Here is a 72,089-nt window from a genome sequence, read left to right as displayed (position 1 = left end):
TAGATCATCAGCGTACCACGTATGAATAAGAAGAGGCGGCACCAACGGAGATCTGTCCAGGTAAATGAACATTATTATAGTATATGTCGCCGAAGCAAGGCACAGTAAATACACCTGTTGATCGAATTTCGTATCCTCTTCGACTATTTATTCATACACGTGAGCCCTGTGGACCCCATCGGGTCTGTTGAATGCCTTTCGTGATAAATTCTCCGCTTCGGACCTTTGAGCTATTGCACGCTGGACTTGCACCGCTGTTTGTTGTCTGGGTAAGCCACAACAGTATATGTCCAGCCGTGGCATTTATTTTGAATACTACATCGTATATCCCTCCTCTTCATTCCTCTACTTTCGTTGGTTGCTGAGACGATCTGGTTGACGTAGCAAAATCACATTGCACATCGTGATTGGTTTTGGAAATTGATTATCGTTGGGCATTATCGCCTGTCCCGTCAGGTTAGTGAACAAGATAGTATATGCCAGCCAAGCTAGGCGTATACGCGGAATACTACACCATCATCTCTTTATTTGTTACCGGTGAATTGAAACGTCAACCATGCCGCCCGCTGGATCAACCACGAAAAAACCTTCATTGAAGCAACTAACTGCAAGGCTTGTTGAATCGCAGTCTTCCCTTCAAGACATTTGGCTATTCATTGAGGATTTTAGAGAGGATACGAAGCTTTCTCAGGTGGAAGTTCGCTTGGAGAAATTGGAGGAGCTATGGGACAGATTTTCCGAGACGTTAGTTGAGATTAAATCCCATGATGACTATAAAGAGGATGAGTCTTACGACAAGGAAAGGCGGGAGTTCAACAATCGCTATTATGAGGCAAAATCTTTTCTTGTGGATCAGGTTAAAGGTTTGAAGGAACCACAATCCCTAGACCAAAGCGTGCGTCTCCCCGATGCGTCGATGCATGGTGCGCTTGATAATGTAAGGTTACCTCAAATCAAGCTGCAAACCTTTAACGGTGATATCGACGAGTGGCTAGGCTTTCGGGATTTATTCACCTCCCTCATTCATTGGAAACCTGATCTTCCGGAGGTGGAAAAGTTCCACTACTTGAAGGGATGTCTTCAAGGGGAGCCACGCAGTCTGATTGACCCGCTAAAAATAACTAAAGCAAACTATCAGGTGGCATGGGATATGCTGCTCAAGCGTTATAACAACAGCAAGCAGTTAAAGAAGAGGCAAATTCAATCACTGCTGTCGTTGCCTACGCTCTCCAAGGAGTCCATTGGAGAATTGCACACGCTTTTAGAAGGCTTTGAGCGGATAGTGCAAACCCTCGATCAGTTGGTCCAGCCAGCTGAATATAAGGATTTACTGCTGGTTAATATTCTCACGTCACGCTTGGATCCAGTGACACGCAGGGGATGGGAAGAATTTTCTTCTTCAAAGGAAATCGATTCTCTGGATGAACTCAGGGAGTTCCTCAATCGGCGCGTGCACGTCTTGGAGTCGCTACCACCCAAATCGACGGACACCAGGGGTGTCCATCCGCCTCCGTCACAGTCGAAGCAGAAATCGTCGTTCATAAGAAGTAGTTTCACCACAGCACAAGCATCCGGGGGTCGCTGTGTATGCTGTTCCGGAAATCATCCGCTGTTCCAATGTAGCACATTCCAACGGTTATCGGTCTCGGACAGGGACGGCCTGCTGAGAACTCATTCTCTTTGCCGAAATTGCTTCAGATCGGGGCATCAAGCACGGGATTGCCAATCCAAGTACTCGTGCAGGAATTGCAAGGGTCGCCACCATTCCTTGGTCTGTTTCAAATCAGAAAAGGGTGGTGGAAATAAGGTTTCTGCGGTTGCAAAGGGCAACATTCCATCCACCGATATGGATTCCCAAGTAAATTCCAATCCCAGTTCCTCCCAGGTGGCTAACGCGGCAGCCACTGATACAACGGTTTCAAATGCGGCACACCAATACACTTCCAAGGTCTTACTAGCCACAGCAATCGTTGTAATGGTAGACGACGATGGAAATCGACATCCTGCTCGAGCACTCTTGGACTCCGGTTCCGAGAGCAATTTTATAACGGAAAGATTGTGTCAACGCATGAAGGTGACTCGAAATAAGGTGGAAATTTCGGTCCTGGGTATCGGACAGGCTTCAACAAGAGTTAAGCAACGGATAAGAGCGGTGATATGCTCACGAATATCCCCATTTTCCAGAGAGTTGGATTTTCTGATTCTACCGAAGGTGACTGTGAACCTTCCTACAACATCGGTCAACATTGATGGTTGGTCCATACCAAATGGAATAGAACTAGCAGATCCTACGTTTTTTGAGTCAAAGGGCGTGGATATCGTACTGGGAATTGAGTCATTCTTCGATTTCTTCGAAACTGGCAGGCGGATTTCATTGGGTGAGCGGTTACCAATGCTCAACGACTCAGTTTTCGGATGGGTCGTTTGTGGAGGCGCATCGATTCCCACTAATTCACTCCAAATCAGCTGCAACACGTCATCGTCCGGACGGTTGGATATGTTATTAGAGCGTTTTTGGGAATGTGAAGAATTAGGATCAGAAAGGGCACTCTCGCCGGAGGAAAGACGCTGTGAGGAGCTATACCAGCAAACAGTTCGGCGAGAACAGGATGGCCGGTACACCGTCGCACTCCCAAGGCAAAACGATACTATTCCACAGTTGGGTGCATCACGTGAGATCGCATTTCGACGGCTTCAAGGAACGGAGCGTAGACTAGCAAGGGACGCTGGTTTGCGAGAGCAATATATCGCATTCATGGAAGAATACCTCGCGATGGGTCACATGCGGAAAATTGACAAGGCTACTCAGGAATCGGTCCAACGATGCTATTTACCGCATCATCCGGTGGTCAAGGAGGCAAGCACGACCACCAAGGTACGGGTAGTTTTCGATGCATCTTGCAAAACAGCGTCAGGAGTATCGTTAAACGATGTTTTACTGGTGGGGCCAGTAATTCAAGAGGATCTAAGGTCGATTGTACTGCGGTGTCGTACACGCCAAATTATGCTGGTCTCTGATGTGGAAAAAATGTTCCGCCAGATCTACGTTTGTAAGGAAGATCGACCGCTCCAATGCATCCTGTGGAGATCATCACCGATAGACGACGTTGAGGTGTATGAGCTGAACACCGTGACGTACGGTACCAAGCCAGCTCCCTTTCTGGCTACAAGAACGGTTAAGCAACTGGTGGAAGACGAAGAACAACGATACCCGTTGGCAGCCCAAGCAGCTAGCGAAGACGTCTACATGGACGACGTCATTACAGGTGCGGATAATGTCGAAACTGCGTTGAATCTTCGAGATCAACTTGACCAAATGATGTCCGGAGGTGGATTTCGGCTGAGAAAGTGGGCATCCAACTGTCCCAAGGTATTGGAAGGCATTCCGCCGGAAGACTTAGCCATTAAACAGTCATCAGAAGTCAACCTTGGGCCTGATCCGTCAGTAAAAACGCTAGGACTGACCTGGGTGCCGAAAACAGACGTTCTTAAATTCCAATTCCAAATACCCGATCAGGAGGAGGAGGAAAAACCCACTAAACGTAAGGTTCTTTCCATAATTGCCACATTGTTCGACCCACTAGGGTTACTAGGAGCCGCTATCACCAGCGCTAAGATATTTATGCAACAGTTATGGTCGGTACAGGATGAGAAGGGTCAAAAAATCGACTGGGATCAACCACTTCCTTCCACGGTGGGTGAGGTTTGGCTGAAACTTCGCAATTACCAACGTTCAACCAAATAACTATTGATCGTTGCGTCGTTATTCCCGGAGCGGTGTCTATGCAAATACACTGCTTCTCGGATGCATCAGAAAAGGCCTTTGGTGCATGTGTCTTCATGAGGAGTGTAAACGCTGAAGGTTCAATCATGGTTAGGCTTCTTACTTCGAAGTCTCGAGTAGCGCCTTTGAAATGCCAGTCAATTCCGCGGCTGGAGCTTTGCGGAGCCCTTCTAGCGGCTCAATTATGCGAAAAGGTTCAAGCGTCCTTAAAGCGCACTATGGAAACGTTTTTTTGGACCGATTCAACCTGCGTGCTTCGATGGATTAACGCAACTCCAACGACGTGGACGACCTATGTTGCAAATCGGGTTTCGAAAGTGCAGGCAATTACCGAAAATGGGCAATGGAGACATGTACCTGGAGTCGAGAACCCTGCAGATCTCATATCAAGAGGAATTTCGCCGGAAGAGATTGTAGGCAATCATTTGTGGTGGCAAGGACCGAACTGGTTAGAAGAAAATCCGGAAGCGTGGCCGAAACTGCATCAAACTGTGAACGAAAATGCAGAGGAGGGAGAAAACGAGAGACGTCGGACAGTTATAGCAAACGTCACTACACCGAACGTCGAATTCAACGAGGAATACATCGGCAAATTCGCTTCATATAACGATATGATTCGCAGAACAGCATATTGGCTTCGGTTGATGGATTTACTGCGCAAACCTAGAACTGATAGGAAAAACGGATCCTTCCTGTCTACAGCGGAACTACGAGAGGCCGAAAACGTGCTCGTTAGGCGAGTACAGAAGGAAGCCTTTGCCAAGGAATGGAAGGCAATTATGAACCAATCTACTCTTCCATCAAGCTCTCCATTACGGTGGTACAATCCAACAATTTCTAAGGACGGAATCATGAGAGTAGGTGGCCGTTTAAGCAAATCTCAAGAAACAGAGGACAGTAAGCATCCTATTCCTTTACCGGCCCGCCACGCCTTCACTCGTAAGCTCCTACGGCATTATCATGAGAGGCTTTTACACGCTGGTCCACAGCTTCTGTTAGGAGTAGTTAAACTACGATTCTTGCCCTTAGGAGGAAGAAGTGTCGCCAAACAACTAGTTCACAATTGCCTGAAATGTTACCGTTCGAGACCAACACCAATCCAGCAATACATGGGCGACCTACCAGCAGCGCGGGTCACCGTTTCCAGACCATTCTCCAGAACAGGCGTCGACTATTTTGGACCGGTCTACATCCGGCCAGGTCCTCGGCGCCCCGCAGTGAAAGCGTACGTTGCCCTGTTCATCTGCTTGTGTACCAAGGCGGTGCATCTTGAATTGGTCACAGATCTTTCGACTGACCGGTTTCTCCAAGCTCTACATCGGTTCGTGGCAAGACGGGGAAAATGTAGCGATATCTACTCCGACAATGGCACCAATTTTGTCGGTGCTAGAAACAAATTACAGGAGTTCCTGAAATTATTGAAGGATCAAACTCACAGAGAGATTGTTGCCAAGGATTGTGCCATGCAAGGAATTCAGTGGCATTTTTCTCCACCAAGCGCCCCACACTTCGGGGGCCTCTGGGAGGCTGCGGTTCGATCGGCGAAGAAGCACCTCCTTAAAGTCATCGGCGAAGATCCAGTTTCCCCGGAAGATTTCTCCACACTACTCGTCCAAGTTGAAGGGTGCTTGAATTCTCGCCCTCTCACGCCCATGTCGGAGGACCCTGAAGACCTGGAGCCGTTGACTCCCTCACATTTCCTTGTCGGCACGTCCCTCCAAGCTTTGCCGGATCCCAACCTTGAAGCTATCCCACTCAACCGGCTTAATAAGTACCAACTGATCCAACGAAAGCTCCAAGATTTCTGGCGACGGTGGCGTCGGGAGTATTTATGCCTACTTCAAGCCAGGACTAAACGCTGGAAACCGCCGGTCCAGGTAGAAATCGGCAAGTTGGTCGTTATCCAGGACGACAAGGTTCCTCCGATGCGTTGGAGGATGGGACGCATACAAGAACTACATCCAGGTGACGACAATGTGGTTCGAGTCGTTACCATAAAGACGTCTTCAGGTGTGCTAACACGTCCGGTTGAAAAACTGTGCATTCTACCAATACCGGATTGTAACGACGAACCTGGTTCCGAAGCCACATCATCCAGCAACCAAATGTGATTTCCGTTCCATTTCCCCACCCTGTCGAAGAGGATATTCCTGTTTCTTTTCTCTTTTCAGAAATACGACATTTCTGGGTGGGTGAGGATGTCTACGACCAACAAAACCTACTCATCCCTCGCTACACTACTGGTGCAATGGCTAGCGCAAGTCGGCAGATATTATATAATTACCACAACAATAAGTTTATTGATCTCGCTACCGTGGTCGGAAACAATAGGCTTCCAGCGCCAGAGATATTGCCATCGTCTGGATGTAGGACCACAGCACTATCACTATTACTCGATAGATCGATAGCCGATCGGATAACGGCGATAAGAGAGTGAGATCCTCACTCTTTTTGCAGGCAGATCTACCTATCTATTTTGAGTGAAGAAACCAGTCGATTTTGGGTCGCCGGCAGGATCACTTGGGCACCGAGCCCACGCGGAATTTTAATTCGTTTAGTTCATAAGATTAAATATAGATATAAGTGTAGCCAATATAGTTGTTTTTGTCCTTAATAAAATGTGTAGTTTTGTGTTAACTAGTTTTTGCATAAGTGAAAGCGTTTTAATGCGAGACTAGAAAAAGTGCATGCATCATTGTTTCGGCCGGATATTTGGATAAAGAGCTCAGGAAGTTGGTTCTAGATCTGATCACGATCTCCTAATTCGGATCCCCATACTCCTACGGTCGATGTCGGACCTGACTGCCCGCTGCATCGTATACGCTATCGGAGCCAAGGAAGGTTGAACAGCCAGGTGCGTACAGATGTACTCATTGATCCCGTTTCCGAAATACCCATATTAGCATTAGTTGGAATATTTGGTGCGTAAATAGAAGGAGCAAATTCATCAGTTTTTTTAATCCCTGCAAGAGCATGAGCATTGATAACTAGGAACCAACAGACGGAGCTTGGGAGTAGCTTACCATCTTTAAAGTACAATTTTGATAATCCTAAACATTATAAAGTCAATAACGACGACGGCCATGTGATTACGGTCATCGGGGAAGAGATGAAAAGTTAGTGTGACATCCAACACGCCCAACACGAACTAAATAAACGTAAAAAAACACCATCGAGACACAAAAACCGACTTGATGGCTCGCGCCATCTGAAAGCACTGCCCGGCAAAAACGCGCACAATACGAGAAGAATAAAAAACACGAGACGCGAAAACAGACTTCATTTCCCGGGCCTTCTCGAATCAGTCTCATCAGTTTTTCATCCCTGCATGAGTTTATAAATAAATTCCTTCAAAAATGTCTCTCGGAATGTCTAATGTCTAATGTATAATCAGATGGTATAAAGATCAATTCATGGTCAAATGATTTTCAAGTTTTCATTTTTGACTTCGCTAACAAAGTTTATCCTTCATCCAGCCAACATACTTTTCGCATGCAAAAAACACACTAAAATGCGTGTAATTTTTTATTTCTTGATGGAGTCAGTTAAAATTTGGGACCTTCCTTAGCCGAGTGGTTAGAGTCCGCGGCTACAAAGCAACGCCATGCTGAAGGTGTCTGGGTTCGATTCCCGGTTGGTCCAGGATCTTTTCGTAATGGAAACTTCCTTGACTTCACTGGGCATAGAGTATAATCGTACCTGCCACACGATATACGAATGCGAAAATGGCAACTTAGTCAAAGAAAGCTCTCAGTTAATAACTGTGGAAGAGCTCATTGAACACTAAGCTGAGTAGCCGGCTCTGTCCTAGTGGGGGCGTCAATGCCAAGAAGAAGAAGTCAGTTAAAATTTTAAGAACTTCCAGGAAAACTCTTTTAGTTTATGGTCCAGGAAAGTTGGGAATATAATCCAAGTGGTTCCAGAGTTAGGGTAACGGTCGTATTTTGGACCCCCTAAGGAAGTGATTTTTGTTTTTTGTTCCAATTAATTAATTGCACAGCGTAACCAAGTTAACATGCCAAAATGTAGCGAAAAGCTTCTTCTACGAGATGAAAATGCCCATACAGTCCTGTAGGATCCGAAAAACGTCGAAAATAACTTAATTGTGAAGCACTGTCTGTCATTATTTTGGACACATCAATACATTTTGGACCCCTGGCATTTTTTATCGTTTGGCAACAAAGTCCACGACACTGGTTGTATAATATGCTTGCCCATAGTCTAATCAATCGATTGACAATGGAAAACCGAAGAAATTCTACGCTTTCAGTTCATAAATTTGAAAAAAGTTTTTGTTTACATTCGAGAAATTTCTGACGGCCTCGATTTCTGTGTGTAACGTGTTGTAACGGTTGCATGGATGAACAGATTAAATTTAATTAATTTCAGATAGAATAAACACATTTGCTATGTACAAACGCTTGACGCAAGTGCGGAATAGTCCTATCTTTCCAAATGGCATGCGATTTGAGTTGGTCTTTCGATTTAAACTGGGAAATTTGCAGGAAAATGTCCCAGGGGGTCCAAAATATATAGGGGTCCAAAATATATTGGTTACCCTAGGGCTTAAAGAAATAGTGTTAATGTGTGTTTTCTATACCATAACTGTGATTTCTAGGTACTAAGGCGAACAAATCTTGATCAAACAATGTTAAAACTGAATTTAATCTTATTAGCGTCTTCAGTCATTAAGCGTCTTAAACATTAACAGAATAAAATTAGCTTTCAAATAGTGGTAATAGCAAGTGGTTTTGATTTTCCACATGCTAGTTAATAACTAGTAGTTATGATTTTTCAAACCTTAAAATAAGCCTAAATAAAACATTTTTAACTTGAAGCATACCGCAATCTCTATCAAATAGCCTGAAAATTTGACCAGATGTTGTTCTTAACATGATAATTCAGAATACTCCTTGACCGGAAGAATTTCAGACATTTTTTTTTTTAAATATGAACAGGCCTACTTTGCATGATATGTCTTATTTTTTTCTTTGGAACACATGCGAAACTTAGTGGCATCGTATGGATGGATGTAGTTTTCATTTGGGTCTAAACAAATTTAGCGGCTATTTTGAATTTGGACGTCATCTTAAATTTTGTCAGAAAAACCGTTTTTTACCATTAGCGCACCGTTCGTTATGAGTTCTGAAATCTCCATCAGAAAGCAGAGAAAAAACTATGTGAGATAGGCTACAAAAACTAGGTAAGCAATAGAGTTACCCTATGAAATGATAATTTTCTACGATTTAGTTATTGTACAACAAAGAAACAAGTTTTCAATCGTAAGTGTTTTCTTCGAGTCAATTGAAGAATAAGAGTATTAACTTAAGTGAAAAAAAATGGCGTCCATCTTGGATTTGACGACATCCTGATTTTACTTTATCTGGTTTGGGTCACCATCTAATTTTATATTTATCGATTTTTGGTAATTTTTGGTGATGATAACACACATTAGATTACGATTTTACATGACGTTTTGGCCTACTGACCTACTGGTGGTGATCGATCGATTTGCATAAAAATCTGATGATGGTCGAATTTCAGTAGGCCGAAACGTCATGTAAAATCGAAATCTAGTGTGTGTTATCATCACCGAAAGTTACCAATAATCGAAAAATATATATCCTGATTTTAGGTAGTAGAATGAGTTTTTCACCTTGTTGGCACTAAACATTATGCATATCAAAGCTACCACTAAAACCAGGTTACATATACTCTTTCTCTTATTCTTCTTTTGCTTGGCGTTACGTTCCTACTGGAACCGGGCCTGCAACTAAGTTTAATGATTTATAAAAACAGATTATTAAATTGTAATTTTCTTTTAAATGCGTTTTTGATAACACTACTACTCTTATTCTTACCTCGACTTGAACAAAACACCAACGATTAGAAATTGCTTTCTTTGTTGGACGAAAAATGATTTATTGCACTCGTCAGTCGTCATACAGCCATTCCATGAAAAACCGAACTAGTGGGTCACCGAACTTTGTGAAAATTTGCTATTTTGTTCCTTATCCGAAATAAGGATATACGTGTTTTTTGTTTTTTTTTATTAGGGTGACCATTTCCAAAATAGAATGACCAGAAAAATCACGATTTTGCAAAAAATTATTTAAAAAAAATATATAACTTTTGAACCGTTCGATCGATTTTCAATTTTTTTTTGACTAAATAAAAGCTAAATATTTTAAATTTTCAATTGAAAAAAAAACAATAATTTCCGTTTTTTCGTGTTTTGAAAGCCTCGGCACCAAAGGGGCTATTGCAGTTCTCATTTTTTCTTGGAAGTTCAGAAAATTTTACGTTTACTGTCAAATTTTCAGCGATTTATGTTTTTTAGTTTTTAGGATATATATTTGAAAATAAAAAGTCAGTCACACTTTAAGTCTCAGCGCATTAGGTTTTTATTTTTAAAAAATCATAACTTTCGAACAGCTCAACCGATTTCCAATCTTATTTTATGGAATGAAAGCTTTCAGACAAAATTGAAAAATCTGAAAATCGTGGGTCGTTGTTGTTTGAATAAAGGTGGATGAAGGTTTAAGACTGCGCGTTGAGATATTAGAAAGTCTTGTGATGATATCTGTAGTTTCAATGTAAAATATTGCAAAAAGGGCATTTATTTATTGAGGAAGTCTTTAGTTTTTGAGAGCCATACAGTATCGTTTCCACTGCCGCCCAACATACATGTAAGAAAATAGCGAAATTAAACATATGAGGAGTAGGCGTCGTCCCAATGTAGAAGTAAATTCCAAGACTCAGAAGTTTCATTTTAAGGTTGAAAAATCTGGCGGCCATCTTGGAATTCGACGCCATCTTGGGTTTAAGCAGTTGAATGATATTTTTTGCATCTTAATGCTCATCATGTTGAATTGTGAGGCCTTCTTTGGAAAAAAATAACCATATTTTTTCATTCTTATCTTATATCAGATGTTCAATTGATTGTTCATTTCAATCAATGGTTTTGGGCCAAATAAATGAAAGATTGAATGCTATTGCTGAACTCGAAGATACACTCCCGTGCATAAGTTTGGGTTCACCCCCCAAAAAACATACAAAAGTGTTTTGTCCATGTCTCTGTAACTACTTGTCTATTTGAGAACCTTCATGGCTCATTCGAAAGGCAATGAGTTAATCTTACTTCGTAGGTGTTTGGTCAATTTTTTTTTTCTAAATTTTGTTTACTAAATTTTTACTTGAAGTTACGGCATTTTCCAAAATTCACACCAAAAAAACAATGCTAATTTTCTCAGCATTGGGTCGACCAAAATTGTTGATCAATGGAGCATTAGAACCCCCATTCTATACCCTTTGACAAGCTTTTGAAAAATTTTGGCGGAAAAATCTAGAAACTTGTTAAAATCAACGAAATAGTCACCCAAGTCATCGTGCAAAAGTTTGGGTTCACCTGCGATGGCGAACATTCAATTCATTTTTGTGAACATTTCCATTGTTTTTTGACCAGTTTCTTTTTTGAAGGATTATTTATGAGTAAATTAGTAGGTGGTACATAGTTGGTAACTCTGTTCACAAAATTTCCACATAAGTACTCAAATTTTAAATAAAATTCGTAAATTCTTCATGAAATGGTGTGGATGCTTTTGGAACCAGGCGAAATCAATCGTATGGAAGATTCGAGAATTGGCGTTCTTACCCTCATTGTTTACTTCCGGTTCATTCAAAATAAGGTTGATAAAACAATAAAATTCAATTTACGTTTATTTTTATTTAATTCAAAATAAAAAAAAAATCATATAAAACAATCAAATATTACGGATATGTTAAAAAATCCTGCTTTGGATAACCATAACAAACATCTTGTAAATGTTAAGAATCCTGCTTAAGCATGTTTCTCATCAAAAAATCCTCCCTTGGCTTTAATTACAGCCCTGCACACGCGCGGCATTCTGTTGATCAATTTGCTGATGGTTTCATCGCTGATGGAGTTCCATGAATCTTGCAGAATCCTCCACAGTGTAGTCTGTGATGTCGGGTACTGCAGACGAACCTTGCGGTCCAATTCTTCCCACAAAAGCTCAATGGGGTTCAAATCGGGTGATTGCGGGGGGAGTCGTCTTTTGACGGTATTCTGCGAAACGGACAAACCTGCTTCAGAATTAATTTGTGCACGAATCTGTAGAGCTGTCATTTTCCTGTTGGATTTGGCCAGAGCTACAATCCGATGGTCATCTGTGTTCCTGGTGCTTCTTGGTCGTCCCGTCCGATTGCGGTCAGCCAAAGAGTTTGTTTCGCCGAACCGTTTCACCGTAGTCGAAACTCCATTACACGACACATTCAAACGTTGGGCTACCTGCCGGTATGACATTCCGGTTAGCACCAAAGTGAGGATTGCACTCCTTTTGTCCGCTCTAATTTGGGTTGTTTTTGCCATTTTGAGGATTTCGAATCACGCACTTCTGTCTTCTTCCATGTCAGCGAAACAATGAAATCGTCGTGAGCTGCGCTTAGGTAAACAAATACTGAAGCCAGTGTTGCCATAAATATTTGTCGACCCAAAAAATTTTGGTCGACCCAATGCTGAGAAAATTAGCATTGTTTTTTTGGTGTGAATTTTGGAAAATGCCGTAACTTCAAGTAAAAATTTAGTAAACAAAATTGAGAAAAAAAAATTGACCAAACACCTACGAAGTAAGATTAACTCATTGCCTTTCGAATGAGCCATGAAGGTTCTCAAATAGACATGTAGTTACAGAGATATGGACAAAACACTTTTGTATGTTTTTTGGGGGGTGAACCCAAACTTATGCACGGGAGTGTATGCTGAAAAATCATTCTAGTACCAAATGTGCATCGTAAAAAAATTCTAATGTAACCACCTGTTTTTATAACGAATTAAGCTGAGCAGCAGGAATTTTCCAGTGACGACGAAACGCCAGGAAAAAGAAGACCAAGGAGAGTGAGTGTTAAATTCAACAAGTGTTAACAAGGTGAAAAATTCATTCTACAATCTAAAATCAAGGTGGTGTCAAAATGCAAGATGGCCGCCGGATTTTTTACACTCAAATTAATACTCTTATTCTTTTTTTGACTTGAACAAAACACCATCGATTAGAAACTGTTTTCTTTGTTGGACAAAAAATGATTTATTGCATTCGTCATATAGGTACGTCAAAATCGTAGAACATGTTTAAGAAATTTAATTTTTGTAGCCTATCTTACTCTGTTTTTTTTCGCAGCTTTCTGATGGTGATCTTAGAATTCAATACAAGCGATGCGCTAATGGTAAAAAAACACATTTTTTTGCGCTAACGGTGAAAAAACAACACCAATGCTTGCTGAAATATCACTTCAAACTAGTTTCTGGTTCCCGTCTATACCAAAAAGACAGATAGTGAAATTCCCAAGCAGTTCTTAACGATCTGGACTTCATCACCAGCTGAATGCGGTATTTCCCTCGCCCAAACGTGATGCACTGCTGGTGGAGAAATTTTGCACGCTATCCAATCGCAAGGTGTTGGCTTTTGCTTGGGAATCCCCAAAACAAACACAATATATCGGAAACCTGTTTTGGAACTACTTCCGAAGAGGTTCGTTTCGTGTGTGGTGACGTTCATCTTCCAGCAGGTTTGAGTCGTAAGTGGCCGGTATTTACCGATGATTTACTTAATCAGTTAACACAGGTAATTTGGGAACCCAACAATCGCTTCAACCATAATGATAATTATGATGCTCGGATTGCAGAACAACACCTCATATTAACCGATTTGCATCTAACTTCCCACACGGGTGATTTTGATACCCCAAACCCGTTGATTACTGTCATTTTCGCACTAATCAAGAAATCAATTAAATAATTTGCAACTTAGAATGCACAGCACCGCATAATTATCAATCTGATCCGACGTGGTTCGTGAAGTCGTGCGGTACCGTATAACTAGGTGACATTGGTTACTTTGAATAAGATTTACTGACTACTTCTGAATTATGACTTAAAGGCTTTGATTACCTTCTTACCTTAGTTATCGATTGCACTATAAGAGCTACCCGCATCATCGAAGATACCCCGCTCTACGGTACCAGGCAAAGCCACAATCAAATCGCGCTTCGGCACCTAATAGACCTCATTAATTGGAAACCATTTCACGCGGTCACCATCGTCAAGGTCGCTCGGCTAGTCGCGCGGTCCCAAAGTCGCAACCCGCTGCGCTGTGCGGTGCACCGATTCGGTATGTCTTTTACTATACCAAAGGTTATTTCTGTTTTATGATTGCGCTAGACACCAGTAAGTAAGCATGCGATTCACATATGTCGTGGTCCATTTTTTTATTGTCTCTGCACTGCATACCACGTATGGTTGTGGAGCTTACTTGGTTGCAGTTAGTCGTGACGTTCCAATCCTCCCACAAGCGGTCTACAATGATAGGTATATTCTTGGATTGCGATTTTGGACGGAAATGCCTGGGTGCCGACGGACAGCATTATTACGGGGCCCAGATAGTCGTAGCGGTAAACGCGCAGCTATTCTGCATGACCATGCTGAGGGTTGTGGGTTCGAATCCCACCGGTCGAGGATCTCTTCGGGTTGGAAATTTTCTCGACTTCCCAGGGTATAGAGTATCTTCGTACCTGCCACACGATATACACATGCAAAAATGATCATTGGCATGGTAAGCTCTCAGTGAATAACTGTGGAAGTGCTCATAAAAACACTAAGCTGAGGAGCAGGCTCTGTCCCAGTGGAGACGTAACGCCAGAAAGAAGAAGAAGAGAAACGATTTTGCAAAAACACAATTCTTAGAAAGGTAGCGAATTAAGATAGATACTACTTGCATCTCAATAGATAATTGTCGTAGGGTATGTTTAAATTCTTCATAAGTCAAATTAAATTGATTATATAAAGGGACTCATGGAAATATCGAATTATCGATCAGATATGCTTTGGGAAGCTCTTTGAGTCTGATTAAAGAAACCTTGCAATATTGTGTATGGTGTCATGAATTGATATAAAGTAATAAAACATTGACTCAAAAAAGCAATTGTAAGATGAAGGAAAATTCAAAAAGTTTATTTCGACTACAATCTTTATTTCAGATTTTTTTTCCTTTAGCCAGAACATCCCAGCAAATACAGATAAAAATTAAAATGTTCTGCCTTTTTGCCTTGGAATTAGCTACATTCAAATCGTGTGGAAGTCTGGTTTAAACTTCTTTTAGCCAAATTTATATTTTTCCCTTCCTTAGCCGAGTGGTTAGAGTCCGCGGCTTCAAAGCAAAGCCATGCTGAAGGTGCCTGGGTTCGATTCTCGATTGGTCCAGGATCTTTTCGAAATGGAAATTTCCTCGACTTCACTGGGCATAGAGTATCATCGTTCTTGCCACACGATATACGAATGCGAAAATGGTAACTTTGGCGAAGAAAGCTCTCAGTTATTAAATGTGGAAGTGCTCATTGAACACTAAGTTGAGAGCAGGCTCTGTCACAGAGAGGACGTTATATAGAAAACATGAAGAATAAGAAGGTGTTTTACGATAACATCAAACTTTTCGTGGCTTCCATTAGAAAGAGTAATCACTAGTTAATTACCTCTACAGAAGAACAAACTTGATGAAATGACAGCTCTCCATTTTATTTTGTCAACTCCATTATTGGGAGATATCGCTACCAATGATCTGAAAGTATTGAAGTTTAGAATATAAAATTATGTTCTAGATTACTATCATCATCTACTACCATAACGACTTATAGCCGTAGCCTGACGATCTATTCCGACCAACCCAGCATTTGTCAAAATATCTCACCTTCCCAAACCAGTAGCAAACCTCGAATTCCGCGCCCATGTTCTGAGTTACCCTAATCAATTCTGCAAATTTAAAGAGAGAAAGAATACCACTCAAATCGATCACTTAGCAACTTGTTGATCGGCCTACTGGCTGTCGTCCAACAAATCGAGTCAAGAGCGTCGGTCGTGGTCTGCATCGGCATTCGGCGGCAAGGAAAAAACAACACGCATCGCATGGCAGTCTGCGCAAGTGAGAACCACAGAGCCGCCACCGACCACCGACCGTTCCGAGAAAAAGTCATGTTCGGTCTGTGTGCTAAGGTTGTGCTCTATTACCACCGCCACACACAGGAGTCATTTTGGTCAATTATTGCCAAAACTATTCTCTGGTCCATCTATTTGATGGATTAATGGATGATTAGGGGGCTGGGGGTATGAAGGACCTTAACCCCTCTACCGGCAGCTTCATTTCTTACCGCTAAAAATATATTCAAATCGCGATAACTTTTTTGTTTATTGGTATTTTGCACCATTTTTTCACAAGCTCTCATAAAATTCTTTTAATTTTAGAATATATGTCGATATTGATAATTGCTCATCTGAATCCACAGATATTCAAAAATTCCTTGGGGGATCGACGTGTAGCCATAACCCTCGTAAATATCTCAGACTACAGAATTTTTACCGTATTCGGATATTCACAACTGAGATTAATACATTAATGCGAGTATGTTGTGAAAAAATTATACAATTCGGTGCAAACGGCTTAGAGTAATGAACATTTATGTTTCTGGTACCATACTGGACAAATAAAGATCTTGAAAACTCTAAAAACTCATATCGTAATTTTCAGGTTTCTCTAAGAATACTGACCCGATTTGTGTGATTTTTTCAGAGTAGCTCCATATTACCTGACATTGTCTAGTACACATTTAATTTTTTTGATAATTTGGACAAAAACAAAGGCCGCCAAAGACGTTTTATATGGAAAATGTTGGTCCCCCACGAAACATCGGAATATCTTCACAACTAGATCACCAATGATCAATATCGACATGGATTCTTTTTAAGGTTTTTTGAGGTCTTGTGAAAATATGGTGCAAAAATATCGAGAAACAAAGAAGTTATCATGATTTCAGTATTTATCTACACGATCAGTATTTTTCACTTGACAAAAACGGAATTGTAACAAAAATCATTAATAGTTGTAGTTTTTTTTTTGTCATAATGCAAACATTGAACGATAATCACATAAAGGTACCTTGCACGATGAGCTGGAGCATATTTTTAAAAATCATTAACGCGGAGTTGTCATACCATTGTTTTTTTTTCTCAGAAACAACTTGTTTTTTTTTTTATATTTTTTCTACAGCTACTAACAATTTCTCCTTTTTTATTACATTACATCCCATCAAGTCTTCTTCTGAGCTAACCTGCAGTAATAGATTTATCTTCGTCAATTTTCTGTTTGGATAAGCACACTTAGTTAAATAGACTTTGATAACATTTTACGATTCAAAATTACGAAGAATGATTAGTTCTTTCTACTGAATTGAAAATATCATTCGAAAACATTCACCCGGTCAAATAATAAGCTAAACAGAAAACAATCATTGCATTCACCAGTGAACCACGTATCGTACGTCACAATCAGAACCGTACAGTATGTCAAATAAGGTTTAATGAATGTACAAACAACGATTCTATGACATTTCCCGAAGAACTATTTTCCAGAATGCCGTTTCCCGGAATCAATTTCCCGGAATGCACCAAAATACACTTTCGCGGTTTTTTTGCCATGTGAATGTCAGAACTGAGTGGCTTACAAGAGCCCTACACGCAGCGAACTAGAGTATCGAAATTCATACATTTTGCCTTAGATGGTACGATTATTGAAATATTAACGCTTTATGTATGCTAAAACATCGCTCCATATTGAGGCGTCGATAGGGGTGTGATTTACGCACGGGTCTGTCGATCGCAAGGGCCGTGTTTCGATTCCAGGTTATCGTGAAAACAATATTTGTTTTCAAATATTGGTATTATATTGTATGCAATTGTATGAATTTCAATTATAAGGTAGGTATATACACACCAAAAAATTCTTAGATTTACATGTATCGTTATTTTAGTTTCAATCATGTAAAGCCATCTCTCATGTATTATTCAATGATAAAACCTATAAACACATCTATTATATACAACATTGTTACCAAATTCCTTAATATTGAACGCGAAACGCCTTCTCTCAAAGAATGTTGCTTGCATAACGGCTCGGTTTTCATGATTTTCCCGCTGAAAATTCAATCATAAATAATGCACATGGAATGACACGCCGTCGATCCATCCATGTGCATTATTTTTGGCAGAATATTCAGCGTGGAATCATGTAAACTGAGCGAACTTGTTTTCAATTTCACTTTCAATATACAAGAAAGCATGCAATATTGGAGAATGTTGGATGCAAGATCATGAAATGTTTCAATTTCACTCAAGTTTGCAAGCATTCCTGAATGCAATGAAGCAGTTTACATTAATTATCGTTTAATATCAAATGATAATTCGATTCACATGACAATCATGAGAGTTTACGTGCCATGTAAATTTAAGATTTTTTTGCTGTGTAGTTCATTTGCCTGAGCGTAATACTTGTAGAGAATACCGCGATTACTATTCAGCAAGACCTCGACTAATTGTCGCGGGTTTCAATACCGCCGGTCGAGAATCTTTTCCGGTTGGAAAATTCTTCAACTTTCAAGGGCATAGAGTTTCTTTGCCCATTGGCGAATCTCAGATAATCACAGTGTTGTCCCAGTTCGAACGACATTACAGAAACAGAATGAAGAAGATGATACCAATTAAAACCCCACAGAACAGCATGCTTATATCTCACTCCAAAGGTGTGGAAGGAGTTGCTGGAAGCATCACAAGCCTTAAAAAATTGACAAAGGAGAGTTGGTGAAATATGTCGAGTTTTTGCGTGAAATAATTTGCGTAGGGCAATTCGCCCAGATAGCCGTAGCGGTAAACGTGCAGCTATTCAGCAAGACCAAGCTGAGGGTCGTGGGTTCGAATCCCACCGGTCGAGGATCTTTTCGGGTTGGAAATTTTCTCGACTTCCCAGGGCCTAGAGTATCTCGTACCTGCCACACGATATACGCATGCAAAAATGGTCAATTGGCATAGAAAGCTCCCAGTTAATAACTGTGGAAGTGCTCATAAGAACACTCAGCTGAGAAGCAGGCTTTGTCCCAGTTGGGACGTAACGCCAGAAAGAAGAAGAAGAATTCGCCTAATATTGAACGGCTAAAAACTTCGCCTATTGTTGAACAGTCCGTGTGATAGGGTCCTAAAATATTCGATAGAAACTTGTTTTTATTAAATGATATGACGGAGCGTGTTCTTGCTACTACTTTGGCAAAATTTCCCGCATAAATAATGGCTATATCATATTTAAACTTTAATTTTAAAAATGAGTCCAAATTTAAACCATGACACTTCTGATCTTTGTCGAAAAAAACGCTACAGGAGTTTACCGTTTCTACACTGGGGTTGTTACTATCTGACATTTCGGACACGGAAAACAAAATACAGCCAAAATTTGAATTTAAAGCAAGGGGTGTGACAAAATCTCAAAAATAAGAGGAAAAATGTTTTCTGGCCGCATATTAAAAAAGAAGCTTTGAAAAATTCAGTAAAGATATGTTCTTGGCCTATACTTAAGCGTTCGGTACTAAAATTGGGACAGGGATTTAGAACCCTATTTGCGAATTACTCTATAATCCAATGAATCAACAGAATAACCTTAGTTTGAAAGAAGGGAAGTTTGTGATATTTTAAATTAGCAGCCTTCTCGCCAATTAGTGCTCTGTCGGTATAATTCGGAAGAATGGCATGAAAATGGCAGTAGCTATAATTAGAATTTATGTTGATGAAGTTTGAACATTGCTTTTTGCCTTATAACTTGAAAGAACAGCCTATGTATGAGAGAAGGGCGATTATACAATGAAAATATAGATAGTATGGACAATAATAACTCTACCAGAATAATACGAAAATAGACCAGCTGGAAAGTTCCTCACAGTCTGCACATTAGACTAAGGTAAAGTTTTGCTCTCCTGTGCTTAAACGGTGTCAATTATGATGAAAATCATTCTCCCAAAATTTTTGGTGGTTTTGAAGAAATTTGGTTGTGCACAAGCCATTTGAGGTTTATATGGAAATTCAACATAAAAATTTGAGGATGTAATTAAGCATGGATTTTCCAAACAATACATCAATGAAATATTACCACAGACAAACAGACGTAACACTTAGAACATGTCTTAATCAGAATCATAGTCACGAGACCATGTACGCCTAATGCTTAAATCGGTGTGTTTGGCCGACGGGCCAACAGATGGCGGTAGTGTGTAAACATCAAACACGAATAAAAACGATGCGAGCGCGGGTGGCGGATTGGCCTCCAACCATATTTTCTTTTAAACGGTTGAAAGGTGGTCGATGGACAATGATGAGAGTGTGACGTCTGTTTGTCTGTGGTATTACCATTGTACGGGGTGACATTGGGCTTTGGGGGAGACTTTGACTAACCTTTTCGATGCATCTCATGGCGAGCATTAACGTCAAAAAACTAAACTATGACAATCAAGTGTCTCTTTACAAAAGATTCTTGAAACTTGCCACATTTTTTCATGATTCTGATATTATTTTTCTGTAGAAATAGTGACCCAAAGTCACCCTTTTGACCCAATGTCAGCCCAAACCACGGAACATTATTTGTTACAAAGATTTTTTAAACGTTGATTATTTGGGAAATGGGGTATTCCGGGAAATGGGTCATTGCGGGATATGTCTTCCCGGGAAATGGAGTATCCGGGAAATGATATCCGGGAAATGTCTTTCCAGGAAATAGTATACAAACACAAACAACTTGTAGATAATTCTCCATTACGATTAACTAATGGCAATCTGTATTGACATCTGTATCTGCTGATGAAGGATCTCAAAGAATAATAAAGCAAATGTCACTGTATAGTAAGTGTTCCTTCATACGCATTAACATCAATCGCACCAACATTATGTATCACTTGATGGTGCAGTTGGAAGGTATCTGACTCCGAATCCGAAGGTCCCGTGTTTGAGGCTGGCTAGAAACTTTTCTTTGATTTCCATCGAAATATTGCAGCATCCTATTTATGATTGCAGAGAGTCCGGAAAAGTCGTGCGTATAAAGCCTCCACTTTGCAAAGTATATAGCCTTTGGTGCGCTAGTGCATTGATTTAGATGGAATTATGTATAATAAAAGTTATACCAACCAAAACGTTGACTGGGTAACACCCTTATGATACCGAACGCGAAATTTATAGCCACATTCGATTGACGATTAAATGTGATGTTAGGTTTTGAAAGTTTTACAAACTTAATCAATAATTGCTTGAATGCAATAATTTTATCAATAGAATGATTGTGGTGGTTTTTCGTCTGAAGTTATCAATTTTAGTAACTTCGACTGGGATTCACTAATCTATATTCTACAACAAACCCACCTTCGCATTTCAACTTTGCGTTAGATCACGAACAGAGCTTAGTGACATTGGAATACACGAACACTCGCATACGTCGTCATGCACACTTTGTTATTGTTTTCTTCTGAGAAACAGGCAAAAGCTTACCCAGCTCTGTTGTCGTAAAATTTGAGCTTCTTAGTGGTCCACTTTTGATGAGGGCGATGCTATATCGCAGAGGGCGGTTGTACTCCAAGGCGTCAATAAGAGAGTCTCATAAGAAAATTGTCTCATATTAATATATATTTCAAACACACGAGAACTAATATGCATTTGCACGTGTTTAGTTTGTGTTCAATTATAATAGGGTCCTAAAGCCCTGTCCCAATTTCAGTGCCAAACGCTTAAGTTTAGGACAAAAACACATGTTTACTCAATTTGTTGATGTTTTTCGTTTGTTTAAGTACAAAAACTGTTTTAACATATTTTTTTAGATTTTGTCACACCCCTTGGCTTAAACTTAAATTTTGGGTGTATTTTGTTTTCCGTGTCCCTTCAGAAATGTCAGATAGGAACAACCCCAGTGTTAAAACTAAAACCCCTGTGGTGTTTTTGTCGACTAAGCAAAAGTCAAACATAATCTCAAGTGTCAAGGTTCATTTATGGATCCAATTTTTAAATTAAATTTAAAATATGATATAGTTGTAATTTGAGCGGGAAAAATTGCTAAAGTAGTTGAAGTCACATGTTCTTTCGTGTTATCAAATGAAAACAAGACTTCATTAAACATTTGAGGACCCTATTACAATTAAAATGTGGAATCGCAGAAAGCCGTGCGCGCGTGCGGTTGCGTTTTGAATTATCTGTCACGTTTGCTTCGGTTCCGCGTTTTCAATTCGGATGGCGAAAAAAAGTATCGGTGTTTCGTGGTATTCTGCAGGCTGGACTTTCACGTGATTTGCAGAAAATTGACCGGCACCACGTCACCTGGATTTTTTGTTTGCTTGTGATTAGTGTGAATTTAAGGTCTTCGTGCAATGTAATACTGTGTGTTCAGCTTTTAAGAAGTGTTGCGTATTTTGTACAAATTATTTAGTGAAGTAGTCAAGACGGACGCTGATTATGACGAAACATTTTGGTGAAATGGGGTTCACAGCAAGACGCTCGCGCTTGCGGGAGTGTTTCAAATTTACAGTTCTCGTATCCGCGTTTGAATTCAATTCGGCGGGTGCTAATATACAGTTATTTTACAGTTATAACTAGTTACACATTTCAAATCTTTCGAAAAAGTAAAAAGAGCGAGTATCTGGTGATGGTAGAAGTCAGCAAGTTAGGCAGTGTTCATTGCTAGAGGAGCGACGGATTGCAGAGAAGTTTCATAAAATGAATTTGGTGAGTTCATTCTGATCAGCAGCGCATGGTCACAATGCGTAAATATTAAGCATTTGTCGCCCAGAACGTCTACCGAACGTTTCCTATGGCACGACCATTTCCATCAACATTCCACAACATGTCGTAACACCTATGAGAGGTCGTATATTTCTCTGCATCTTTCCTAAGTAGGGTTCAATCAATTATCCTTTCCCATTGTCCAGCTTCTCAAGGACGTGGCCAGGACAGCTCTCGTCTATTGGAGGAAGGGTCAAGCTTATCTAAAAGTTAGAGGTTAATCCCAAATTTCTGATTTTGGTAACGAACGGGAAGGAGGCAACCCTTATACAACTGTACCACCTGTGAATTCGTGCGAAATGCTTAATGCTTATGCTAATGCCAATATGTGACGTAGCTTTTTGAATCATGTCGGTAAAAAAGTAATGCTGTAAAAAATGGCAAACAGTTTTTTATCTAATTTTTTCGTTTCAGTTCTTAAAATTGGGATTTAAAAAGATGATTCAAATTTAAAATATCATGTGATAAGATAACACATTTTGTAGGCAATTTAAACATCCATTATAAATGCAATTGGAAAAAAATTATAAAGCTTTAAATAAATTGTCTAAATGCTCTAGTTAATCAACTTAAAAATGAACATATTAAAAGTTAAATAATGTAATTAAAATCAATGCTTCATCGACTTGAAAACATTGTTTTCTATTTCGTTAATCAGGCATAGAATTAATCATTTAGGTTTTATTCACATTTTCTGTTGGAGCTTTATTTCTTAAACAAATAAAATAGAATAAGCTTATTTATATTCAAAAAACTATAGAAGTAATGCATTTGCCACTGCAATAGAGCAGTTTTTCCTTACGGGGGCGTATTAAACCTGTTTACCCTATATTCTCTTCCTCGTAGCATTGTTAATTAACATCTAAATCCATTCGTTTGTCCATTAACGAGAAGCTTCACACTCTGAAGGATTTCCACGGAAAATTCTTGGAGGAATTTCTGAAAGAATCCGTTTAGAAATTTCTAAAAGTTGATTCAGATACCTGTCCAGATAAATACTTTGAAGGAATTAATGAATTGTCTTAATTATTTCGAGCAATCGTTGTAGAAGATTCTGAAGAAAAAATGTGGAAGAATCTCTTCAAGGATTCTTTGAAGAAACCTTTGGAAGAATTACTGGATGATCCTCTAGAGGAATTTCTGGGAATTATCTGAAACATTTCTTGGAGAAATATTTTTCCTTTGAGAACGTACTGTATTCCCTGGAGAAGTTTTCGAAAATATCTTTGAATTATGACCTAGAGGCGTGTTACTAGAGAAATACGTTGAGAAATCTCTGAAGGAGCTCTTGGGGAAATTTCTGCGGGAATCCTTGGACAAGGATTATTTAGAGAAGTTTCAAAAAGAGGAATTACAGACAGAATTCTTGGAGGAATCCTTGAAGGAGAAATACTTGGAGTCTCTGAAAGAATTCGTTGAGAAATTTTCTAGAAAATATCTGAAGTATGTCTAGGTGAAATTTTTGGAAGAATTACTGAAATACTTGGTGGAGTCTTCGAAACGATTTTTGAATTATTTCGTGGCGATGTTTCCCTAGAGAAGAAATTCCTGAAGGATTTTCTTTAGAAATACTGTGGCAGAGTTTCTGGAGACATTTGGGTGAGAAATTCCTGGAAGAAGCCTTGGTGAATCTTTGGTTGAATTTCTGGAATATTCTCTAGAGAAATTCAGGGTGGATTATATCTTAATAATTCATTGATGAATTATTCTTTGAAGAAAATCTTGAAGGAAATACTGGAATACTTGGACAAGTTCTGGAAAATATCTCTTATATCCTGGAAAAATGATTTTAGAAAAAAATCCTCGAGATATCTTTGAAGAGGATCTTTGGAAAAATTCTCTAAATATTCGTTGGATAAATTTCAGGTAAATGTCTGAGATATGTCTTGGTGAAATCTATGGAGGAATCACTTGCCTAAAGCAGTAGGATTTTCTAGACGAATTCCTGAAGGAACTCTGTGGAGAAATCGCTCGAGATATTGCAGGACACCCTGGAGGAGATCCCTTGAGATTTCTTGGAAGAACTCTTGAAAAGTCTGTTGAAGAATTCTGGCAGAAGTCTCTGGAGGAATCCTTGAAGAAATTTCTAGAAAGTATTTGAATTTGATGAAGGTAATATCTTTGAAAGAATTACTGAAATTTTTGAAGAAGTTTCGGAAAGAATCTCTGAATTATTTGGAGTCGAAATTTCCCCATAAAATTTCCTTGGGAAGTCTATGAAGATACATCCCTGAAATATTTTCTAGAGGAATTCCAGGAGAAATTGATGAAGGAATTTCTGGAGAACTCTTTGATAGTACCCTAGAGGAGTCCTCGGTAGAACCCTGAAGGAATTTGTGGAAAATACCTGAATCATTTCTTGGTGAAATCCTTCAAGGAAACACTAGAGTACCTAAAGAAGTTTTCCCAAACATCTATGAATTATCTGCTGGCAATATGTCCCTAGAGAAGATCCTTGAGAAATTCCTGTCGAAGCTTCTACAGAAATTTCTGACGGAATCGATGGACAACTTCTTAAACAAATCTCAGCAGGATTCTCATAATCTCTAGACGAGTACTAAGTAGAAGAAATTTCTGGAGGAATCTCTGGTGGAACTCTGTAAGAATTTCAGTTATCGGAGAGATTCCTGAATGAATCTTCCAGAAGTAAATTTCTGATGTCTGAACTTTGTCTAGGTGAATTGTTTGAAGGAACTACTGAAATCCTTGAGTTTGAGAAAAAAAAATTGTTAATTTTTTGGTGGAAGTTTCTAACTCAAATTCCTTGAGTAATAGCCGTAAAGAAATCCTGGTAGAAGTTTCTGAAAAAAGTGATGCATTTTTTGGAGAAACAGCATTGGAAGAATTCCTAAAAAATATATGACATATTTCTTGGTGCAATTTTTGAAAAAAATCATTGAAAGAGTTACTGCATGCTCTGGACAAACATCTCTGAACGGAAGTTGAGATCATGAATGCATGAATGATCAATATATATCGCCCTTACTAGAGATCAGGGAGTCGTGAGTTCGATTCTCACTGAGAAGACGTGTAACTTTTTCGCAAAACTTCACATCAATTTGTCCATTTAATCCAATTGCAAACTATATGTAATGTTTAGCTTCTCGGTAGTTGTTAATTATTGGTTGTATTTACTAACTATTTTTCTTCGTGATGTTTAAGGTGAAGATAAATCGATGCCAAACATCAAATTTTCAAGAGCACAAAGCTGGAGAACCGAACATCCGTTTAAGCTGAAAACATTATCAATTTGGCGCCAGCAGCGAGTGACCAATCGATAAAGTTTTCAGCTTGAACGAATGTTCGGTTCTTTAGATTTGTGCTCTTAAAAATTTGAGGTTTGGCCTCAATTTTTCCTCATCTCAAAACCTCAATTTTTCAAACTTAAAATTATGGCATGATTTTGTTCCAGTTACTCCACTGTGCGCCATCAACTACCGGGAGAACAACGTAGCGCGTTGACTTTGGGCTCAAGTCTGGTCTGGTCGATCGATGCCGCGTGCACCGCCGAAGAGTTACCTACCTGTCTGACGTGAGTTCAGCTGAGCGACGCGCGGCGCCTAGCTCGGGGCTCGTTGATATAACCGGCGTGCGTTGATCCTCCGGTCGTCAGTCGCGGTAGTTTGTGCCTCGGAACAGGACGGTTCACTTAGAGAAGAAGGAAGAACCGGGTGCGCGGTCGAGAACTCTTGATTTTAGCGTGTGTCGTCCCGTTTTGGTGAAGTTACAGATAGATTATACAGAACATGTGGAATTCGTCGGTGGTGTGTTTGGCCCTTCTGGGGGTCCTGGGGTCGGTTAGCGGAACGACGAAACTGCAGGAACGCTACAGCTGGCGTCAGTTGGACTTTGTGTTCCCGAACCAGCAGCTGAAGCAGCAGGCCTTGGCCAGCGGAGACTACGTGCCCACGAATGGACTCCCGGTCGGAATCGAACGCTGGGAGAACAAGCTCTTTGTGTCGGTCCCAAGATGGAAGGATGGTAATTATCTCTGGTTTTTTATCTGCCCAAAGGACAATGTGAAAGTGAAGTGTTCGCTTTACGAAAAAGGGAAAAACAAGAATCGGGGAAGAGACTGTTGCTCGGGGAGTTGAGAGGACTATTGAGCGTGATTTAGGGTTAATTGAAGATTTGCGAACGGCGTGCAATATCAAGGACGATGCGATAAAGCGAATCGAATCGAAGGTGGGATGCATTCTCGGGAATGGCGATCACTAGTGAAAGGACACATAATTTAAGTGGTTGGCACGAGTAGGTAAACCAGTGATTGTGTCACCGGAGGTAATTTAGAGTATGTTTATGGGATTCTTCGGTGACACTTTAAGTGAATTGGACCAAATGGATCTGATATGGAAAACAAATCGGCCTTGATGTGATTTTTTGTTGGCGGATGGAGACAATATTCACTACATCCAATGTGCGACTGCTATCATGGCGGATGTTGCATGGCTCTTTGGCCTTGTGGTTGTGACTAATTTGTTAAACTGACAACTTGTTTTTTGGTTTCATTTGTTCTCTCACATGTTTTTGGGTTTTATTAATCCTAATTTTTCCTAGATAAGGTTTCCATGCAATTATTTTTTCATAATTTTGATACATCATTTCAAAGATGGTTACTCGATTTCTTATTCATTGCATACTTTGTGTGAAATTGTAAATTGTAAAATTCAAACATAATTATAAGGTTCGGATTTTTTTTATCAAAATATTTGAATATATATATTACTGTAATTATAATTACTTCGGTGCTTTTCTTCTTTAAAGAGTTTTTTTTTAATTTAAAAATATTCGGAATTTATACATCGCTTTTATTTGAATGATATTGCAATTTTTGGCTTATTTAACCATTTTTTACTAAATGTCCATATAATTTGAGTTCATGCTTCACAAATTTCTTGTACAAGTAATACTTATCTAAAAAGCCTTTGAAATATTTCAAATTCAAACCTTTCCTATTGAAGTTTATACCATATGTCAATTGATCACTCAATTACTAAAATAAGATCAACTCTGAAATATTGAAACGACGGCATTAGACTCATGTCAACTTAATTTCCGATAGGAAAACTGCTTTGCTTTTTAAATTATAAATTGTAAAAGATTTTTAGGCACAACAAGAATATACCTAACTGCACTTCTCATGTTGCTCATACTTTTTATATACAGTATTGGACAAAACATTTGCAACTTTTTCGATTTTCTATACAAAATGACAAATTTTGGTAAGCTATATCTCAGTTATTTATTGACCGATTTGAATTAAATTTTGGCAGAACATCAGATAAAATTTGAATTTAAATATATATTTTTTAATGATTTTTCTAATCACAAGTTCAAAAGACGTAACGTAATTTACTATAAGCTGCTCATACTTTAATTTGTTCTAAACAATTTCTAACTTAATTTTAAACAAATAATTTTGATTGCAGAAATGGACTAGGATAAGGATCTTTTGAATATTTTGGAGTAATTTAAATAGTAATGTATGAACTATCCAACCAAAACCATTGTCAGTTGGATTTTTTTTAAAGTTGAGAAGAGGGTGTCTATCTTCTTCTTGTTGGCATTAACGTCCCCACTCGGACAGAGCCGGCTACTCAGCATAGTGTTCTAAGAGCACCTCCACTGTTATTAACTGAGAGCTTTCTTTGCCTAAGTTGCCATTTTCGCATTCGTATATCGTGTGGCAGGTACGATGATACTATATGCCCAGGGAAGTCAAGGAAATTGCCATTACGAAAAGATGTTGGACCGACCGTGATTCGAACCCAGACACCTTCAGCATGGCTTTGCTTTGTAACCACTGAGCTAAGGAAGGCCCCTAGGGTGTCTATAGACCACGTGATCATTTTGTTTTTAATCCCGTATCTCCCCTGGTGGTCTTTTGTTCCTACAAAAAAATTGCATGGACCATGATCATTGGCAAGGAGTTCCAAATGTGTTTCCGGTGATTCCCAAAGGTTAGCAAGAATTATCGACTTATCGCAAACTTTGATAAATTTTAATTTTATTTTCCAAAAAAGTTTATGCATTCAAAATCACCTTAAGATAGTTAACACTGAAATGTCAATTTACCCTTGGTTCAAAAAAATTTTTGTGCACATAGTTTTTTAAACCATTCGAAACCTACTTTGAAAGGAGAACTCCGAAAAACTATTTTAAAATACTTAGGGAAACCGTTTGAACCATTTTTAAACTCCTACAAACCATTGGTGCCCTGGAATTTCTTTCAAATTTCTTGAAACCCTCTCCTGGAAACTTCTGTGAAACTCTTGAGAAAACCCTGTGGAAGTAACTGTTAATATAACCACTCGGCAATTCTTAAAAACGCTCATCCACTGAAAACAGGATCCTCAAAAAGTTTAAAGAATTCTTGAATACTATTCGGTGAACCGCTTGTAAACTTTGTGGGGAACTCAGTTATTCTTGGAAATTTCATGAAAGGTGACTGTTAACTTTTGGAAAACCCTTCGAGACTACATGTTTCAGTTTCTGAAATTTCCAACCAGATATAGTTAAGATTCGCAAAATCACGGCATGTTGTTCACAAATGTAAATGTAATTTAAAAATAACATTTCAAATTATTTCATTTTTAAGCATTCAGCCCGATAGTTCTCCAAACTCAGTTCTATTTCGTTTATCCCAAAAAAAAAGTGAGAAATTATATCTTCAATGTAATGAAACTAAAAATATTATCTTCCTAAAGTAAGATATAGTGAAGCAAGAACATCTTCACCGTTTCATAAGATGTCCATGGGAAACTGGTCGGTGTTAACTGGACTGATTGTAGCATCCATATGTGTTTCTGAGTAATTCACTTTGGATACCTTGTTTAGCTTGACAGCTGCTCAAGGTCAGTGTTAATAGACTCGTACTCAAATCATTTACTCACGCTGACATCTTCAAAAATGATTCAATTTAATTGAAATCTCGTAAAAAAATAATGAGGATATTGCAAAAACCTATTGGAAGAAATCTACTAAAGATCCCCCAAGGAAACCGACGGAAGTTTCTCTCTGAGTGCTCTTTTCGATCTCTTTAGAAACTCATCAAATATTAGCTATGATATAGAGTGCAAAATTTCAGACTTTCTTGAACAGAATATATAAAATAGTTAGCATGACAGTTTCACGAAGCTCAAGAATTTAATTCTGAGAAAATTGAGAGATAATCTCTCACGTATCGCTCTCTTTTACAATCATAATCAGCAACACCTGCAGCCGCTCTGATTGAATCGAGGGGATAACAGTATATGATAAAATCCCGCTAAACAAGCTCCGAACCTGCGTGACACTTATGCTATCATGTACGAGGATCAAGGATGGAAATCTAGTGATCATGACAAAATAAATGATGCATCGCGGTTGTTCTTTATCGTGCGATCATAGCAACAACGATTAACCTTTTGTCGTTAAGATATCACAACAAACTACGCTTCGCGATTAATGCATCGTTGTGCGTGTGGGCTAGCGATTAAATGTTCGCGAGCCATAGTTTTATCATTCTAAGGATTGTTCCATTGTTATCTGTCGATTTCCTATCGGATATATTGTTTGTCATTTTAAAATCATTCGGGCATGGTTTTAACGAAAAATAATAGCGTGAATGCGCCATGATTCAAGTTGATCGCTACTTGTAACAATATCCGATAAACACTTTGTCCCACGACAAACATTGCATCGGATGCTCCTTATGTCGGTACAATGCGCGCGTGGTAAGGTTTTCAAATCATGCTGCTGCAAGAGCGACGGCCCTCTTAGATCGTTCGAATACCGTGTTGTTTGTCGCTAGAGACGATTTTTTTCCATCCTTGACGAGGATTGTTTAACATGTCAGTGAAAGAAAACATCTACCCCCAATGGTTAACGAGCGAGAGATATAAGTTCTATCAACGCTCTCTCTCTTTGGGGTTCTCGTTCGCTGCTGCTGTTCGTCAATACCAATGACCAATACTGATGGGATGATTTTCCTCGCTTGCTTCGATCAAGCTTCGAAATCAAATGAGAAGGAATTCTGCAAGCTGGCACTAAGTATTTTTCAAAATATAATACAATGTGAATACAGTTCAAACGAACTTTTTCAAAATAAATATTTGTTCTATTGTTTAAAGACAACTTAGATTAACACCGGCTCATAGTTTTTCAGCAATACAGAGCCGCTTATCACACTTCAATGAAACGTAGAACACAGTTTTTCAAAACACCCAGTTTAAGATGAACTATATTTATGTTTCCAGCACTGCTGATATGAACACCTTTTATCATTTGACAAGTGTGATTTTTCGAGGCAAGGCCCGAAAAGAATTTCATCAGATTGTTCTCGTTTTGAAAGTTTCCCAACTAACAATTCAGAGCCACAAACAAGCATGCATGTTTAATTATTGTTCAATAATGGTAATGGCAGCTGAATAAAAAATTTGCTCTATAAAGAGCTGAGAAGGTGCTTTTTTAACACAAACTTAGATCAATGTTCAACGTTATGCATTAGCATGAACAAAAGTTGAATCGCCACTTATTAAACGTTTCCAAAGATTCTCATTCGACTAGTCAAGATTGTTCTACAAATGAGCTGAACAAGACATGTTTCCCCCAATTAAAAAGCCAATATTCCACTAAACAAATGTATATGTATAAAAGGATATTCAGAAGACGAACTAACGTTTCACTTGCGTCGCACTTCAGCTATTCCCACATGTTTAACATAAGCATGAATAAGAGCTAAATAAGTATCTTATAAAATCCTAATTCAGCTTCAGTATATTATAAGAACAGTTGATCCAATAGAGACCAAAATGACGATTAACAAACACATTGTTCAGCAATAAATAATCCTTGTAAAAGCGATCACACTATAGCTAAAATTCATAAAATGGACAAAATATCCGAAATTCGTGTTGAGTTCCGAATGCATTTCAAAGTTCATAAATTATGCTTTCTTAAAACTTATGAAATAGCTGTTCAGAAAATAAACATGGTCAGTCTCCAGAAATGCAGAATTATTGTGAAAAACAAAAATAAACATTTAAGCTAAGTATTCCGAGTAGGAGAAAAGTACTAACAAAAAAAGCGTGATATTGACTTGATTGACATAAGAGATAAAATATCTGAAGACAATATCAAAATTTATTTCCTGGATCTTCTAAACCTATGAAAAATTTGATGTACGCAGATCTAATGAATAGCTCGCAGCTATTGGTAAAATCTTGCAGAATCTAAATATGACATGCCAATTTTATTCTAGTAGTTTATTTTAGATATCATTTCCAGATATTTTATATCATATGTCTATCAAGTTAATATCACTTTAAGCTATCCATATTATATTTTCTATTGCTAAGCTTTTTTCGCCAGCTCGGGATGTTTTTCCGTACAAGAAAAATAGAAATTTCTTTGACAGAATTGATTAAATAAATTTCTATAGCCAGCTACATTTGAAATGACATTTCTTCACAACTGAATAAATGCTGCGCTCTAAGAAAAATGATTTACTTGGCCATTTCCGAAAAAAAAAATTGCATCAAGATATTCGAATATTTTTCTATTCAGGTGGGTTCTGAGGACTAACCCTTCAAATGATTCAAATATATTCATACAGAAAACTTTTACTTCAATGCACACGAATAGATTTATGAAAAATACAAATAAAAAAATAATCAAACTATAATTTATAAAATTATTTAAGTTAATTAATCATTTTTGAACAAACTAAAACTTATTATGAAATTAGATTAATCATTTCAGACTGTTTTTACTTTGTGTAAATAAACATTATTTTGACCAACATCGATATAAATTTTCTCACTGTGCCCTGAAAATAGCCGACTGAACTCAGCTTGGATCAGCACTAAACAGTAGCTGAATAATATGCTTGTTCAGTTGTAGATTAGCGTACCATGTGTTGATTAGACGTTGTCGAATAGAAGCTCGAACATGGTCAATATTCAGCTATGGGAAGTTTATATTTTGCACTGGACGGTATAATTATCAATTCTAGGATGACGCAGATGGCAAGGCATACCGCTGACGATTGGAAGGTCTCGAGTTCGAATCCAGTATACAGGCGATTTTTAAATAAGATTGTTATATTATCATAATAATAGTGCACACTACATTTATAAAGTGCCTAGAAAAATATTTTTTTGTTTTTATTAGTCTTTAATTATTTTTAGACCAGCCGTATAAAAGCTGAACTAAATGCTTGTAAAACGTTTTTAAAGCTGAAAAATAAAGTTGGTATTCAACGACATGCTTTAAAGTTTCTCCAAATTTGTGTGAACAATGCTTTAACAAAGGTTGGCCATGGAAATTATTAAAATGTTATAAAACATGATGTTGGATAAAACTGCCATAATGGTGTTTGTTAAATGAGTGAATGTTAGTTGGGTTATCACTAAGTTATCGAACTCGACAATTACAGTTTAAATTCAGAAGATATGCTTTCAAGTCCACTAACGCATACAGGCGTTGGGTATAATGGACGTTTCGCACAGAGCAGTTCCATTCAAGAACAAATAGCATTTTAAAGAAGGCATATTAATCTCATTATTTATGCGAGTCAAAATTTAAATTTAAATAAGGATTTTTCAACTGTTTTCTGAACCTTCGGGCTATCGCGTTGTTGTACTTTGTACAACAGCTGTGATTCATATGCTATCATTTAAAAACAAAGATATCTATCGACACCAAACCAAATTGGTTCTTCAAAAGTCTTCTTCAGAACAATGCTCAACCGTTTTTGCCTACAGTGTGACCCTTTATAATGCGGTATAATTAACAAGTGTATATAGAAGTCACAAAACTATGAACACACTATATGTGGTTCGAGTAGAATACAATTTGAAATCAATATCTCAAAATCCAAATAATTGCGAAACATGGGGTCTTCTTTAAAGTTGTTAAGAAGGTGGAGCGCTATCTGATGGTACCTCATATCACTCGGAATTTGGCCGCTAGGAGGCACTAGTGTGCATGAAAATTTTACTTTTGTTTTGCAAATATCTCAAGTGCCTGTTCATTGAGAGAGATAGCGTTTTCGACAAAGTTGTTCAGTTATTCAAGGGCTATTATTATTCAGGCCAATAAATTTGAGATGTTGGCACCAGGCGGCGCTAGTGAGCTCTATCAATGATTGCCTATAGCTTATTGAATAACTTTGCCGAAGACGCCATTTTTATAAGTAGTCAGGTTTTAGAGATATTTGCAAAACAAAAATTTTCATGCTCACTAGTGCTGCTTAGTGGAAAAATCTAGATTTTTTTGGCTGGAATAATAATAGCCCTTGAGCTACTGAACAACTTTGGTCAGGATTCAGAAATATCTGCAAAACAAAAGATCCATGCTCACTAGCGCCGCCTGGTGGCATAGTTTTGAATCAACTACCTCCAACTATGACAGTCCTTGAGTTATTGAACATATTCGCTCAAGACACCATGTTTCTAAGAAGTCAGGTTCCTGTGATATCTGCAAAACAGTTTCATGCGCAGTAGCACCACCTGGTGGCTAAATCTCCAAATTGTTGGTTCAAATAATGATTGCCTTTGAGTTACTGAACAACTTTGTCGAAGGCATCCCTCTTGTTGCCAGGGTCCTAAGATATCCTCAAAACAAAAGTATCAGGCTCACTAGAGCCACCTGATGGCAAAATCTCGAATTTCTTGGGTTACATAATGACCGCCTTTGAGCTACTGAACAACTTTGCCGAAGACGCCATCTTTCTAAGTGGTCAGGCGCCTGAGATATTAGCAAAACCAAACTTTCATGTACACTAGTGCCGCGTAGTGGCGGAGTTCCGAAACGGAATAATCACCACATGTCACCCCTTGATCTCCTCAACAATTTTGTCGAAGATGGTTTTTCTATATTTAATCTAGATCGCGAGGTTTTTCTTGTTGAACATGCAAAAAAACAAAAGGTTGTTGAAAATAGTACAACGCGCGACTACTCCGAAAGGTTAAAATATGTTAAACTCTATTACGAACAACTCATCTGAAGGCATAATACGTCTTAAAATGGACGAGGACATAGAAAACATTTTTTCCTGCTAAATTGTTGGTTCGGAGCACTGTGCATTGTTAATATACCGAAAACTACTAGTAAGTGTCTTTATCTAGGGAGGTCAAGGTAATTTGCAATATGAAACAAAACACATTCCCATGCATAAAAGATGAACTTCGTTAGAACTTATATGAACTTTGGAGTTGCTCTAAATAGTTACGGGGAACTTGTTGTAAAATTTGAAGTCGAAGGAAACCGAACTTTTGGATACTAGAGCAATGTCTCATCAACTGGCCATATGGTCTTTGTCACCGGGCCACAAACAGAAGCTGTCAGACGATAGCTTCGACCAGAGGGAAGAAGAAGAGCAATGTCTGCTAATGATATTATTGGAAAACTGCTTAGAATATCATGATAAATGGTCAGGGGTCTCTCGTAGATTTCATATAACCCTTTCTGAGAATCTTTTTAGAGATTTTTGAAGATATCTTACAACAAATTCTTACAAATCTCACTAGGAATGCCGCTAGAATACCTCCAATGATCTCAAAAGAATCCTTAAAACATCTTACTAATAATCTCACCAAAAACCTTATTGGGAAATCGGTTATAGAAAGTTATTGAAATCCATCATCCGTTTCCGATGAGATCTCGTGAGAATTTGTTGAAGATTTTGTCAAAAAACTGCAACGGATCATCCAGGGAATTCATAAAGGTCTTTCTGTGAAATTTACAAAATGTCTTCTTAACAAAACCAACTCAATTTACAATATTTTCCGTGTAGGTATTTCAACGGAATTGGTCACCTTATTTTTCAGACACTTACCAAGTCATACTACAGAAAAGTATGCTCGTCCATCCCTTGACAGTAATGTGCAGTTTCATTCAAAAGAAAGAAGTCGAAACATGAAAACTCATTATAGTTTACACAACATACTCACAAAGTTCAGATGCACAACTTTTGCATCCTGCTTTTTTTGCATAACTGCTTTTCCATGCAAGTTATTTTAGCTTCATCATTCTTACACTATGAATGAATCTAATTTACTAACAAATTAGTTATGTGCAACAGTTGCAGTAAACAAACTATCAAAACTCACGAGAGAAGCTCCGACTGGGCCCTTCAGAAATGCTCCACACTAAAATCTTCATTTCAAACGCCACCACCGTCAGCTCATTCACCGACCCCAATTATGATGAAATGTGATACCCACCCTGCTACCAAAATATAAACCAAAGCAACAAAGCCGTTCACAGTTCGTTGTTACTCAGCTGTTTACAACAAGAGCGCCAGCAGCGTGATCGAATTCCAGCGGTTCATGTTATTATGAGTCGCGTTTTCGGTAATTTACAACCGCCAGAAACGTTGGCACAACAAACAACCCTGCGGGTCCGAATCGGTGGGTCCATGTTTGAAAACGCCGGCAACTATTTTGCTAAACCGACTTGTGACTTGTTTTCTGGCGGTATGTCCAAACAAATGTCACATGGTTAAACACTAAATTACTACCTAGTAAATAGCCCTTTAGCTGGACATGTGTGGCAGTGTTTTAGTTGTGGCCTAGTATTAGGATTTTTCTACAAAATAACATACGAGAACTGGCTTTCTTCCGGCGTGGCACAACCGGATGCCCGAGCTTAAAAGTTTTGTAAATCCTCGCGCGCTGTACGCGCTTTTATTTCATGCTCGACTACTTTTTTCGGTGTTAAATGTGCTGTAAAACTGACTCATTAAATAGCACCACGGCGGCACTGACCGGTAGAACCCAACCCTGATGCGTGCTGTAGGTCTCTGCGGTTGATGACCGAGCGGTGCTTTTACGGATCATACCTGCTGCTGATGGAATGACAAGTGATATTCCGGCAAGGGTCAACGTCAAGGGCGATACAAGCTTCCGTGCAGGTTGGAGGTTCAAGAAAATCCAAGAGAGTTGATACTACTTATACGTTGATATGTCTTATTTTGTAGAAGCTGTTGTATAAGCTGATCTTCAAGATAAATCGGAATTCCGCCATGGGGTCCAGAACGATTTTTGTCTGAAATTATTAATAATATTATTCGACATTTGTTCCAATGCTTCAACATTGGATATTCTATGTAACTCATTAGTACTTTAACAGAGAAAAAGCTGTAGAATCATTTTCAAAATTTTATTTTGAATCCTCTGCAAAGCTTTCTTCCTGGTATTACAACAACTAGTCCACATTGGTACAGCATGCAACATGGCTGGCCTGAAGATTTGTTTAAATATCAAAAGCTTATTCTTAAGACAAAGTTTTGATTTTCTGTTAATAAGGGTATACAGACATTTAATATATTTGTTATATTTGGATTGAATGTCCTCAATGTGATTTTTTAAAGTTAATTTTTTATCTAGCTTGAGCCCTAGATACTTAACTTCATCTGACCAATTTGTTGGAACTACATGTCTACTTGAAATTTACAAAAAAGAGCTTTTCGTTTATGGGGGAATATTATTAGATGAGGTTTGGAAGCATTGGAAGAAATCTTTCATTTTTGCAAGATGAAAAAAAAATATCAAAACTTTTTTGCAATCGACTACAGATGACACGCAGGCTTCGTCCTTTGACGGAGAGGCCTGTGTCATCCGCAAACAAGGATTTTTGACATCCCTGTGGTAACTCAGGTAAGTCAGATGTGAAAATATTGTATAACTAGTGGTCCCGGTAAACTTCGTCTTGCCATTAAGTAGGCTGTTGAAAAACGCTATGCATGTCCCGTGTAGAAAATGTCAGATTAGTTTTCTCCCGTTTTTTCCACTATCCCGAAGACTTTCCTAAACTTTTTCTTCGCACAAACACGTCGGAGCTCTAAACGAATTCAACAGTGACAGAATCATGTAAGTCCAATCACCCGTTCTCAACCCTTTAATATTGTACTTATTACAAAAACTTTTACCGGGAGACGACTACTATTGGACCCTTTTAAGCTTAGCAAGTGGTGGAATTCTCCTTGGAAACATTTCTACAACGCTCCGGAACTTTTTCTACGGGAGGGGCATATTGCCTGGTTTGTTTTGAAATGTCAAGATTTGGACCGTTAACAGCAAATGTCTTATACTCTTTTAAGAAGCTGCCTGGCAAGAGAAAGTTGCATGCAGAGTATGACTAACTAAGTAAATAACACTTTGACACCAAAAACTATAAAAGTATTGCATTTGCCACTGCGATAGAGCAGATTTTCCGAAGGGGGGGGCGTATTATACCTGTTTACCCTACATAGATATTGGTCCCAAAATGCTGCCTTGGGAAACACCAGCTCTTACAGGAAGTCTTTCAGACTTGGAGTTCTGATAATTAACCTGAAGTGTACGATTTGACAGATAACTTTGAAGTGTTCTAACAAAAATGCTGGAATATTAGAGTTTTTTTTTCCAAATTGTACAATCAATCCTTCATGCCAAAAACTGTTGAAAGCTTTTTATATATCCAGAAGTGCAATACCAATAGAATAGCATTCAGATTTATTGGAACGATTTAAATTTGTTTCACATAAACGTTGATGAGTGGTTGAATGTCCATGGCGGAATCCGAACTGTACATTGTCAAAAATTGAATTTTCGTTCATGTGAACCATCATTCTGTTCAAAATTACCTTTTCAAAAAGTTTACTGATGAAAGAAAGCAAACTGATTGGACGATAGCTAGAAGTTTCTGTTGGATTTTTGTCTGGTTTTAAAATTGGTACAACCGATTTTTTTTAATAATAGAGAACTTCTTCCAAATCAGTCTCCCAGGAATTTTCGAAACGTTCTCTTGGTTGAGAATATTTTCGAAGTCCTGAGTAACTTGATTTTCAATTGGACTAGTAAGTTGATTTTCAATTGGATTAGTAAGTCCTAGTCAATCGTAGATGGATTTCTAGAAGAAGAAAAACATGTAGAGCTATCAGGGTATTGAATTGAGAAATATCCTGAAGAGCACTCATCAAATAAAATTCTGCCGTTGGAATTACTTTGAGAATTATTCCATGACCGATGTTTGGCATTAAAGTCACCAATGAAAAAAAAAATTGACTTATTGCGAGTCAATTTTCGCAAGCCAGTTTGGAGCAAATTAACTTGCTGTCCAGAGCATTGAAAAGGCAAATTGGTAGCTATGAAAGTATATTTACCAAGCTGTGTTTCAACAGAAACACCTAAAGTTTCAAAAGCTTTAGTTTCAAATGACGAAAACAGTTGATGTTTTATACGCCTATGAATGATAATTGCAACTCCCCCACATGCCCCATCAAGTCGATCATTACGATAAACAAAAAAGTTAGGATCTCTTTTGAGTTTAGATCCAGGCTTTAAATACGTTTCGGTAATAACTGCTATATGCACATTATTAACCGTAAGAAAATTAAACAGCTCGTCCTCTTTACCATTCAGAGAACGAGCATTCCAATTTAAAATATTTAAATTATTATTTGGATCCATTAGAAAAACGTAATCCAATAACAATTTGATTTGTAAATTTTACACCTACTTGGACTGCTTCAGTCATAGTGGTGGCTTTGAGCATTGCATCAATCATTAGATTCAATTGTTCAGTTAGAAATTTAAAATCAGAGGCAGACATATCACTTGAAGTGGGTACATTATCTGATGATTTTCCGATACAGTTTTCAATAGACGAAGAGGCGGAGTGGAAGTTATCTGTGGCGGCAGGGTTTTTTTTCCGTTTGATTGGAAACACTTAGAACGGGTACTCGTAGTTTGAAAAGGGGAGGAGTTCAAATTACCTACTACGATTTCGGCATAAGATTTTCCTTGGGTAGATACATTCGAAATTAAAAGAAACGAGCGGCTACCCGACGGATAAAAATTATTTTGTGAATGAGCATAATTAACTGTCGTTAACTGAAAAATGAGCTTTGTTCGATACTCTATCGGGGAAATTCCGGAAACGACCGCCATCGTGAAGGATATTACCGTTCATCTACCTGGCACGAGCCTCGACGACTTGCCTACGCGAAGGGCAAGCCAATAAATTGGAATTATGATTGCCCCCGCAATTCGAGCATATAAACTTGGTGGTATCTTCTTTCACTGGACAGACGTCCTTAGCGTGAGAAGAAACTCCGCAAATCATGCATTTAGCATCCATGCGGCAACTTTTTGTACCACGACCCCACTTTTGGCACTGACGGCACTGAGTGAGGTTCTGGCAATTTCCTCCAGGTTTCTGGAAATGTTCCCAAGTCACACGGACATCGAACATAAGTCTAGCTTTTTCTAAAGCTTTCACATTATTTAGATCTTTTTTGTTAAAGTGAACTTAAGAATATTCTTGAGAAAGCCCTTTCCGAACAATGCCAGATTGGGCTCTCTTTTTCATAATGATTACTTCGACTGGGGAAAATCCAAGTAAATCATTTATTTCATTTTTGATCTCTTCATGTGATTTATAGTCACTTAAGTTGAAAGGTCTCAAGACGACTTTGAACAAACGTTCAGTTTTGTCGTCATAAGTAAAAAGCTTCTTCTCTTCAAGATGTTTGAGAAGAAGTTCACGATCTTTAAGAGTTTCCGGCAAAACACGACAGTCTCCTTTCTTTGCGATTTGGAAGGAAACCTTGATTCCCCTAATGGAGTTCAAGATCTCCTGCCTAAATCCCCCAAATTCGGAACAACTGACCACGATAGGCGGCACTCTTTGCTTCCTCAATTGAATCAAAGAGCCTGGGCTGCTTCGATTTGGTTTTCGGAAAATTTGTCTAGAGCATCTGATTGCTTATTTCGATACAATTATCAACATTATCCATTTCACTCTTGGAAGAAAGTTTGCATTCCTCCATTCTTGCCACGTTTAGGGACAGTTTTAAATCCCACTTTTTTGGAAGAAAGTTGTGAATTCAGAGATTCACCCTTCCTTTTGTTTGTAGTTGCAACCATGTTTAGTGAGTAAACGAGACCTCCTAAGAGGTTTTTTTTTTCCAAGACGGTGTCCAAGAAGGATTACCACCGCTAGCTTTCGCCAACGGGTCCAACGAAAAATCGAAGGCACGGGTCCAAACAAGGATCGTAAAGGGATCAATAGTAGAAAAAATAATACTGAAAACTACTGTTTTTGTAGCACTGAACAGTACTGATTTATTGCTTTAGGTAGTTTAAAAAAAAGCTTCCAAGAGCAGAGAGAATTCGTGTACGAAAAGCACGAAGGTACGATGCGCACTGACTGAAGGTGCTTTTGATAACGTTTCTTTGATGCCATATTAGAAGCTACCCGAAATCATGGGCCTACAGCAAGGTAGCTGTTAGTACCTACAATGTACTAATTGGATTTACCAAATGCTCAAAAAACGTTTTCTCTTCTCGACATTGCGTCAAGCTGCGATTTAGAAATTAAGCGTTTGCGTTGCGGATGATACTTTTGAGCCTGGAAAACTTCTGTCGCTACTTCAGAATTCCACACACGACCATCCCTAGACAACCGTCAAAATCTGTTTCTCAAGCTTCAGACACACGCTGCTCACGAACAACGCAACCACAACCTAATCGCGATCGCAATACACAGCAGTAAATGAGCGAATCCTTGCGATACGGTTCCAATCGCGTCGTCAACCTTGAAGGAACCAATTTGTAGCGGCAGCAAAATTTGCCAATCAACCGCCACCCCAACACGAAACGTCCTTTTTCCCAAGCGAGAGTGTAACGGAGCGTAACGCCGCGCGCAATCACGCTCGATATCGCGGCGCTCTTGGTGTGGTTACCACAGCCAAGCATACCCGGCACTGCTCGCTATCGATCATCAACGCTATAGAGCGACGCGACGCGGATGGGTGCGTCAACCGATCGACAATGTGCGAAGGCGATGACACACAGTGGTTCAGTTTTCTGCCAGCTTTTCGGCAGCAATCCAATTTCCATACGTATTATAAGTTAGTAAACAATGTCAAAAATGTCTGTGCAATATCTTACAGCTAAAAATACATAGGGTCGGTGTGTCCTTAGTGGACAGTTGTAAGTTGGTACTTAGGAATCCGAAAGCATTCTAAACCAAGAGAACGTTTAAGACAATTCCTAGGAGACTGATTTTGAAGAAGTGAGAACTATTATTTAAAAAATCAAGAACATGAAAGCCCCTGACTATAATGGAATTTGCTGCATTCTCATCAAGAAACTACCAGAGAGTAGCTTATTATTATACTATCATATTTCTCTGATAAATGGAAAAACGTCAAGGTTTTACCTATTTTAAAACCGATAAAATATCCTTCAGAAGCTTCTGCTATCGTCCAGTCACCTTGTTTTCCTCCATCAGTAAACTTTTTAAAAAAGTTGTTTTGAACAGAACGATGGTCCACATCAACGAAAATTCGATTTCTGTCAATCCTCAGTTCGGATTCCGACATGGACTTTCGAGAACTCATCAAATTTTACGTGTAACAAATTTGATTTGTTCCAATAAATTTAAAGGCTATTCTACTGGTCTTGCACTTCTAGACATAAAACAGTGTTTATAACATGTTCCTTAACACTTGTTAGAACTTGTAGCTATTAAGAATGCGTGAATTTTTCCATGATTTGTTTTGATATGAACCACTGTTCGCAATTCAGTGACGATGATGTTGTCTTTCGCATTGCGTGATCCAACGCTGCGTCGAGCCAGTTGTTACACCGACTGACTGACTGACTGACTGACTAAACTGCCTTTTTGCTGTATTTGCTAATTTCTGCAGAAGCAGTCGGTAGAAACCACCTTTTTTTCTCTCTGTCAGCTGGGATTGGTACAAACAGGTAGATCACTCAAGAAGGAAAAGCCAACCTCTTACGCGTTGTCACTATCACCATATTACGGGGTGTCTCTCCCCGGTAAACTAATGCTGTCACGTTAGATGTGTTGTATGTCAGTATGACATGATAGGTTGCCCCATACGGAGAGCGGGGCTTCAAATGTACTTTTAATTGGTCATAATTAGAATGTTTCGCGGCGCAGTGAGGGGTTGTCAGCGATTAACTGCTCACTTTATGGATTGTAGATTTAGATGGTGTCATAAAGATTTTTTTATATATCTCTACGGATTTGATTTATCTTGGTGTGGTTTAGGACCCAAGACCAACGATGAAATTCCAAGCAGGTAAAAAGCTTGATTAGGCTAGTACGGAAGCTTGTTTTAACCTTGACGTTGACCCCAGCTCGAATAGCACTTGTCATTGCAGCAGGTGTAAAATAATTCGGGGAAAAGGTTTGCAGAAGGTCTTTTTTCTGCAAACTACAAAAAAAAAACCCTGGCAACATTGTATGGGTTTTACGCGTTTGCTTCAAAGCTTCATCGGTTTGGAATGTTTTTCCAGTTTTCTTCAACTTCTTCTTCATTATCGCCCAAAACTTTCCGATCGGACAAAGTTCTGGTTATTTGGCGGGTTCGCCTCCTTCGGAACCACATGAACGCCCTTCGCTTCGTACAGGCTTGGCGTAATGGCACGAAGCGAGCATTCCTCTCGATAAATCTGCCCGTTTATGGTGCTGGTTGTAACGAAGCGCTTCCTGTACCGTCTGCACTCGCAGATCGCCTGCCACAACAGGTACTTCTTCGCGAATTTGTCCATCTTTCTCTTCCGGAACTTTTCCGGAACCTCCATGCGGGACGTACCGACAAAAAACTAGAGGCCGGGGATTTGTTTGGTGTCCGCCCTGATGTATGTCTCGTCGTCCATGACGAGACAGCCTGGCTTGATCAGCCACTCACGATACAGCTACCGCGCACGCAATTTGGCCACCGTGTTTTGCGTGTCAGTGCGGTTCGGCGCCTTCTTGACATTAATAACACGTAGTCCAGCCCGTTTCATGATCTACTGGACGAACCACTTCGAAGAATTGACATTTTTGGACACTTCTCGGGTGAAAAAGTTCAGGTTATTCGGCCGCTTCCAGCGCGCCACTCGGTGGTCTTCGTCTCCTGGAACATATTTACAATGCGGGACACGGTGGAATGGTGGATTCCACGCCTGTTGCCGATCCATCTGTGCGACTGACCAGAATTATCGATCACCGCTGGCGTAGCTCTTCTTGTTTCGAATGCTTCTTGAAAACAGATCGCGATAATGAATGAATGAATTGTCTTTATTATCGAGACTTCTTCGCGATAATATTTTGCACACATGAACATATCACTCTAGTTTTACTCAAAATTTCATTAATTTTTACCCAAGCGATAAAAAGTTACACCCAAAACAAAGTGTCGCAGTTTTTCCGAGTCCAATCTTTAGACTAAAACATAATCAATTTAGTCAAATTACTACGAAGTTATAAATGAAGCTGTGTTTAAGTCTTTCGGACCTGATATTTAAAATTGTTTCTTTAGTTTTTTTATATGATAAAACATTGAAAACAATCTGAGAAACTCTAGTAAACTTCTGAATGTTATACTATGGTTGATTGTAAGGTGCTACCTCGATTTTGAGGCAACAGTTTGCTGCACCCGTGGGGCATTAGAAATAAAAATAAATCAATCAAATTATTTTCAGCTATAGTCAACTCTCTCTCTTAGTTGGTGTTTTGTAACTCGATGGAATCCCCAGACAACCAGAAACCGCATGAAAGTTCACATTACAACTCGTTTACTCATACTAGTTACATCAAACCCGCAAAACACCGTGGATAAACTCGTCAGATTGATGAGCTTCCTCGCATAAAACACTTCTTTTCTGAGTTCATTTGTACATTTTGTTTCGTCCCGTACACTCGTACAAAGTAAGTCGAATCAATCCGTAGCAGCTGTCAAATCAACGTTTGTTATCATAAGCTACGTCGCATAAGATCACAGGTTAGTTCGGTAGAATATTAATACACTCGCATTGTATGTTATTATTCATCACATAATATATGCACGCATATCGCCTCAACTTTTGAACGTAGAAGGCCTTTTCGCGACATCTTATAAGTGAAATGTTGCACATACAAAGCCTCCAGGTGATCCCGTTATACATACATTTTGGTTGTCTGGGTCCACGGTCTCTCCTACTAGACTACTTTCACTCCTCTCTCAGTCGATACCTGCGTTGCTCATTTTAAATCCACATCCAGCGGTAGAGCAATAGGTCCTAAAGCCCTGTCCCAATTTTAGTTCCAAACGCTTAAGTTTACGCCAAAAACACATGTTTACTCAATTTTCTAATGTTTTCCGTTGGTTTAAGCCCAAAAAACATTTTTTTAGATTTTGTCACATCCTTTGGCTTAAACTCAAATTTTGGGTGTACTTTGTTTTCCGTGTCCCTTACGAAATGTCAGATAGGAACAACCCCTGTGGTGTTTTTGTCGACTAAGCGAACGTCAAACATGATCAAAAGTGTCAAGGTTCATTTATGAACCAAATTTTTAAATTAAAGTTTAAACACTATATAGCCATTATTTGAGTGGGAAAAATTCCTAAAGTAGTTAGAGTAACATGCTCTTTCGTGTTATTAAATAAAAACAAGATTTCATTAAAAATTTTAGGACCCAATTCAAACGCAACACCAAAATATAAGTAGGCTTGGATTTTTTCGTTCTTCAAAGACGCGAATGTTCCAAATTTGCTAAATCTAATACATTTGGTGATTTTTATTATCACTGCAACGATTCTCAAATAATCGCATTCCGTCGATTTGTCTTGCAGAGCACAATGTTCTCCTAAGACAAGAAGTGCTAGGTCAAAATGCAAAAACCACACGCTCGTTCAAACGTGAGTTGAATTCAACTCAATTAACGTAAAACAATTAAGAGCTTAACAATTATTATATTTAATCATATAAATGGATGATGCATCACTTTGCTACTAATTAAAAATTAAGATAATTTTCTCGTTCCTCAAGATGATCCCCGGTAGTTCATGCCTTGTTAGATCATGGTTATGTTTTTTGTAAATAATATTCTCGATATGTCTGAAAGAATGCTTCCTCGTTATGTTAAGGCTAAGTAGCCCGTCATTCGTTTTGGCAACAATGATGACTTGTCAGCTTGCTTTTCAAAGTGATATAACTCAGTCTTGATAGTTTATATTTACTTGAAAAAGTATCACTGTACGCGCTAACATGCATGAAGTATGCTGATACTTTTTCAGCTGTATCAGTGCAAAACCAACTGATTATCTTTGATTCAAAATCGTTAGATGAATTAGCAACAATCATCAACGACGGATACAAATTTCAATGACGGCCTACTTTGCCTTAAGACAATTCTGCACAAATACGATGATAATTTCAATAAACAATGGTACAGCAATAAAACTAACTATAACTATAACTAACTATAAGGCTATAAACACTTTTCATCAGGCTGCTGATCTATGCCAAGTTGGTCCAATAAATACGATCAAGAATAATGATTCAGTATTGAATTATAATGACATTTTTTTCTTAAGTGTTTGACGGTTACAAAGTGAGCCGAATATCATTGTACTTACTCAAAAGTGAGTTAAGTTCTTTTCTATCATAAGTGAGTAAGAAGTTACTCACTTTGATAAAATAAAGCTACTTACTTTTGACAGCTGACACGCAAGTTCAAAAGCGAGTAAAAGTTACCGTAATCCGGGGTATCATTGATCAGCGGGGTAACATTGATCGGAATGACTCACCTCGTGAAAAGTTCGTATCATCATTTATTGATGGAACATTTCCTAATAACGAATGGTGCTTCTCTTTTTTATATTCATAAGCTAATGTAAGTGAGGGTTTTTGCAGAAATTGCGTTTACATTATGCGTAAATTTGTCAACTTTTCGAAACAATGATTTCAATGAGTAAGGATGACACTACCGAAGATTCATGTGTCACATAAGTTCTGCAAACGATATGAGCAAGGAAAATGCGGTTCTTACTAAAAATGGCATCGCCGAAAACGATTCTGTTGTTAAAACTTTCATAGGTATGCTCAATTAGGCAACATTAACGAATTACTGTAAACAATATAGGATTCCCTTAGGAAATTGCCTACCTTTAGGCGTATTCCGTGGTTCGAAGTGTTTTTAATTTTAAAATAACTCAAAAAGTAAATTACTTGTAAGCTTTTGGCCTTCATATTCGGCTTCAGGGGCCATGATATAAGTAAGTAACGATATTTTCAATATTACCGAACGTTGTTTACATAGGTGATCAATGTTACCCCATATCAGGTAAATCAAAAAATCACTTAAAACATTTTTTTAAACATGCTTAAATCTTTTAAAAAACAGAATGCAGTATATAGTCACGAGCTATGGGTGGCAGTACTTGTTTTAAAAATATAAAATTTGCAACATTTGCATTTTCAAACGAATTTTTTAGAAATATTTAAAAAAAATTATCAATGTTACCCCGGATTACGGTACTCTCTTTTGAGGAGTTTTGAACGAGCGTGCACAGGACTTGATCCTTGATTTGGACGAACGATATATTTTAGAATGCCTTTTGTCACTCTAGATTATAAAAAATGGAAAAAATGCTTCTCTTAATATATTGTTATGTGTTTTTCTCAAGAAAATCATAAAAAATGTACAAAAACGTTATTCGCTGTTTTCGTTGCAATTTTGTGCGATTTTCAAGGTCATTTTTTAGGACGATAAATAACCAAATTTCTGAACCACTGTCATAGTTTGTATTATATGCAAAAAATTTGTCAAATTTGCCCTTCGAAAAGCTTCGAAGGACCCAAATTTTGATCCACTCTGGTGGCAAAACGCCCATCCCTATTTCGTTACACAAAAACAGCCGTTTGAATTCAAATTCTACCAAACGTAATGCCACGTTGAAGTTACGCACAAATTGGAACCTTATAAATGTACATTTTTGGCATCAGCATGTAAACTATTATTGAACAATAACATCTGAACAAACGCTCGGATGTATGTTACATATAAGCAAGCATGAATGTATGGGGCGTTTCACCCGCATAACAATACATATGCAAGCATTTTTTTTAAATAGATTATGTACATGCATGCCCATGAATGCATCTAACGAATTATTTCTCATAATTGGGAACTATTTAGAAAAAAATATTTGGTACCGATTGTGCGTGATGATGATGGCTATCACGTCTACTAAATATGTTTTCGATTAAAGCTTTCATTCACAATATATTTCAAGTTAGATGCCTTTCCCCATACAAAATAAAATGAGAAAACTTCCGCTGATAAACTGCGAACAAGAGCAAAGCAGGTCCATTAAGAAGAATCACAATTTTTCTTCTGAAACTGTTTTAAAATGAATCCTTTTTTAAAATTTTTTTTACCGTGTACATCACTTAAATTTTGCAAGCAATCAGCTCGCATTAAAAACACTAGGTACTTTCTATAATTTCTCACAAAAATTGTATGATAAAATGATAAGCCGTTTCAATCAATTACTTACTACGTTTTTGTACCAGTGTAAAATCGACTCAAGTAGTGTTTTGTTTTGATTCGTGGTTAAGTCACTTTGTCTCCCATACAACGGAGCGGCAAAAGTAGCGGTTAGGTTGTGAAAGTGGAGAATCTTACTTTCGTCGTTTTTTAAATCCGGAAATAAAACGTTCTAAAAATGAAAAATAGAGTTGGTTTAGAGCGGGACGTGTATAATTTCGTATGCGTAACACATAGGATTGATAAAGTAAGTTTGTTAACTTTTCTGACTTCAGTCTATTTGAATAAGTCTTCGAGAAATAACGTTTTAGGCACGCAACACACTATTTTTCGAATGCGACATTCATATTTTACTCATCATTCTTGGGTGAAGTTCTCATTACTTTATCCAGTTTTCTAAAATTGCAAGATAATTTAGGCACATATTTTTAGGCATAGTGATAAACGATTTAAGGCATAATGGGAACGTTCATAAATGACGTAGCATGTTTTTGGTAGATTTTTGGCACCCCATCATAGCCTATTTATCTATACGCAATGTATGATTCGTCACAAAATCGTACTCTCCCCTCTCTTCTAAAATGTTTCGTCATTTATGAAGGGTCCCATACGAAATCGGGTTGAAATTCATAGACGGCATCCATTTATTACGTAACGCATTAATTATCAATTTTCGACTACCTCTCCCTCTCCGTAACATTTTTTGTTTGTGAAATTTAAAAATTTTGCATGACCCGTAACGCTTGGGCCCAATCTCTTCTTCCCCATGAGCGTTTCGTAATATGTAGACGGCGTTTTATGAAAAAATAAATAAATTAAAGTTTTAGCGACAACCTGGAATCGAACCAGGAAGCTTTCGATCGATAGGCCTGTCTGTACATCACACACCTATCGTTGCCGTAAAATGATACATAAAGCCGTTCTTATTGCAATAACTGTTTAATTTCATAAGGCAATATGTATGAATTTCCATGAAATATTAGCCCTCTAATACCCAATCCCGCCTTTAGACAGGGTATCTTTTGAAATATTGTGCATTTTTGTTTAGCGCGGAAATCAAAATGATTTAATTTTTGACATATACCATGGCCCAACACGCACATTTGGAAAGTTTTACACTTTAGGAACATTTTTGTATATTTGAAAAATTGATTTTTTCATAACCTACAAATGCTTGGGTAAAATTTAACGTGGATGCAGTTTCCTAGGCAAATTCACCACTCTAACACGATATTTTCCTGGATAGTTTCAATCAAATATCTTCCAATGGGTTACATGCATGCCCTGATTCGCTACTCGCCGCATAGTAACGCACATGCACTAGTGTCTATGCACGAAAAATCGCTAACAGGTAACGCGAAAAATATTTGTATGGCGAAATGCATCTAACGAATTATTTCTCAAAATTGGGAACTATTTTCGAAAAAAAATTTGGTTCCGGTTGTGCGTAATGATTATGGCTATCACGCTCCCTAATTTTTTTTTTTCGATTAAATCTTCCATTCAGAAGATATTTGAAGTTAGATGCCTTTCCCCATACAAAATTAAATGAGAAAAATTCTGCTGGTCAACTGTGGACATGAGCAAAGCAGGTAATCCATTGTAATTAAATTTCATGATCTTTGTTATTACAATTATATTTAATGTGAAATAAAGGCCAACATTCCAGTTTAGAGTAAACAAAATTTATTTCTTTTGAAAAAAAAAAATCGAAAGTGTCATATAGAAAAGTGTGTAGGGGAAAAGCACCAATTTTCGACCTAGCACTAATTTTCGACCCATTCATACGATTTTGATCTATTTTGTATGAAAATTCGAAAATTGTAGGTCGAAAATTAGTGCTTTTCCCCTAGTAGTTCTTAAATTCTCAGTTCAAAATCTGAAAAATATGTGTTGTGTATCTCAAAACCTCCAAACTCGGGGAAGGACCTGATGCAAAGATTAGAATATACTCATTGTTTTTTTACAGTAAATGTGTTCATTTGTGTGAAGTAACCAAACAATACATGAGAGACCCCTGAGGAAATAATATCGAAGCTTTCAAATGTACTTTAAAATTCTTTGGGACCATTCATAACTTTCATAACGCTGATGGGAGTGGGTGAGTGTCCTCGTGTTGTTACAGCTCATAAAAAATATTCTATTCTATGGGGGTGGGTGAGTGTCCTCGTGGTGTTACAGCTCATAAAAAATATTCTTACAAAAAGCGTTACGAGGGTATGGGCGGGTGGTTGTCGAATAAACCCTTTCAACTTAGGAAGCGTGAGCCTACTTCCCCCCTTCCCCTAGAACGTTACGCAATTTGTGGATGCCGCCTTAGGCAATTGGTCAAATTTTCTGAAAGTAGGCAATTAATTTAGGACCATATACTTTTTTCGCAAAAATTTTCAATAAGCTGTCTTATGTTATTCCCTAGTAAGTCTAAAGGATTGTGGTAACATGCTGTTTCAATCTGGCAAATTTTTCAGCGGATTTGTGGGCTTCGTGGCTGTGCGGTTAGTACTACCAAGCATTTAGCCGCATCGAGTCAAGGAGTGTGGGTTCGATTCCCGCTTCAGTCCGGAAAACATTTCGTCAGAAACGTATTTCGACTGTGCCACTGGGCGTTGCAAACTAATGCGTTGCTACTGTGGTGTTTCCTTCAAAGAACAAATCGTCCACTGGAAGCATTAACGTATCGGTGTCTTTTTTTATCTACGATCATTTACTTCACTGACAGGAAATAGTAATCACCCTGTAATGACACGCCCTGGATCTGAAATCTAATCTCATCCACCAGATAGTTGCTTATGATGTTACGATGACTTCGTTCAGAAGGGAAGTTCAGCCGTTGGTCCCGAGATGAATTAGCCAAGGGCCAAAAATCTCATTAATAACAATGATTGATGACATATCGGCAATAGAAAAAAAATCCTGCAAAACTCGATCGTCCCTTCAGTTTCAAGTTAGGGACTGTTGACGGTACCTCAATTTTGGATATCAAGAAAGATTAAAAAACTAGAAATGGAGCAGTAAAAGAATTGAAAATTTCATGGCAGAGAATTTTAGCTGAATTTATGAAGACGGATTTGTTATTCTCCATATCCATTCAAGGCTCAGAAGGTAAAGTAGGGCTGCTATACAATACCATGCTGAAGAATGCTCAAATCGATCAGCGTTTAAATTTAAAACAAATAGATTTTATTTTCAACTTTCTTAGCTACTCTATCCATAAATAAATAGTTAAATTGTGGAATAGCTCATAGATCACATAGCCGAAAAACAGCCTGTGTCCCTATTGGAACGTATTTCCTAGAATATCTTCTTGATGTTCCATATCAGGGGAGCACAGAAAAAAGGAAGCTGTAAAAACCTATTTGCATTGTTGGATCTCGGCACAATTTTGATTACAGTTAATTTACAACTTCTTAGTTTCCGTTATTAATGATAGTTGATCAATTAGGATCACGCTTGATCACTTTGTAATCATTAAAACACAATCTGATTAATTTACCCAGTTCCCCTCGTTTCGGCTAATTGGACCTAATCAGCACATTAAAATACTTAACTCCCATTAAAACGCAATGAAACCTGATCGGCCTCCCACAATCGCTATCACACCACCGTTCACACTTCAACTCAAAAACCACCTGATCCCTTTTGACAGCCCAAAGTCCATTTCAACACCTACCGATCAGCAACCGCAACAAAAAAGTCTCACATCAAGTGCCCATTCAGGTCCAATCACTCGTGGCAGCTCTTTTTATCCGATGAATGTGAAAACCACGATTAAGATCTCGCCGTGTCTACGTTGCTCCCAGTCGTCAACCAACCAAACCCCCAATTTGCTCTGAAAGCCGAGAGCTTAACGTTTTGGACCTACCTCAAGCCGCCACTTGCCAGACTCATTCATTGTTCGTTACTTCGTTTATTCATTTACGAGCGCGAAAAGCTGCGGTGCACAGCGGAACATGTAAAACACTTGTCCGATCTGCACCGCGGGCGCCTCCAATTTCTCAGCCAAGTTCAAGGCTGCCGTCGGTGGCGGCATGGGGATCTTTATGATTGGGTTGTGAATTACCGATTAGTGCCGCCAATTGGCGACGATTGACGCACCAACCGTGGACCTTCAATTCGATTTATTCGCACGCCAATTTCCTGCTTATTAATGGATGGTAATTTCTTTGCAGGTATCCCGTCTACCCTGAACTACATCGATATGAATCAGACTCCGTCCGGGTCGCCACCGCTGATCCCTTACCCAAGCTGGGCCAACAACGTGGCCGGAGACTGTCAGAATGGCCTGTCGACCGTGTACCGTATCAAGGCTGACAAGTGCGGACGCCTCTGGGTTCTGGACACCGGTACCGTCGGAATCGGAAACACCACCCAGCAGCTGTGCCCGTACGCGTTGAACATCTTTGACCTCAAGACCAACACCCGTCTGCGTCGGTATGAACTGCGTGCCGAAGACACCAACCAGAACACCTTCATCGCCAACATTGCCATCGACATGGGACGCAGCTGCGAGGACACCTTCGCCTACATGTCCGATGAACTGGGCTACGGACTGATTGCCTACTCATTCGAGAAGAACAAGTCCTGGCGGTTCGAGCATAGTTTCTTCTTCCCAGATCCTCTGCGCGGAGACTTCAACGTTGCCGGCCTGAACTTCCAATGGGGTGAGGAAGGCATCTTCGGAATGTCGCTTTCCCCATTGCAGTCCGATGGCTTCCGCACCATGTACTTCTCCCCATTGGCCAGTCACCGTGAATTCATGGTCTCCACTCAAGTCCTACGCGACGAAGAAGGTGCCGAAGAGAGCTTCCACAAGTTCACCTACCTGAAGGAACGAGGACCCAACAGTCACACTACATCCCGAGTCATGAGCGAAACCGGACTGCAGCTATTCAACTTGATTGACCAGAACGCCGTCGGATGCTGGCATTCGTCGCTCCCTTACAGCCCCGAAAACCATGGAATCGTCGACCGTGATGATGTGGAACTGGTCTTCCCCGCTGACGTCAAGATCGATGCCGAAGAGAACGTGTGGGTCATCTCCGACCGTATGCCAGTGTTCCTCATCGCCGAGCTGGACTACAGCGATGTCAACTTCCGCATCTTCACCGCTCCTCTGAGCACCCTGGTCGCTGGAACCGTCTGCGACGTTAGGCCTTCGCTCCGACCAGGTGCCATCCAGTCCAAGTTCGGTGGATCCGATCTGGCCACCTATCCAGGCACCACCCTGCTCCCAGTCGGGTACACACAACCCATCAGCTATACCCCGTCCTCGTACGCCCCAACCGTTGCCCCTGTCACCAAGTACACAGCCGCTCCAGCGTACGACCATCCCACATCCCACATGTACACGACCCAAGAATATCCGACGACCGCCAAGGCGTACCACTTCAACAAGTACCACAACGTAGAGTATCAATCGCATGGAAATGGTCAAGCTGACTACCACTTCGGACACGGTGGACACTACCACGATCACGACCACGCCCATGACTACGGTCACGATCACGGATACTACGGTGGTGGCCAACGCCGCCATTGGGGAGCAGGCGCCAAGAAGCCCGAAGCCTGGAAGCAGCAGCTGTACTAGAATCGAGAGAATGCACCATACTAGAGATGTAACCGCACAATTTTCGTTTTAGAGAAATTTAGGTAAATTATTTGTCAGTGTAAAAGTACCCGTCAAGTTTCTTATGTTTAAGTGCTAAGATCGAACGAACCAACTCAAGTCGAATAAAGTAAGATTTTTGTTACGAAACGCCTTTACGTCTTGGTCGATGACTTTCCCCCCAGAACAGGTGTGACTTCGCCGTTCTCCAACGAACCAGTCCTGATCTAGTAGATCACCGCAATATAACGGCGGCGGCGGCGGCGGTGGCAGCAAGTTCTCTAATGATTGTCGGTTGTCCAAACTCATTATCCGCTACGCAAACCAGATCCAAACCGACTGATCGTTTAATTGAAGTTATTCGCAGCTCTACGCGCCAGCGCCATAAAATCACCGCCAAATGGAGTTGCCTGACGGTAAATGACATCGGGTATTTTATCGGCGGAAAGTAATCACAGATCATGCAATGGCCCCATTTGGGCGCTAATTTTATGGACCCACATCGTCGATCAAATTCAGATCGGCTCGTTAAGGTGGTGCCAAATGGGACTGCTGATGGTGAGTTATGTGGAAGGTCGAAAAACACCCGAGGGTTTTGAGGGTCACAAATTAATGAAAACTGCAAGCTACGAGCAGGATTCTTGAGAACTGGTTTGCAGGAAAGTCTGAGTCAGATGAATGTGATAAGTGACCGAAAATTGCATGGAATGTAACGAGTGCTGAACAAGGAAGCCTGAATCGAATGATTGTTGTCGGCTGCGGACCGGTTTCAGGCTCTAGGACAAATCAAAATTAAGACTGCATTCCAAGCTTTTGAATTGGTGTAGCAAATGATATGTTTTGCGCTGCTGTCAAGGTTTATGTGACAGATAAACGGTTTATTGCTACTAAGCATTTTTCATAAGTTATAATTACAAAGCTAATAGAGTAGAATCATTATCAAACCTGTTCAATGTAAGGCCTGCGAGTCACAAAATAATAGAAACAGTTCATAAGGTAAAATGAAGTTGATTTAAATTCCACTATTGTACCGACATTTGGAATGTACAAATCATTGAAAGGAAACATTAAACATCCATGAATATTTTTGTTTAAGTTTTCTTCCATATTTGCAAACAGCTCATAAACTATGTTACACTAACGTTGTACAATTTCTCTCAGAATGGTAACTACATGACTTACCATACGATTTGTGAGGCAAAGTTTTAACAACGCTCAAACAGCTTTGTGCTGATCTGTCTCTAAGTTCTAGGTCACTCATGATTCAGTGGAAAACAGGTCTGTAGATCTACAAGCTTAACCAAAGATCACTCGAAGGTTTATGAATAACATTTATACCCATATGGGCTTACGAAAACACGTTCTGTCCATTTTCAAGCTCATCGACTCTTTGAAGATAGCCAAGAACTAACCAGTGTTCTTTTGTAGGATTGTGTTAAAAATTCATATCCACACACTTTTATTTAACTATAGTAAATAAATTTTGAGTACAAAGATTGGTTAAAGTTATCCAAAAACTCCTTGGAGTTTTCTGATCAACAAGCGTAACCAAGGATCTCTAGGAAGTTTAAAAACAACAGCCATGAAAACAAGTTCTGTCAAATTTTGAGTTCTAAAACAGCTTAAGATAATCCAAGATTTTTTTGTGGATCAGACCATTAGACTACAAAACATTGCTATGAATGGTACAGTTTCAGCGATCTTACACAAAGTTGCAAGGAAAGTTTATACTCATCCAGGCTTTATAAATACAATTTTGCAGGTATTGAATATTGCTCAAGGTCATCCTAAAACATACTTGAGCTCAAAACATTAGCTGTGCAATAAGACGCGGTTTATCTGTTGAAAATTCTCATACCAAAAATTCGTGAGCTTTTCTGAATTAAAATCTCATAAAAGAAAACCTCAAATTTTGAGCCAAAAATATAATATTTAAGTTATGAAATATGTCCGTCAGTAAAGTCTTTGTAACTTTGTTATTTTCCAACTAATATTGAAAGTCTTAGCACCATTCTCTTCTAAATTAAATTTATGTAAAGTTTATAGAACAACAAATTTGTCTAAAATCAAAACTAGTCTTAGTTAAAAGCAGTTTTCTACAATTTTTTCCTCTTTTTACTAAAAATCTTTTCTGCTTGACCATAACTTCATTAATACTTAACCGATTTCAAGTCTACATGCCTTCTTATTCCTAGCAATACATCCTCACTGGGACAGAGCCTGCTTCTCTGCTTAGTGTTCTTATGAGCACTTCCACAGTTATTAACAGATTGCTTTCTTTGCCAATGTTGCCATTTTCGCATTCGTATATCGTGTGGCAGTTACGATGATACTCTATGTGAAGGGAAGTCAAGGAAATTTTCATTACGAAAAGATTCTGGACCAACCGGGAATCGAACCCAGACACCTACAAAGCATGGCTTTGCTTTGTAGCCGCGGACTTAAACCACTCGGCTTAGAAAGGCCCCTTTTACATGCCTTTGAGGCCAAATTACTAGATTTTAAACTGTAGGTACAACAAATAATTTAAAAATGAGTTATTCAACTGCATACATTTTCACTCTCCATATCTCGATATCCTCCTTATCTCGATATCTCCATATCTTGATGTGTTTTTGTTGATTTTCGTTCTCAATTTTCTCTCCGTATGTCGATATGACCAATGTCAAAGGTTACTAGACCAAAGATTTAGGATTCACAACAAATGAGGAGCGCAAAATGACGTTTGTTTGTGTATTACTTTCGTGACAACGGAGTATTTTTCAATCTAGTATTCATCAAAAATGTGTTCTTTGTCTCGATCTCTCCCTATCTCGATGGTCTCTTCGATATCGAGATGTGGAGAGGCGACTGTAGATCACAATGAAGCAGTTTTCCAATAAAAACAAAAGTTCAAAATAATAATTAACATTCTTGCGGTTCACTGGTAGCTACATTTACTCAAATATATGTAGTATACATTGCCTTTACATTGTTCTATTCGCAAAAATGACCTAAGCGCCAGTCTCATTGTATCAAACCATTTCGGTCGAATGACAATTTAGGTATGTAGAATGATTTATTCGGCAAATTTGATCGTTATTTTATGCTGACATTAATTGCTAAAGATGTTAAATTTCCAAAGGCCACTATTTTTGAAAAACTGATAAAATTGTTTTGAGTACTATATTCGGTTTCTCCGTACTACGCTCAGTACCGAAGTTTGGCAAACTTGTGTTACACTTGCAGTCGTTTGTTTGTTACACTCTCAGTATTTTATATGTTTGTATATTACCTAACCTGCCATCCAATTTTAGGCAAATGCAAGCGAAATGATCGTCTTTTTTCGTCTTTGGTTAGAATGAATGCATCTGTGCATTGTGATAAGTTTTCGTTTTGGAATCATTGGCTGAAAACCAATATGCTACGAGTACATCATGCATGTATGAATAACTATCCAACATAGGAAAGGTTTGATATAGTTAACCGCAAGAATATTCATCATTATTTGGAGCTTTTTTTATTTGAAAAACTTCTACTTCAAGCATGTTTATAGCTTAGTCAACTTCCAGATAGCAATGGAAAAATATATTAAACATTATGCCCTTTCTAAAAATGGACATTAAAGCCCTGTTCGTTCATAAGTGAATAGCGATAAAAACACCGGCCCGAACTTGACTGATCGCAAGAATAGCCTATACACAATGACCCTGTTTTATTTTTGAAACTTTCGTAAAATAATCAAACAAACAAACAGCTCTGTTTCATGCCAAGAAATGACATAGGCCTAGGCGATATATGATATTAAAACTAAAAAATAACGAGCAAAACAAAACATAAATATTTTGAACAAAATTTCTTAAAATATTGTCTGTTTGTCAAAAGTAGCAGGCTTCGGAATTTTACATCTTTGGCATTTATTTTCAGGATAAAATAACGATCAACTTTTCAGAAGAAATCATATAGCAACCTATATATCGAATCGGACGAGATGGTTTCACATAATGAATCTGGCGCTTAGGGTATTTTTGCGAATAGAAAATACATAATCAACGTATGTAACAAATATTTAAGTAAATTTAACCACCAGTAAACCGCTAAGATGTTAATTATTATTATGAACTTTTGTTTTCATTGGAAAACTGCTATAGTAATTTTGAAACTTTTCATAAACTTAGCATACTTCCAGATCACTCAGAAAAAATATATCGAATATCATATCCTAGAAAATAATATACAATAATGCTCTGACCTTTCGTAAGTGGATGGCGACGAAAACACCTGCCCGAAATTGCCCGATCGCAAGAATGGCCTATTCGCAATATCTTTGTTTTTCGGAAATATTCTTAAAAAAAAGCAAACAAAATTTTATTTTTACCATCAAATTTGTACCATACCTGCTTTATGCCAATAAATGTCATAGTCATAGGCGATATATGGCATTTTATGTGAAAAACTACAACCAAAACTCAAATATTACGGTTTTTAGCACCATTTTCTAAAAAATTGTCTATATTTTAAAAATAGTAGGCCTTGGAAATTTAACGTCTTCAGCAATAATTTTCAGCATAAAACAATGAATAACTTTGCCGAAGAAACAATACACCTAAAATGCCATTTGACCGAAATGGCATATGAGCCATTTATACGAACAATGCAAAAATATATGACTTTAACTCAAAACATCGGTCTCATTGAAAGTACCATTTTCGCTGAAGACACCAAACGTCTATCTCTTCATTCCGAAGAATTACAGGTTGTTTCCGCGTTTTTTCGATTCTGCCCCAGTGTGCGGTGGCGGCCTCAGTGTGTTTTTGTACCGGCGCACAGTGGGACGGAATCAAAAAAAAGTAGGACATGTATGTTTGTGCTAAAACTATTGGTTATAGCGTTTTGACATGCTCTACAAAGTTTCAACATTTATTGAGTACTTCATTTAAACACTGAAAAAAAAATCACTTAAGGTGATATAGGGTAGGTGTACCAGTTATGGCCATAGTGGTTCCCTATTTTGCCATACGTAATATCTTGTATGCCTTCAAATCTTGAATTTTTTTTTGTATTTTAGCAGTAAAATATAGGATATATCTTGATGTTAAAACATTCAAAAAGATTAAAAATGTAAAAGTTCTCGACATTTTGCATATGGCCAAATATAAACTTTTTTATTTATTGTTGAAATTGAAAACTGTCTAAGGAAGTATTGTAGGTGACATAATTTCATGAAAGTTTGTCGAAGACGGAAAAGCTCTACCTCTTACACTGACGAAGTTAAGAGGTAAAATCAGGTATCAGTGTGAATCGATAGAGGATTGAGCAGCGCATAAATGTAAACAAACAAACACGTAATTTGTCGGCTGATGTCCGAAAAAATTACAAGAGAAGCGCGGCATCGGCTTAGACTGCCGAGAACACGTAAGTTCCCCTATTATTTTTTTTGATCAGAAAAGATGAACAACATCCCAACTATAATTGATTGCGAAGCTGTATATATTATAAGTCAAGTAAGTTTAATCGTCAATACAAAATAAATAATGAGTACCTATTTATGAATCTATGACAAAAGGTCAAAAGACAAAAGGTCGAAAGGACAAAAGGTCGAAGAATAAATAAAAAGGAACAAGAGGTCGATTTTTTTTCAGAGAAGGAAAAATTTCCCACCATGCAAATCGCTTTCGACCTTTTGTCTTTCGACTTTTTGTCCATAAACCCTTTTTTCTTGGGATTTCTAGAAAAATCTTAAAAGGAAATCCTGAAGCAAATACTTGAAAAAGATGCTGGAGGATTTCTACAGGAGTTTTCATGAAAGGAACTTATGTAAATATTGTAAAAAAATGAACGGAGAACACTAGGAAATATCTGGGGGGATTCCTGAAGTTTGCTCTGGAATAATATCTATTGAATTTCTTGCGTGGACTTGGAGGAACTCTTGGAGAAATTTGTTGGGCTATTTTTTTTGGTATTTTCAATAATATCTGAATAAAGTCTAGAAATAGTTCCTTAAATGATGGACGGAAGAACCTGAATTTTTTTTTCTCAGCAACCCGTGCATCGATACATGGAGATAATGAGATGGAACAGATTTCCTTTGGAATGATGTTTCTAGGGATCGTCATATATTTAGTAAATTCTATGAGTCGATAACTAGTCATGGAGGCTTAACTGTAGTTCATCATATTCATTTTTGGGAAATTTTTCATATGGTGACATAGGCGACACGCATTTAAGAGCAGAATTCCCCAACCTTCTTGAAGCTGCGATCCCCTTAGAAATTTAACAAAAATTTCGCGGGCCTCTGAAAATGTATGATATTGAAACGAAAAATTATGAGAACTTTCAACCCGGTCTTTCCCGTGGTAGCTTATTTCATAGAGTAATAATCGATTAATATGAAGAGAAAGAGAGGGTTAATTATGAAGCAACTTCACTAAGAAAATTTACATAGCCTACTTTATCATTAAGAAACTTAAAAAGAACTAAAAATCAGTTAGTTGAGAAGATTACTCAACAAAAACAATCGCCATCATTTTGTCAAAAAGGAGTACAATGAAGATTTCTTCGAAAACCACCCCAAAAGATTTTCACATACATAAAAAAATGTTGGTACACTTGAAAGTTGCACCAGAATCCATGATTTTCTCAAGAAATTGTCCACCAAGCTTTCCCGCTGCAAGCTGCTTTGGATACTTTAAGAAACTTTTCTAATGGGATTCTAGCTTGCTAACAAAGGTTGGGAGAAGATTTCTTAAGGTATCTTGCCGAATGTCTGTCGAAAATCTCATAAAAAATTCAAGATCTTATCGGGAAGCTCTAAAATAGCCTAAAATATTCCAGGAAATTCCAAATAATTAAAAAAAGAAAAAAAAACACTAGAAAAATCCGTTCAAAAATTCTGGATTATTGCTTGAACAACTTTACATGGGAAAGGATAAATAAATGGTGCGAGTCAAAGAGGTATCCTCCGCAAAATTCCAGAGAAATGAGAACAAATACTTAAACTGTTTCTTGGCGAAATCCCTAAAGAAATGTTTGTTAGAAACTTGTGGAGTATTTTTTTAGGAAATTTCTGAAGACTTCTAGACGAGAATTTCCTTCCACATTATTTTTTTTTTAAGAAATTCAAGTATCACATATTTATTGAAATAAGCGTTCAATAAATATTTCGAGAAATTTCAAAAAAGGATAAAAAGTCCTGGGCATAATAACTAAACAAAATCTTTAAAGGAATTTCAAGATGAATCCATGAATCCCAGAAAAAAAACTGAAGCAATTCTATTTCCTTGAACAATTCGCAGTGGAATACTTAAACATCCTTGATTTACTGGAGAAACGCTCTGATTATTTCTTCAAAATATTTTTGCAGCAATTAATGAAAAAACCGTTAAAAGAATCGTAACAGAACTTATCGGAGCAAGCGCTTCTTGGAAAAAGTTACAGGATAGAAACTCGGAGGAATTCATAGAAGAATGCTTGGCGTAGCTTCTGCAGAAATTCCTTTACAAATACTTACATTTTTTGGAGCATACGTTTAAGGAAATCTTGAGTAAACTGCCAAAAATACAGTCAATTCTCCATGATTGGATGTTCCATTGCTCGATATTGACTCATGGAATCATACTAAAAACGGAAAATCATGGTTACTTTCAAGGAAAATCTGTTCCATGACTTGATATTTCCATGAGTCGATGATCCCTTCAATATTAAAAATATCAATAGATCAAAAAGAACGTTAAAAAAAATATATCGCAAATTGACAGAAAATTTCAAGCACCCACATAGTTTTTTGAGAAAAAATGGAACAATTGTAAAATATTGTTGATAATTTACATTTAAATCGATAATATGAAAAGATTTTGATCAACTGGAAGCGTTACAGACATGATCTTTCAACATTTTGGAAAAAAAGGTTCCCTTGGCTAAAGGTTTTCGAGTCCTCCATGAAATATGTTGCAAAAAACATATAGAATCACAAAGGCGATAACTCAAAAACTCAAAACACACAAAAGGTAGAAATACTTAAAGTAACAGAAAACAACATTTATTCAAAGGGACACCAAAAGTTTGTTACTTATGGACAGATATCGAGATTTTTTTTTTTGAAGATAACTTTGGTATATTTTTTTATTGTTAATAAATACAGTTCGTGCTCATAACATAGATGTCACTATTTTTCCATATTTTTGCACATTGGCATGCGGAAGCGAAATCTTCGTAAAGCTGGTGAAAAATTGTGAGATTTTCTTATATTGTTGTTGCAAACTGAATTTTACCAGTCAAAAAATAATTTTGAGAATCTCATGGCAGAGGTTTTTACGATGTTTAGTCAAACATAGAATAGTGAGGGCAAATAACTTTCACTCATGGTGCAATAATTTAGAAGTATACACTCGAACTCAAAAAAAAATTGAAGGTTGAAACTTAAGCTAAGAAAAAAAAATAATTTCATTTTTTTTTCTGGAGAAACATGAAAATAATCATGAGTCCATTTTCATGAGTCTTGTCGCTAACAACTTCATTTGTTTTATATCCACATTTACCGTTTCGATAGCTAAAAATTTAAAATAAAATCATCTAGAAAAAGTCAATGGGCTTTTAAACATCATCTCATATACTTTCAACCTGAGACGAGACTCGCGAAGTCGGTCTTCTTTTTCTACGGTTGCTAAGATTTTCTTCTTCGATTCTGTGTTTACACAAATTTGTGAGCAAGATGTTCAAGCTTTTACATGAACTAAATGGCAAAGATGAATTGTGATTGTATCGTTCCAAGTTCAGAAAACCTTTCAAAGTTAAATTTCATATCCGCAAACGCAGTAAACATTGCAGTAACAAATGTTTAGCTTGTTTCGATTTAGTTTCGTCAGTGCAAATTAAATGAAAATATTTCGCTGAATTAAGTTTTCTAGAAATTATTTCAATACTTTTCACATATTCGCCCACAAAATCAACTGGCTGCATCTGACGTTTCGTGACAGCGAAATCTGGGCTGCATATGACGTTGCTTTTTTTCCTCTTCGCGAGTCTCGTCTCAGCTTTCAACGTGTCGAGATTAATCAATAACTATGATCAAAGATTTTGTTAAAACAAATAAAAACATGTGAGTCTGATATCACACATAACATAACATAATGAAGTGATAATCAAATAACCTTAAAACTTCATGCAAAATCCAATGTTATATTCAAATTTAATTTAAATCATATTAAATTTAATTCAAATTTCTCTTCATCGATCCTCTCTTCTGTGAATAACGTTGACAAGATGCGGGTTTGTTAGCAATTTTTCAGTTCAGGACGATAGGCAGCGATGCAATCTTGCATCAAGTGGAAAAATACTGACAATCCTACATCTTGACACCTTTATTAACAGAAGAGAAGATCGATGAAGAGAAATCGACCATGCGACTTACGCCTTTATTCAAGCACACGCTTGAAATGTCAAACTCCAAAGGCTTTTCGCGTAGCTCCGCGTGACGCATCTTCCCTGGCCGACACCTAAGTCTGTTTTCAGCAAATACTAGGTTGGAACTATAGCAGATGATATCTGGACATGGTTTTCCGGCTTAACTAATATGGTTGATTCGTGCAACGCTGAATAGTTGGAGATCAAGTGTTCAATGTTAGACGGATTGAAGCAATGAAATGCACTTTCAAATTTACTGATAAACATTGCACTCTCAGGCTTTGCTAACGACATCAACCGCATTGTAATCGATCGCATGGCAGTGGACTTCACTCCTTTGAGAAGGCAGACAACAAAGATAGACTTGACCATTAATACTTCCAAAACGAAGTACATGCTTGTATGTCAATATACACTTATTTTGGAGGCACATAAAAGTAGCGAGTCGAATGCCGTAAATTTGTACCCCAATTTAAATACCATAGCTTCTGATTCGGGAAATGTGACAGTGACATCGTTTTCTTGTGCTCTAACATGTAAAATTACATTATTTGTTCCATTCATCTTGAAGAACACATTTTTTGTCGTTTTATCATTTTTATCATGTGTTATTCAGTCATTCTGTGAATCACTTCCACGGCACAGTCAACTCTTCCTTACTCTATATTCCGTATCTCGATATCGAATTAGAGAATCATAGTTAAAGCTGGTTGAACTGGTTTTGTGTTCTGTAACTTGATTCCTCCCTAACTCGATGGTCCCTTGAATATCAAGTTATGGAGAGTTGACTGTAAATTTCATTATTCATAAGTGTGTATAGGGGGGCCTGAACAGAGAAACCCGATGTTAAAGTTCGAGTTGCCATTACAACTCGTTTACGGAGCCTTTTGAAAATTGTCTCTCATCTCATTTGACACTTTGACATCCATGTTTCTCTCATAGAAGCTCAATCAACTCATGTTGTTAATTATACCCTAAATACCAATAAAATTATTCAAATATTTATTAATACCCTGCAATGAACATCAATCAAACACTATTACAACAATTACATAAGTATCTCCTTCTTCACTAATCGCTTCACTATCTCCACCATCTGATTAATCACGTGTCAACGTTCGTCCCGTCAATCGCCGTAAGCTACCAGTCAGTCGTTGCAATTAAGGTTCTGCACCACACGCCACGATGAAACCTGACTTTTACTCTGCATCTTGTCTTCATTTACGTGCAAGTATCCAACTCCGTTTTCAACTTCTCTGCTTTCTGACGTTACGTTCCAATCGGGACAGCTTTTTCTGCTCAGCTTGGTGCTTTATGAGCACTTCTTCAATTAATAACTGAGATTGCAAATCGCAAGAAACGCCAATCCCGGGCTTCGAACCCGCCACTCTCAGCATGGTACAGCTGAATAGTTGCACCTTCATCACTACGGTCATTAGGATTCCGTATCCAACTTGTCCAGCGTAAAAACTAGTTCAGTGGGCAATGCAAACATGCAAAAGCAAAACTCCGTTGATTTACCTTTATGTGGGTAGAGCAGTAGCTGCACTGTCAGCAATGATGTGCAAACCGCCAACAACACCATGTGCCACCTTCCGATTGGTGTAAACAACGAAAGAAAGCCATGCGCTGCACAAAACCGCAGCACGGCAACACCATCAAGGCCGATCGACCGCCGCTTCACCTACTGGTCTACAATCAGCGAATGCTAGATAGACGAGGTAACGCTAGCGTTAGACATTAGCAATCGATCGATGAACCTTAATATTCGCAACGCAGGACGGCACAACAGTTTATCGACGTAACATGCCGACTCTACCGAGTAAGGAAAAATCTCGACTCTGCCAACAAACAACTTTATTCAGTAAATGTATCTGTGGCGATTACGATCTAAACGTCGACACATTGCGCTCATAGACGCAGCATTTGCCCACAACCAACGACACTTATCGACGAAAATTTATGGCTGTTTTGCTTTCCTCGCAATCGATAGGTATCTACCATCATCGCCAGAAGTGGATGATCAAATGCGTTTTTTATCGGTAAGCTGAATGAATTTTCAATTTCATTAGTATTTCCGCCACGATCACGGTTCGTTTGAAGTGAAGGTGAAATCTTCTCGTCAGCGTTGAAGGGTGTCATGCTGCGCAAGATTTCCGCCAATATGTTACACCAAGTCTGGGACATTCACTGAAGTTCATCAACGACAACGACAGTTGTCTTATTATTTATGAATTTACAAACTAATTGTAACGAATCCTGCTTCCCAGTTTATTGTTCTTTGAGCACTTCCACAGTTAAGGCACAGACAAACAGACGTAACAGCTAGAACAATTATCAATTTAAAACATAGTCACGCGAACATCTACGCCCAATGCTAAAAACACTTCTTTTGGCCAACCGCAAACTAGGTGGCGGTAGTGAGCAAACGTCAAAATGAAAATAATTAGAGTGTTACGTCTGTTTATCTGTGGTCAAGGTTTGCAGAAGAGCTGCGTGTCTACTGATATGGCTCTTGCTAAGAACTTCTGTGATACACTAGTTACCATAAGTTACGAGAAATATTATTTTGCCGTCGATCACTGAGATCATTTGGTGAAGTACAAGTTATTTCAAATCGTGATCATTCCTTGAACGATCTGAAAAAGTGGCGTAGAAAACTCCCAATCGATTTTAAGTTACTGCGGAGATCTACAAGCGTTCTCAAGATCAGCGCGATAATTTTGAACACCACGCACAGACATAAGGCACGCCAACCAATGAGATGTAATCAATCTTGCCCCATTAAGCTCGAAATAAACTTAAGTTGGCAACCACTTTTTCGTATCCTAAAATCCAATAAGAAAAACTACACGCTAAGAAATTGCTACTCGTTGTCTACTCTTTGTTTACAGATTTTTCTCCGCTTATCCTAATTAAGATCCAACATACCGGAACAAACATTCAAACATTCTGCTAGTAATCGAAGCTAAAATAGGAATTGCACAGTCGTTCGGTGCGTTTTTTGCTATGTGCATGTGGTTTAAAAATGTAGTACATTATTAAATTTAGCTGTTTCACCTTAATTGAATCGTTAGAGCCACTCAAAACGAAAAAAAACAGAAGTTAGAAACTCAATCACGAAATAAGAATAACCGTTCACTCGTTAGACACTGATGGTGACAGAGCATTGACGTGTCAATTTTTTTTTATTGGAGGCGATCCCCAGTCTTCCCTAGTCTTAAAAATTCTATGGAAGAAACATGCGAACATATCTCCAGTATTGCTTGGGTAAACATTACTTCAGAAATTAGTATGAATTCAGTGGTGTGTAGCAATCTGGAGGCAGTGCCACCTATCGGTGAGTAGCAATAAGTAGTTCTCAATCTTTATGCTCAGTCATTCTTATTGGAAAATTTTAATTTGAAAAAAAAAACAGAACAAAAAAAAATCCATTAGGAATTGCCTTTTACACAAAACTTTGCACACATCACAGGATACGCAAATTTTGAACTTACATTTTTCCTCAAAAATTTCCCTCACGGCATAAAGCAGGGATAATTATCTCGAAATATACTGAAATAGATCAGTAATCGAAGACAAATTTGCAGTGAAATAAGAATCAAGTGTACTCTAACTAAGCTATAACTTTGTGCAATATTATATTAACTAAGCTTTAACTTTGTGCAATGCTGAATTTCCAACTGGATTGTAAAACAAAAAAATATTGATTCAATACAATAATCTCTGTTCTCGATGATTTTAAACGAAAGATGCCTTTAGAGAGGGGGGTTGTAATTGTGTTTTGTATCTTCTTAGAAAAGTAGCTCGGAAAGACCTTATATTTAGAATCAAACTTTTTTTTGTTTTAGGTAGACAACACCACTTACCCTCCCTCCTCGTGATCATTGGTCATACCACCCCTTGCCACTTCATAGATTATCACGTGGTTTATGGGCTCATTTGATTTGTTTTTCATTTGAGCTTAGTAAATCGATTCTAAAAGTTTAAACCAGCGTGTCCCAAACTTTTTCGCACTATCCCGCCCTTGAGTTTTGAAATTACCCTTTATATTCATGCCACAGACAAACAGACGTAACACATAGAACAAATCTCGATCAAAATCATAGTCACGAAGACATGTACGCCCAATGCTAAAATGAGTGTGTTTGGCCGACGGGCCAACAGATGGCGGTAGTGTGTAAACGTCAAACGCGAACAAAAATGATGCGAGCGCTGCGGGTGGCGGATTGGCCATCTACCATATTTTTGAATCGACCGTTAAAAAGGTGGTCGATGGACAATGATGAGAGTGTGACGTCTGTTTATCTGTGTTCATGCGTTTTTACACAGAAAGCATAAAAAATGTTTTCAGTATTCTCTCATATGGTTTTGAAAAATATGGTTACATATTTTTACTTCTTATTATTTCAAACATAATTTCGTTTTCTAGTTTAGCTCATAAATTCCGAAATGATTTAAAACAAAATACCGTTTTGACTCATATTCCGAACACTTAAGGCCAACAGTGACTTCAAATGCATCTGATAGGCATAAATTAGCTGATATTTGTGAAAATTTAAATTCATTCGCTAAGTCTAACTGTTAGTTGTTGGCTCTGACAATAAAATTGTTTATTTTGGCTTACTTAGTATTGTTTTTACGTTAAAGTATGGAACACTATTTTGATTCAAATGCCGAACACTGTGTTCATTCTATCTCATATTCCGAACACCTTGATTCAAATTCCGAACAGCACGAATAAATCGTATTCAAATGAATAATTTTGCAAATAAATTTATCTGAGCTAGTTCTACTGGTCTCGAACTAGAGAATCATCACTACTCCAGAGGTATAACATAGATTGGAAGACGTTAAAATTGAATTGCAATTGGCTGCCATTTCCTTGTAATTTGATGACATATTTCAGCGAAACATTTCAACCACATCGCCATACAAAAACCGAGTGTTCGGAATATGAGTCTGTTAGGAATTTGAGACAAAACGGTACCAACAGAATAGAGAACATGTTGTTGAAAAAATTGTTTTGGTTTTTGTCTGTCATAGTTCAAAATTGAGCATGAATTTTACAATTTTGACTTCACAATATTAGCGGAGCATTTCTTACTGTGCTTAGAAGTTTAGATGAAGTAGTGAGTTGAAAATCATGTGGCATATCTCACTCTTCTTTATTTAGAAGTTGTTTTTGTACACATTTTCGCCCCCAAATCTAACTTCACACATTTTCGCACCATTTGACTCGAAAATTACCTCCAGAGGGGCAAATTTGCCCATTTTGGAAATCACTGTCTTAAACTTAGGGTTGCTACAAAAATTACCTATATTGATTTTGCTTTTTATTCTTAGTTTTCGTTAATGTGGTCTTTCGAAGATTTGAAGAGAAAATGATGATAACTCTCTTCCAGAAAGTGTGTACGGATAAGCTTTAGATTAAATCAAAATCTACAAGTGCACTGAAGTCCACATGCCAGTTGCTTTGTAATATTAAAATGAAGAAAATTAAAGTGTTCCTAAACATTAAAATTTGCATATATCATTAAGCAAAGCAGCTAACAATTCACTTCTATCAGACAAGTGCGGTGATTAGGCAGTAAGTAAATTATTTAGCGCGAGACTCTACGGGTCCGAAAATATGTTCTATCTGGTTTGCGTCAGCTGATGATTATCTCAAACTTGGACACCAAGATTGCCACCGTTTGCAACAGTTGTATTGCGTTAAGTTATTAGTGTGGTGCAATAGACAATGAGCAAATTTTAGTTACCGGAGTTTGTTACGTGGTAAGAAATTGTCGTTCCGTTCAAAGTGTTTGTCAATTTTTAGTCCTGCGAGCAATGTAGGAGTCAACGAAAATGTTCACATGTGATGTGGGCAACGATTGTTAGTTTTTCCTACGTGTTGCCGATTGAATGTGCAGTTAATCGTCAAAAGTAGCAAGGTAAGAGTTTCTAAGTTATTTTCAAACTTCAAATTTTCGAGTACGCACATACACATTTATGAATGCGTTCTTAAATAAACATGACAACAAGATTATAATCAAATTACACGTCGTGATGTAAAAGTCAGTCATAATGACTTTTACGTCTCGACGTGTAATTTTTTTTTTTTTGGTTTTTCATTTTCATGTAATTTTAAGAACAGATGTAATTGTACACTGCAAAAAATTCTTAAATTTACATGACACGTAATTTTTTATGATAATTATGTAAAACGAGTTGCAACTGAACATTCAACGATAATTAATGTAAACTGTCTCATTGCATTCGATAATGCTTGCAAACTTGAGTGAAACTGAAACATTTCATGATCTTCCATCCAACATTCGCCAATGTTGCATGCTTTCTTGCATCTTGAAAGTGAAATTGCAAACAAGAATTCTCGGTTTACATGATTCTACGCTGAATATTCTGTCAAATATAATGCACATGGATGGATCGACGGCTTGTCATTCCATGTGCATTATTTATGATTGAATTTTCAGCGTGGAAATCATGTAAACCGTGCCGTTTTGCATGCAACATTATTCGAGAGAAGACGTTTCGCCTTCAATATTAAGGATTTTGGTAACAATGTTGTATATAATAGATGTGTTTATAGGTGTTATCATTGAATAATACATGAGAAATGGCTTTGCATGATTGAGGTTAATATTACGTTACGTGTAAATCTAATATTTTTTTGGTGTGTATGTCAAAAGGTTCGCTTCTTTTATGTGCATCATAAAAGACGTAAATTTAAATGATTTTTTGGAAGAGTGTACAACTCTTTTGAAGACCACATTTACAGTACCCCACAGTTAAGGAGAGCACACAGATATGGATCAAAGTTGGATTGAAACGGGAATATCTCATCAAATAGAGTTGCAATTACGCAGTACACATTTTACCTAAGTGAACCATAAATCTGTACAGAATCACAATCAATTGTAATATGTTAAAGCATATTTTTCCCGTCCGTAGGAAATAAAATGTCAACTGTATTCCCAAAAGCGTTGATTCATAATTGTGGGGCACTGAAACCCATACCACAGTTATGAATCAAAGATGAGACGATTCCGAAACAAACGCCAAAACGTATGCTTTCACTAACACACCATGCACTTATCCACGGTCTTCTTTCGTTGTTGACTTTCTTTTTCTTTTCCGCTGTACATGCGGGCCGTGTTTACATAAAATGACATCCGGACCAACATCCAGTGAATGAATGTTCACCGGATGAATATCGAGTGGATGAATGTGCAGCGAAATTGTTCCTTTTTTCGTAAATACGGCAGTAAAGGTTTTCTTCCCGCTGGAAGTTGCGGCGTGACGTCATCGTAGATTAGTTCATTCGTCCATAATATTCATCCATAATATGAGTCGATTTGATCCATAACACTGCGGAACACGTTTTTGTCTCCAGCATCAAAATACATCTATTTACTTAATAAAGGGTTGCTGAAACCATTGCCGTTTACAGAAATAGCATAGCACGTCTAGTGTTTGAGATATTGGTTGTTGAAAAGGCAACAATAGACTTTTTGCATGCAAGTTTGCCATCTTGTAAGGCAATTTATTTGCTTAATTTGCCACAGAACTCAAACTTTATGTGTATAACAATACTTATCATCAAAGTTTATAATACTTTTGATGCGGAAAAGTTATTTTTTGATAGTTTAGAAAAGTATTGTATTTTGCTATATAAGAGAAACGAAGAATTTTGTATGGAGACTGCAAGCATGTTAAAAAAATCGGTTTAATCTAAATTTAATCGTTCAATTTCAACCAAAATATATCTAAAACGAAAGTTTAAGTTCTCTTTTGCATCCTTGATGGATAAGATCATAAAAAAGTTTGATAAAATATACTTCAAATTTTAGGTAAACATCAATAAAACCAATGTTTTATACAACTTTGGCGATCTGTAGCTAAAAATTATGACGTGCTGGAAAATTTCTGAGAACGGAATCAGATTCAGTAACCCCAAATCTACTAGAGACACATAATTTGATCCTTGAGACACGAAAAAATGTCATTTTTGTTGCGCTATGTAATAGGGATCCTCCTCTCCCACTGATTCACATCTGCAGGGGTGGACATTGTTTGCAATTTCTATCGAAATCGAAACTTTTTCGCAAATAACCAGGTATTTTGAGGTGTATTCTCAAAAACAACCATATTCCGCAGTTCCAGGGAGGTGATTTTGTTTTTGACAGCTTCACCATGTTTTTTAATCATATTTTGATCTGAAAAATGATAAGTCGATCCATAACTGTGGGGTGACTGTATGTAGAACTGAAAACAAAAAAAATATACTGAAAAAATGTTTTATTTTGGGTCGCCCGAAGTTTAAATTCACAATACTCTAATGAAGAGTTAGATCAAAAATATCGTCAGAAAATATGTGCATAATAGCATTTTCTCAAAGTTTGCTGAAGAACGCAACCACAAACATTTGTTCAAAAAGTGGACCTGTGAAGCTCATAGGTTTCAAATCAACGAGAACATAGAGAAAAATAAAACCGGCTAAGCATTCGATTCAATGGGCGGTATCGTAATCCGGGGTAACATTGATCAGTTTTTTTTTTGATATTTCTTAAAATTTTCATTTGAAAATGCATATTTTTTTCGTTTTATATGTTTACATTTAGTGCTGGCATCATCCATCCCTTGTGACTGTTTACTGCATTTTTTTTAGAAAGATTTGAGCATGTTTAGATAAATGATATAATAGAGTTTTGTTTACATAATAGATACTTTGTACAACACCCTTGGTTATGTGGATATCCCAGGAGTCTGACCACTTAGAAATACGACGTATTCGGCAAAATTGTTCGGTAACTCAAGGACTATCATTGTTCGAGCTAGTAATTTTGCCACCAGGCGGCGCAAGTGAGCATAACATTTTTATTTGCAAATATCTCAGGAGCCTGATCACTTATAAAGATGGCGTATTTGGCAGCCCGGTCAACCAGTCAGTGATTTTCGATAGCGATCGATATCGATTCGTTTTGAATCGTTGGCGATTGCCATCGCTGGACAAAGATCTATAAAGAAATTGTAACACTGGTTGATCGGGAGATTTGTTTAGTAGCTCAAATTATGTCTTTGTTTAATCCTTGAAGTTCGAGATTTTGTAAAACAATGATAGTCCCTGAGCTTTTGAACAACTTTGCCTTAGGTGCCTGTCTAAAAAGTCCTGCAGTATCCGCACAACAAAAATTTCATGCGGTTAGCCGAGTGGTTAGAGTCCGCGGCTACAAAGAAAAGCCATGCTGAAGAAGTCAGGTTTCGATTCCCGGTCGGTCGAGGATCTTTTCGTAATTTCCTTGACTCCCCTGGGCATA

The 72,089-nt window shown here is 38.1% G+C and overlaps 1 protein-coding gene across 1 annotated transcript; it reads left to right on the top strand.

The window, feature by feature from the left end:
- The first annotated feature begins 26,074 nt into the window (after positions 1 to 26,074).
- On the top strand, positions 26,075 to 53,530 carry LOC5568414 (protein yellow). Its single transcript, XM_001658016.2, has 2 exons — positions 26,075 to 26,462; positions 51,950 to 53,530. Exons 1-2 carry the CDS (start codon positions 26,228 to 26,230, stop codon positions 53,365 to 53,367), a joined length of 1,653 nt encoding a protein of 550 aa, XP_001658066.2. The 5' UTR covers positions 26,075 to 26,227; the 3' UTR covers positions 53,368 to 53,530.
- Positions 53,531 to 72,089: the final 18,559 nt, after the last annotated feature.

Source organism: Aedes aegypti, chromosome 1 (assembly GCF_002204515.2).
Source record: "Aedes aegypti strain LVP_AGWG chromosome 1, AaegL5.0 Primary Assembly, whole genome shotgun sequence".
NCBI classification, from domain to species: Eukaryota; Metazoa; Arthropoda; class Insecta; order Diptera; family Culicidae; genus Aedes; species Aedes aegypti.
Note: the sequence above shows the minus strand (reverse complement) of the source record. Positions and strands in the feature narration are given on the sequence as shown.

Excerpts from the sequence above, each read along its gene's own strand:
- LOC5568414 (XM_001658016.2), top strand. The coding sequence starts at position 26,228 with ATGTGGAATTCGTCGGTGGTGTGTTTGGCCCTTCTGGGGGTCCTGGGG. Across the intron at positions 26,463-51,949 it reads GGTCCCAAGATGGAAGGATG|GTATCCCGTCTACCCTGAAC; the intron begins GTAATTATCTCT and ends ATTTCTTTGCAG.